This window comes from Periplaneta americana, chromosome 1 (assembly GCF_040183065.1).
Source record: "Periplaneta americana isolate PAMFEO1 chromosome 1, P.americana_PAMFEO1_priV1, whole genome shotgun sequence".
In the NCBI taxonomy this organism is placed as follows: Eukaryota; Metazoa; Arthropoda; class Insecta; order Blattodea; family Blattidae; genus Periplaneta; species Periplaneta americana.
In genome coordinates, this window is record NC_091117.1 from 152,286,442 (window position 1) to 152,358,530 (window position 72,089).

General features: G+C 35.8%; 1 protein-coding gene and 1 non-coding gene across 2 annotated transcripts; both read left to right on the plus strand.

Moving 5' to 3' along the window:
- Positions 1-3,930: 3,930 nt before the first annotated feature.
- TRNAT-CGU (transfer RNA threonine (anticodon CGU)) lies at positions 3,931-4,003 on the plus strand. Its single transcript has one exon. It is a non-coding gene; the product is annotated as a tRNA-Thr (tRNA).
- Positions 4,004-5,026: 1,023 nt separating this feature from the next.
- On the plus strand, positions 5,027-33,694 carry LOC138702098 (BPTI/Kunitz domain-containing protein-like). The gene is made up of 5 exons (XM_069829662.1): positions 5,027-5,208; positions 22,056-22,239; positions 25,534-25,706; positions 30,367-30,531; positions 32,276-33,694. The coding sequence occupies exons 1-5, from the start codon at positions 5,118-5,120 to the stop codon at positions 32,281-32,283; spliced, it is 621 nt and encodes a 206-aa protein (XP_069685763.1). The 5' UTR covers positions 5,027-5,117; the 3' UTR covers positions 32,284-33,694.
- Positions 33,695-72,089: the final 38,395 nt, after the last annotated feature.

A 72,089-nucleotide genomic window follows, 5' to 3' on the forward strand; every position in this document is an offset into this window, starting at 1 on the left:
TTAATGTGTTTCAAAGACAATTCCATCAGCTGGGGCAACAAGATGGAGTTTTAAAATAAGAACAGTAAATGTTATCCATGAGAAGAAGGAGGCATTGCTAGAATTTTTTTCAAACCATAATGGAATCTGAAACATATAACAACAGCACAATAAATGAGGCAAGCGCCCTGGTGCGTGCTCTTGAAGATCCTGAATTCAATATCTGGCTCAGTTTTTTTTTTCATTTATTGATATATCATGTAGCTACATTATAAAACCAACTACAACATCGCCAGTTAGATATTTCTAAGGTTCAAATCTGCATATAAAAAATTAAGTTATGGTTTATTCACGACACTCGCAAATGCAGGGGTTATATCAGCGTCGCCGGTGTGCCAGAATTTTGTCCCGCAGGATTTTTTTAAAATAATGCTAGTAAATCTACTGACATGAGCCTGTCTCATTTAAACACATTTAAATGTCATCGACCTGGGCCGGGATCGAACCCGCAACCGACTATGCTACCGAGGCCGACTCTGCATATCAAGCTTTGTTAATGCCATACAGATAATACGGAACAGTGCACATTAATGTTGAGTAGCGAGATCTGTGAAAATGAAAACCCTAAAAAGCGTCGTAAGATCGAAGTGATTCAGACAAGGGTTGCGGCAGCCAAGGAAGTGTGTGACATTTTCACACAAGCTAACACCCGATTCCAGTTAATAGATCATCTGATATTATCTTCTCTTCTGTGTGAAGAAAAATTTGAATGCTACAAAAGCTCATTTCCTGAAAATGACCTAAATGTATATGTGAAGCTTTTTCCAATGTTCGATAAAGGCAAACTAAAAACTGAACTCACTGTGTTGTATCAGAGACAAGAATTCAGAAATATCAGTGACGCAGTCAAGCTCTTGCAGTTTCTTATATCTGAAAACTTGCAGGCCTCACTATACCAATGACAACTTCCGAACCAGAACGTTGCTTTTCGTGTTTGAAGATAGTAAAATCCTATCTCAGAAATACGATGAGAGAAGAGAGACTGACCGCAATAGCTATGTTTTCCATTGTAAAGACTATGTCAAACGACATATCGGATTTTAATAAGATGATGATTCAAAAGTTTGCAACCTACAAGACAAGGCGCATGGAACTAATCTTTAAATAAGGTAAGTTGCATGGTTTATTTTTGTATGCAGCCCCCCTGAATTCAATACTCACGAGCCGCCACTGTTCTAGTGTGTTTAGTTTCTGGCTTTTTGGTTGGATGTGTAGAATTTCCATGTCTGTGTTGATGTCTCCGTATGTGTGGTTAGCATTTGTGATGTGTTCTGCATATGTGGAAGTGTTTTGTAATTTTGTCATGTCTGTGATGTGTTCTTTGTAACGTGTTTGAAATGATCTGCCTGTCTGTCCTACGTAGAAGTTGTTGCAGATGTTGCATTTGAGTTTGTATACTCCTGTGTGGTTGTATTTGTTTGTTTGTGTTGTTTGTGCGTTGAGATGTTTTTGTAGAGTGTTATTTGTTCTGTATGCGATCAAGATGTGTAATCAGGATGTAAAATTATTATTACTATACCGAAGTGAAACACTAAAATCTAAACAGAAAAGGAATCCTGACATCTGGCTCCTTGTATACAGTTCAGAACATGAATAAACATAAATACAACAGAAAGAAAGGAAAACGAGAGACAGCATTGAAAGTGGATTATGTGAACCAGGTCAGAAGTGTTTATAATCGTCCTAAGTTGTACTTAATTATCATACAGACGTTGAAGACACGACAACCACAGAAAGTAACAAAGCAAGTGACAGTTTTTATAGCGACCAAGAACAATTCAAATCATTATTAGAGATACTTTAGAACACTATTTCATGTACAGACATGTAGGATGGCAACAGTCATTTAACTTAAATATACACAAGGAATGGAATGAGAGTAGAATTGATCGATATTGATGTTTTAAGTGCCACTACTGTACATCAAATAAAATAATTCAATCTAATATAATCTACATAAACAAGAAATGAAATTCAAATAGACAATATCCATAACTTAATTGAAGTCTGTAAAATATCTAGCGACAATACTGTGAGAGTAGAATTGATCGATATTGATGTTTTAAGTGCCTAAAATGTACATCAAATAAAAATGAACAACAAATGAAATTCAAATAGTCAATATCCATAATTTTACTGAAGTTTGTAAAATATCTAGCGACAATATTGTGATAATATTGAAGGTCCCATATTCAATGTACTAATACTAGTACCGGTGGTGGTGGTGGTGGTGGTGGTGGTGGTGGTGGTGGTGGTGGTGGTGGTGGTGGTCCCGCGAGTTGTGAGGTCCGTTCGGCTATTCGATTTCTTCACACAGAAGGAGTTAACGCTGCTGAGATTCACCATCGATTGTGTCGTGTCTATGGCAACATTATGAGTGATAGTGCTGTATAGGACTGATGCAGAAAATTTAAGAATGGGCGTAAAGATGTGCACAATGAGGGAGGTCAAGGACGACATTCAATTGTGACTGATGAACTCGTTCAACAAATTTTTAGTAGGTTATTTTACGACGCTTTATCAACAACTTGGTTTTCAACAAATTGAACAAACTGTGCGTGAAGAAAGCACAGAGAATGACCTCGGCCTTAACGTTCCTTCAGCGTTGCCACAATGATGGTGATCAATTTCTGGACAAATTCGTGACAGGAGATGAGACATGAGTACAGTTCGTGAATGCTGAGACCAAAGAACAGTCAAAGCAGTGGATGCACAACCAATCTTCGAACAAGCCAAAAAACAGAAAACCACAATTTAAGTCACACAGAGTTAGTGTGCACTCGATGTTGGTTGCTTGACGTTTGTCAGCCCACTATGAGGTCTGTGGATATAGAGGGAAAAATTGGATTGGTGTCTGGCAGAGTTCCCGGGTAGCTCAGTTGGTAGAGCGTTGGTACGCTTAACCAAAAGTCCCGGCCCCGGAACAATTTTTCCTTCGAAATTATTCAAATCAACTTTACAGGGAGTTATACCTGAAAGGTTGATTTGCAAGCCAAAAAAATTCAAACATTCTCGAACAGAAAGATGGTGGCTACAGTTTTTTGGGATGTAAAAGGAGTATTGTTGACAGAGTTTATGGTACCTGGGACCACAATAACAGCAGATGTTTATTGTGAAACTCTAAAGAAGCTTCGGAGAGCAATTCAAAACAAACGCCGCGAATTGCTCCCCGAGGGTGTCATTCTTCTCCATGACAATGCGAGGTCCCATAGTCCTGCTCGCACAAAGGCTTTATTGAACAAGTAACATTGAAAACTTTCGAACATCTCCCCTACAGTCCGGACTTAGCGCTGAGCGACTACCACCTCTTTTCCAAGACGAAGAACTGGTTAGCCCCTCAGCGCTTCCATGACAACGAGGAGCTCATGGACGGAGTGAAAACCTGGCTGAGTACACAGGCGGCATCCTTTTTATGAAGAAGGAATACATAAGCTAGTCCCACGCTATAACAAGTGCTTGAATTTATATGTAATTTTTATGGCGTCTATGTTGAAAAATAGTGTCACTATCCAGGAACGTTTTCCAGACAATAAATAGTTTGTAACATTGTGTTTTTGTAGCCAATCGAAAATTGATTTCTGAATAGCCCTCGTAATTTATTTCATATAATATAATGTTCAAGTTCGTATTTTATAAATTTTTTTCTAAAATTTTACTGAATTTTTTATAATTATAATTTATTTGTAATTACGTAACACTGTCAAAACTTTAATTTCTGTGCCCTTTCTTATTTTTCTGATTATAGAGTATATTGTGATGATATATTAAATTGTTAGCATTGTGAACATAATACATTATATTATAGATTTATTAATTTGTCATACAGAATAATAGGCTTATCTGTAATATTGACAATTAATATTTGAGAAGAAAAATTCGCTGTGGATTGAGTTCGGCGTAGCTCAGTGGTCAGAGCACTTGGCACGTAGAACCAAGGACCCGGGTTCGATCCCCGGCGCCGGAGCGAACTTTTCTCCTCAAATATTGTCAATATTACAGATATTATTCTGTATGACAAATTAATAAATCTATAACATTCTCATAGCTAGCAGTTCATATGTCTGTACAGATTACTGTACACTTAACTGCGGAATCCCGGCCAAATAAGTCACTCATCTGAGTGCGCTCCTAGAATAATGGCAGTTGACATTGGACATATACGGCAACATAATATATGCCTAACATGGAGTTAGGCCATAAAGGGAAACATTAAAGGAGGAGAATTCGATCCGGTGCTGTGGATTGAATTCGGCGTAGCTCAGTGGTCAGAGCGCTTGGTACGTAGAACCAAGGACCCGGGTTCGATCCCCGGCGCCGGAGCAAATTTTTCTCAAATATTAATAATACATTATGATGGATTTATTCTCCCCCCTCCCCCATCTGTTTCGGCCCAAGCGACTGAAGTCTCTGATGTGTGTCAAATGCAAATTTCAGAGCTGACACTTCTTATGGGTTGATGGTACTAAGAATTCGTTACGTAACCCAATGGGAAACGGGAGCATCGTAAGAAAATGTCCTCTAATATATTTGTCTACTGCAAATTCCACTTTGATTCACCGAGCTTTGAACCCGGATCTACGGCACTGAAAACCGTTGGATTTAACGGTTCGTCATGAAATCTTGGTTTTACAGTAGGCCTAGTAATGAAAAAGTTAAGAGTGAATATTATTTTTAAACAATCACCATGATTTTCCCAGATTGACGTAATGACCTTGGACGGAAGTTTGGGAACCCCTGGGCTATGTAAACTATTTTAAATGCTCTAACCAAGCTGCGTTTCCTAGAAGTTTATCAGAAGGCTGCGGTTGCACGTCTCATGCAGCAGCCAGGGGCAACGTGTCACTAGCGTCGCTCTTGCATGAAAGTGTCTATAACTGAAGAATGAGTAGCTACTAATAGTGAAGCGGGAATTCTCCGCGAAGACATATATTGGAGAGGGTAAGGAGGGAGGGGGGAAGGTGTGGTCTGTGCTAACAGGTACTACACATATAAGACGGTTTCAACTGACAGTAAGAGAGTCAGTAAGAAACGCAGTGTGGTAGTGCATTGAAAGTGATTGTGAACGATTGTAATTCAAGATGGTGTCTGTGAATGTAGCGTCTACAGTTATTCTTCTGTCAGCTCTCGTCGTGGCAACAAATGCCAGAGCCTATTATGGTGCTATTGTCGGTAAGTTGAGGAACAAAACACGTTAGGTATAGGCCTAACCTTTAAGCGTTGTGTAACGTTATCTTATGTATTTCTTATTCATTTTAACAATTTATTTTTGTACGATCAATGCACTGACAGTAATATAATATTATTCTATTCTCACATCAAATTTTCGTAAAAAAAAACCTAATGAAAGTATAGTACGAACGATAGTCTATAATACTGTGTGTAACAGTATAATTAAGTGCAGTTATTACTATGGTAAATAACTAGGTAATTATTATGTCCAGTATAACTAGTTCTTAAGCTACAAATCCAACGGAACCCGATTCAATTTCTTAAGAAGAATTACCAGTATTTTCCCTGTACCAAAAAATATAGGTTAAAGAAATAGAAGAACCTCCTATTTTAGAAATAGAAGTATCCCTCATTGCATGCCAGATCAATCTGGGAGATGAGATTTATGATGAGCATGAGAATCTCTTCCTCTAATAAATTATATTGGGAAATGTTTGTGTATTCTTGTATTTGGTCAGAACCGTCTGAAGTAGTGGCTTGGCTTCATGCTAACCACTTGGCCCGGGAGTCCTGCTAACTGCAAATGTCTGATATTGGTCCATAATTCGCATACAAAAGAGTCACATTCTTAAATATAGATAATCATAGAATATTATTAATTACTGGGGAATCTACGTGTGAATAGTTATGGCCCTCCTGATTGAGAACTGACTTATAAACAGAGTTTTCATTTTTGAAAGTTTTAGTTTGTAATTTATCAGACACTATTTTAGAATGTAGACTTAATCAATACTTCTGCCTTTATTCGTGTATTTACATCGCTTTGATATCCTGGGTTTGAGTTACATCTAGTCTAACAAGCAAACATTCTGATGGGGGCAGATAAAAAAGTTAGATTTTTTCGTCCACCATGTTAATAATGTCAAAAGACGTGCTTATACAAATTTTGACCACTCGACCGCAAATACGAGGCCGTCCAGAAAGTGATTTTCCCTGGAGCCGTTTACAGAAAAAAACACAAATGCATGGAAATATTTATTGAAACAGATATAACAATTGTTGCGCTATTTGTCAACATATCCCCCACTGGAATTGAGACATTTGTCATATCATGGGACATGTATATGTCCTTGTGTCGTAGAAGTCAGCCGCCTAGGATCGGAACCAGCGTTTGACAGCCGTCTGCACCTCTCTGTCGATCCCATGATATGACAAATGTCTCATTTCCGGTGGGGAATATGTTAAAAAATTGCTAAAAAATTGCTGTGTCTATTTCAATAAATTTATCCAATGAAACTGTGTTTTCTTTCTGTTAATGGCTCCTGGCGAACTTATTTTATGGCCCTCGTAATTGCGGACGAGTGGCCAAAATTTGTATAAGCCCTTCTTTTGATTTTATTAACATGGTGAAAGAAAAAAATAATATTTTTATCTGCCTCCATCAGAATGTTTGCTTGTAAGACATAAGCAAAGAGTGTACGCCTAGAAACAGGTTTCGCTTAGTATGGAGCGTTCGAAAAGCGACATGGGCAAGTAACAGTCAGTTTAGCAGTGTTACAGCGCGCCAGCTTTTGACAAAATCTCTCAATTTATACTCTACATCATAGATGTAATCCATTGGTTTATCCTATAAGTATTGGAACACTGTCCCTAATGCATATTTTACATCTTTTTTTTTTGTAAGATTTCTAGACACACTTTATTTCGTCTCTATCGATAGGAGTAGGATAATTGAACCTCAGGCACTTTCAGTTAATTAAGGAATTACTGTTGCCTTAAAATTGACTTTAATTTTAACAATTTCCGCAAACCCCCATAGATATTGTCATTAATGCCCACATCTGCAGAAATGTGCTACGTACACCCTTTGACACGGAAAATGGTCGCTCTCCTGTAACGTGAATTTATCAAAGTGTCGTTCGGGTTAAGGCGAGATTCACACGGAGAAATATTAAGCATCCAGATTTGAGGATGAAATCAAGTCGCAGCAGTGACGTATCTGTATGTCAACAAACAACATATTCCCTACGAAGCCTTTATGACTTAACGATAGAGCTCTTCATTCTCGTTACAAAGACCGGGCTTCGAATCTCTCTACGCAAAACGCAGCGCGTAAACACTTCGCACAGGATGATTCCCGAGCTATTCCGAGGTGAGACTTAGTCTCTGAACAACGACCAATTTCCGTGTCAAAGGGTGTACAATCCATACGGATTCAGACCTTGCGAAACAGTATCTACAATATTTCTGTTCGCAATGGAAATCGGAACCAATCCGACATTTACCTTTTTAAATAATCAGATTTCTACTTATTTTAAGATTGAGGAAATCACTAAAAGCCGACCCGATTGACATAACACAGAATTTGAACAGGGAACTTCCCAAATGTGTTTAACCACTGTGCCACCTCGCTTTGGTAAGACTGGAGACTCATAACACATGAAAACAGTGAACATATCGATATAATCACTTTTATGAATGGGTTGATTTCACGAAGCACAAAAACTGATAAGGAGCATCTTCAAATACAGTAGTTTTACTATGACCCGTTATCTGAACTTTCAGCGGAAATGAGTCAACCAATCGCTCAGAAGATAGGGGGATGTTGCGATTATCAGGTAACCACTGAACACCAATGCGTCTCGAGACCATTGAGCGATAAGTTCCTATTGAACTGAACGGTGGTGTCACGCCTGTGTTTCCTAACGTAGAGTAGTAGGCCTAAATGATGATTAGCACCATTATACATCAATACAACTTTGGAATAAAATCAGTGCAAATACACTGGCGGACAAAAAAATGTGGGTCACTTGAATTTTACTTTGTATTTAATATGTCACCAATATGTTTTAAATGGAGATTAATTTAATTATACGATTATAAACGTAACATATAGCCTACTGAAAACGAAAATGATTATGACTTCATACTTACTTACTGGCTTTTAAGGAACCCGGAGGTTCATTGCCGCCCTCACATAAGCCCGCCATTGGTCCCTATCCTGAGCAAGATTAATCCAGTCTCTATCATCATATCCCACCTCCCTCAAATCCATTTTAATATTATCTTCCCATCTATCTCGGCCTCTCCAAAGGTCTTTTTCCCTCCGACCTCCCAATTAACACTCTATATGCATTTCTGGATTCGCCCATACGTGCTACATGCCCTGCCCATCTCAAACGTCTGGATTTAATGTTCCTAATTATGTCAGGTGAATAATACAATGCGTGCAGTTCTGTGTTGTGTAACTTTCTCCATTCTCCTATAACTTCATCCCTCTCAACCCCAAATATTTTTCCTAGGTACCTTATTCTCAAACACCCTTAACCTTTGTTCCTCTCTCAAAGTGAGAGTCCAAGTCTCACAATCATATACACAGCAACCGGTAATATAACTGTTTTATAAATTCTAACTTTCAGCTTTTTTGTATGACAAAAGCTTCTCAACCGAATAATAACAGGCATTTCCCATATTTATTCTGCGTTTCGCCATCCTATAATACTATACATAAATATAGATTGAAATAATGCTAAATAAATTGTACGTGAACAGGTGGTTGACAAAATATTTCTTATAACAAATGTAATATACTGTATTACGTAATTTGTTAGAAATATAATGGATGTGATTATTCTAATTCAAATTATTATCAATTACATGTAAGTATTTAACCTCATTAACTTCATTAATAATTGAACAATTGCAATTTATTTTGAAACATTCAAAATTATGCATTTTAATTTTAATATAGATGAAGTTGGCCTATATAAGCTACCTTAATAATTAAAACTAAATTTAATTTAAAAAAAATCCAATTAAATATTTAAACGATAAAAATAAAACTAAAAACAAAAATAGAATTTCATGAAATCATGACGCCTTAGATCACGCAGCTACGGCGCGGGACGATTAATATCTATAGCCATTGTAAAGCCATAGAAGACGATATAGCCTAATAATAATAATAATAATAATAATAATAATAATAATAATAATAATAATAATAATAATAATAATAATAATTTGAAAGCAATTATACAGTATATAATATGCAACGTTTTCCGAATCCCGAGTTTGTGTCATCTGTCTGTCCGTATCTATTTCTACCACTCCAACATTCTATCCTCTCTCACGTCTCAAATGCCCCGTTAAGAATGATAATGCATAATCAGACGCTATAATTGGATGTGCGACGGATTTAATAATCAGCTGTTGGGAGGGAGCTGCAGGACATCTGAAGGTCACTGTCGGTCGTGTCCTTGCGTCTGACCTCAAGCATGCAGCGTGCGCGGAGATCGGCAGCCAGCCCGCAAAGATTCGTGTGCGCTGCACTCCAAGTCAACGTCCGTAACGCTACTGTGTACGTAGTTTATGCACGTTTGCGATCCATAAATGACCTCTACGAAATTTCAGATTTTTAGTTGTTTCCCAAAATAATAATAATTGTTCAAAAAAGTAAATTGATTAAAATATAGGCAATATATTTTTAAACTGCCTGTCAAACTTTATCCAGCGTAATTCATAAGGTTAGCGAAAATAATTAGACAATCTACAAGCTTTAGGAAGAAAAAGACGAAGGAAGAAGGAAAGAGAATAATTTTTAGTTGGTTATTTAGCGACGCTGTATCAACTACTGGATTAAGCGTCGATAGGATTGATGATAGCGTGAAGGTAGGCGAGATCAGGCCGATAATTCGTCATAGATTACCTGAAATTTGCCTTATGGTTGGGAAAAGAACTAGAAAAAAAAACAACGAAGTAATTAGCCCAAGCGGGAATTGAGCCCACGCCCGACCACAACTCTGGATTGGCAGGCAAGCGCCTCAACCGACAGAGCTGTGCCGATGACTAAGAAAAGAAATTAGGAGACAGAAAATTAGGAGGAAAAGGTGATTAGTGAGGAAGAAAACGAAAAGGTAAACAAAACGAACAAGGAGAAAGGTAAGAAGGGTGATGTGCTAGCGTAAGTAAAACTGATTGGAAACAAAAATGGGAGATGAAAATAACGACAAATGATAAATGATGATGAAGAGGCTGAGGAGATGAAGATAGATTGTATTGAAAAAGGGAAATGAAGTAAAGGCTAGTTCACAATAAACCGGTAACGGAAACGACAACGATAACGAGAACGGAAATAATGTTAAAATATATCTAAATGTGAGCATTCACAATAGTTATATATAATTGTGAATGCTGACATTTAAATAAATTTATTTTAACAATATTTCCGTTGTCGTTCTCGTTGTCGTTTCCGTTCCTGGTTTATTGTGAACCAGTCTTTAAGGAGAAAGAGGAGTAAGAAAAGAGGCTAAAAAAGACAATTGAAGAGGATATAAATTATGAATGAAAAAAAAAGTATTACAAAAGAAGACTGATATACTGCAGGAGGTGGACATATGCACTGATACATAAGTACCGTAAAAGGAAGCCTAGAGCTGACAAGGTTAGAGTGGATTATATGAGGGGATGCTAAGTGACAGGAGATTGAGGACCGTGAAAAGTGGATTAGATGAGGGAGTGGCTAAGTGATAGGAGATCAGCAACTGTGAAATGGTCAGAGTGAGTTTTATGAGGGAATAAACCCCTGCGGTGGCTGAGTGGTCAGACCTTCAGCCTGTCACGCAGGCGGTCCGGGTTCGATTTCAGGTCAGGACTGAGACTTTTCGTTGAAAAACCCATAGAAATTCATAGTGACACTTGTGACAAAGTCGCAGTTGGTTTTTTTTTTCGGGGTCCTCCCGTTTCCCCACATAGGCATCTACATCATTCCGTTAACATTTCTCCATTTCGTCGTCATTCCATAGCATTCCCTGAACGCCGGCTGGCGACGCACGGAGGGGACGAGTGGAGTTGCCTGCTCGAAATCTGGATATGAAACGAACCTTAGTGTAGTCAGTGGGTGTGGGTTTGGGAACGCGCCTAGTTTGAGGGTTAGCGCAATACATCTTAAAAGGTCTCAGAGCTGGGTCGTAGTGTCCCCCTCACGAAATTCCATTCCATATGAGGGAATAGTAAGCAATGGGAGGTCGAGGACTGTGACAAGGTTAGAGTGAGTACGAAAGAGAGGAAAGCTAAGTGACAGAAGGCTGAGGATTGTGACAAATTTTGAGAGGATTATACCTGTAATTGACGGGAAGTCCAGGACTGGGATAAAATCAAGAATGACAAGGTAACAGGGGATAGTTACTTGACAGGAGGCTGAGTACTGTGACAAGTTATGTAGTAGTAGTAGTAGTAGTAGTAGTAGTAGTAGTAGTAGTAGTAGTAGTAGTAGTAGTAGTAGTAGTAGTAGTAGTAGTAGTAGTAGTAGTAGTAGTAGGTTTATTTTGCCTGGCAGAGTTAAGGCCATGAGGCTTTCTCTTCCACTCAACCAGGTTTCAATAATACAAATACATGAGATACAAAATTTGATTACAAAACAACACAAAAGAAAATAACTTAGAAATTACATAAAATATAGTAGGAAATTACAATAGACAAGATCAGTTACATAATATAAAATTACAAATGGTCAAGATCAGTTACATAATATATAAAATAAAGTAGAAAATTACACATAATCAAAATCAGTTACATAACATAAGGGGAACACACACACACACACACACACACACACACAAGCACACAATTTATAAGATCTAAAATGCCCGAGACAAATTGGACGATTAATTTACTTGAGATATATTATTCAGTTAATATACTAATTGGAGAATACACATGGGTGACAAGACATAAAATTGACAAGACATATGTGGGTTATGTGAGGGAATAGCTAAGTAACGGGAGATCGAGGACTGAGAGAAGGTTAGACAAGTGGTCTAGGTAAGTGACAGGGGGCTGAGAATTGACAAATTTTGAGGGGTTATATGAGAGAATCGCTAAATGACAGGAGGTCGAGGTCTGTGACAATGTTAGAGTGGTTTAGATGAGAATATAACTAAGTGACAGGAAGCTGATTACTGTGACAAATTTACTAGCTAAGTGATAGGTGACTGAGAACTGTGACAAATTTTGAGTGGATTATATAAGAGAATCGCTAAATGACGGGAAGTCGAGGTCTGTAACAATGTTAAAGTGGGTTAGATGTGGGGATAACTAAGTGACGGGAGGCTGATTACTGTGACAAATTTAAGTGGATTATGTGAGAGGATATACATGTTATTTGATAGTTATTCTTTCCTATTTTTCGACCTACAAAAACGCCTTTATTCTCTATAAATCCTCATATTTTAATCATCATCAAACTAAATAATCATGCTTGTTAGACAATTATTTCATCCGAAAACACCATTTGCTCGTCTCGTATAGAATCTCCAAAAATACTGAGGGAAAGAGGGTAAGAAATATCGGAGAAGATAAGAAGGATGAGAAAGAGAACTGAAAGAGGAGAGGAATAGGCTATGTTGATGATGGTGTGGTAATCAAGAGTGAGAAATAAAGACAAGTAGGGGAAGAGAAACAAAGAGAAGTAGGGGAAGAGAAACGGAAGATTATGTTTCAAGGAAAAGTGAGAAGGAAATAAGAAATAGCGATAAAACAGGGAACAAAGAAATAGAAAGAAGAGGGTGTAGATTTAAAATATATATATATAATGAAATGCAATAAAATAAAAGGGAAAAGAAGAGATTAGAAGGAGAATAAAAAGACGACAATTAAAGGATTAGGAAGAGGGTAAAGAGGAGAATAAAACTAATTACCAAGTATAGATGACGAATGATAACATTTATAGCAATAACTTTCTATTAAGTATAAAGACTGGTCCACAATAAACCTGGAACGGGAACGGGAAGCGAAGAACGTGAACGTCAAGATTTTTCATTCACAATAAACCGAGAACGGAAACGGCTATACATATCAATATGTATGTCAAAAATGATATATAAAGTCTATAAAAATTATGCATTCTAATGTTATAATCGACCAATGGCGTTCTCTCACGAGTACAAACCAGCCAACATAAACAAAGGTTAACAAATTTAGAAATTTAAGACACGGAATATTTAAGAATTAAATAGTCTGGTTACATATAGCCTAGTAGTCTGTATGGAAAGTGATTCTACTTAATTTCTGCGTTAGTTACAAGCAATTAATGGACAAGAAATTATGTCACAGCCTCCTTGCTACAAAATATACGACGAACAAATAGCTTTTTAGTGACAACAGAATGAACCTAGTAGGCTGTGAACGGAAACGGCAAAAGTTAAAACTTGGCCAACTCTCACCTTCTCGTTCCAGAGCCCCGGAAAACTTCTCGTTAATTGTGAAAGCTCACATTTAAATACATAATGTATTTATTTTATGTATTATTTATAAATTTTATTTTAACAATGGTTCTGATCTACTGTAATTCTATTTTATTGTGAACTAGCCTTAATTGACATTATGTTGCCAGTATTACTGGAATTTAAACTTTGAGGGCCGTATTCATAGACATTCTTAGCGCGGTTTTCCGGTGGATGATTAGCGAACTAACGTTTTTCGTATTCATAAACCAGTGTTAGCGATATGATATAATATGAATCCTGTACAAGTAACCGGTACATAACCGGGGATAGTTTAGCACGCTCGTAGCGCGGGCTAGCGAAATGTCTATGAATAGCACCCTTCAGAGTTCATCTTCCAAAGCACACGTCACAACAAAATACACTCAATAGATTTCACATAATAAATTACTTAAATCGGGAACATCATTTCGACTTAATATGCACAGTGAAACCCAAATAACTCAGAGAAAACCGACCCCAGAAACCTTTTTTTAATCAAAAGCTCATAAAATCAGTCCTATGTCGAATACGAATACAATAGCCTTTAGCCAAAGTTTCTACCACTCTACCATCACTTCTGTGCACCATAGACAATATTTTGTGCTTACATGTTCCACTATTGCACGAATATATTCAATCAAAGGGATTAATTCCCGTAACAGACTACATACATAATGTTGGAAAAGGGTTTTCCTTATGGTTTCTTTATACAAACTTCTCAGAAATGTCTCTTTAACGATAAAATCTTCTAAATCTCCTCTGCTTACAATTCTTTTTATTCCCGTCTCGCTCCTTCTCCACTAGAAAACAAAAACATAAATAAGACATCCGGTTTGTATAAGCCATTATTCTTGGTATAGGTTAAAAAAAGGAGAAAAACTAGAGGAGGGGAGGGGTCCATTGTTGTTCCTTCTTATTAGTTTATGTTGGTGCAGTCTAGTATTTCACTTAGCGGGGTAGCACTGCCTAACTCATTGCAACCCTTGAGGTTATCCGCCGTCATGTATACTGCGAACACAGTCAACGAGTTTCTCTTATCCAACAAAGGAAATTTTAATTCCTTCTTTCAAGTTTCTTAACTACGAAGCTGTTTACACACGATAAGTAAGATGTAGATATTATGATAAAGCAGTTGTGGAATGAGAGTGGAAGAAGTAGGCACTACGCTGAGAAAATCATAAACACGTCATTCATCCAACGACAATAATTATTGTAATTCCTCTTAGGTCCATTTTAAACTGCAGAAGCCGTTCGCAGGGAATAAGGTAAAAGTTAAGTATATCAGATCTATTTTAAAAGATAATGGGAAGTAATACTGACTTATAGAAATCAAATTCTTCTTTACAGCTATTTTTAAGATGAGCATGAACCTCGCAAAAATTGTAAATTAGCATATGAGTTACAACTAACATTCCAACAATTTTGTGACAAGTATAATATTTATTTCTTATTCTTTGTAACATGCTCTTTCAAGTTTTTAAACTCGTATACCCACAAATTAAATGCATACAAATCAATACATGAAGCTGTGTTGGAAAGAGCGGGCGAAAAAAAGAATGATGCTGAAACTGATCAGGAAGAGGAAAAGGAATTGGTTGGGTCACTGGCTGAGAAGAAACTGCTTACTGAAGGATGCACTGGAAGGAATGGTGAACGGGACAAGAGTTCGGGGTAGAAGACGATATCAGATGATAGACGACATTAATGATATATGGATCATATGAGGAAACAAAGAGGAAGTCAGAAAATAGGAAAGATTGAAGAAAGCTGGGTTTGCAGTGAAAGACCTGCCCTTGGGCAGAACACTAAATGAATGAATGAACATCAATACTACTCCATGTCAGACCCTTCTCTCCAACGGGGGAAAGAAACTGGCAACTCTACCCCATTATCTCCTGACTTAGTTGTATTATGATTGATGCCTTATTGGTGTCACTTAAGAGGTTCAGACCTGTTTCTAGTTGACTACACAACAATAACTCTCCAACAACAGTAATGTAATCACTTGACATAATATAATTACATGAACGCAATTTATCTTTCCTCTAGGACAAAATTTCATCTTTAATGTAGTGATATGGTGGTAGTAGTAGTAGTAGTAGTAGTAGTAATAGTAGTAGTAGTAGTAGTAGTAGTAGTAGTAGTAGTAGTAGTAGTAGTAGTAAATATTTAGTAATATTTTCTCTCAATGTCTGACTGGCCCTTGTTCCTACCCATTACATTAAAATACGTTATCGGATTGGAAAATTAATCCATCAACAGTTCCATATTTCCATTGTACAGTATTATAAATACAGCCCTCCGGTTCTTAAAAACAGAACTGTATGGCATTAGAATAAGACAGTAATCACAGAGTGGACAATAGTTTAAAAGTACGCACGAATCATCTTCGTGAAATTTTCTTTTCCAATCGCGAGTACTTGATTTGCGTTTCATTCAAGAGTCCCCATTTGTGGGCGACGCGCCAAAGCTGTGGTACTTTTAGCAGCTGTAGATGTTGCCGTCGATGCACCGTAAGATGGGAATGGCATAGCACTGCATGACGATCATAATTAATGGAGCAATGGTAAAATATCGATAGAGTAAACGGAGAGTACCCCGCTAAAACCTACCAGTAAACACAGTCTTTATCCACCAGAAATTCCACTTAGAACCACCGGTAATCTAACTCGGCTTATCAGCGTGGAAATCCACGCGGTAGCCGTTCAGCTAACGGTGTGAAAAAAAAAACTAAACTAAACATTACAGGCCACTCGGTATCTCATGAAACCTACCTGCGCTTGAGGGGAAAGAAGAAGTACCCCCACCATAAGGTTCTTACTACGAACTACGGCGCACACAAGTATTTGGTTTCAAGAGATAACGAATGACCTATATTGTTTTCTCCATTGCTAAATAATAATGTAGAAGATAGGTTTGAAATGAAATTCAAAAGTCTCAGTAAGAAGAAATAAGTTAACAATGATTGGAATAATTTTATCTGCCAAAGGAGTTCGCAGTTAGGCTATTGAACACAATTGACAGAATTTCCCTTAACAATCAGTGTTCAATCGAAAATGTAAAAGCAATAATACTGCCGACATGAATAATACTGCCGACATGCCATATTACAAAACTGGTTCTTCTGGCTTAATTTAACCCTAGATCATATATGTAACAGATAGCTCATCCCTATGTTAAAATCGGCAGCACTTTGAAGAGAACAACCGCCAGGATCGCCACCCGTCCGCCTTAAACGAACACGAGATGGCAGTACAGTCGCTAATGCAATTCAAATGGGAATGATGACGTGAATCCTCATGTATCAACTAGATGGCAGCATAGTAAACCTGACAAAAGTTGTTACCGTCAAAGCCTATAAGGCCGAGCTATCTGGGTATATATGATTTAGGATTTAACTATGCTTTGGCGTAGAAAGCCGCTAAAGAACAAAGAAGCCGAAAAGAAAATTAGACATAATAATAATAATAATAATAATAATAATAATAATAACAATAATAATAATGTTACATTGCCATAAACAATAACCTATATCGGCACTTTGAGTGTCTGCTGTTGGTAACGGTTTCTATAGGTCTTTAATCTCCCTACATCCCACTCCCGGTGTCTGACCTGCCAAAAGAAAGGCCGAGGACAAGACTTGAACTAGAGCCCGTTCTTCGTGATATCGCGTAGATCTGGATACAAAGTAATAAAATAATGGAGTCTAATTAGCAGTGTGGCGAGACACCGCAGGCTTCGAAACCGGACTCGCGGGTTCCGGTGGTACACCCAGGCTTAATTTGTACGAGTGTTTCTCTCTTTGTGGAACCGGAACGACGATGTTCAACTGCCATCCCCTGAAATGCAGTCACTGTTGAATCTGTGGACTTGGCACGCAAAATGATGCCAGATAATAATCCTGGTCACATACTGTGTTGCCAAAATAGACGGACAAACTGCGAAAATGAGATCTTACTACAAAAATAAAATGTGGTCTTATAGTAAAAGTAAGTATATGAATAAGCATGAATAAAATGCAACAGTCTGATTTTTTTAGAGGAGGAAAGATACAGATGCAGTTAGAAAAATCCTTTCCGGTACAGAGGAATGCATAAAATGTGTTCGTGAATCTCGAAATCGAATTTATGTAGCTTTGTAATCATTGTGACACATGAGAAAGAAATTTCTCTTAAATAATAATGAGTCGAAATTACTTTGTCTGAGAAAAACAAACAGAAGAACTGTATTAAATACAGTATTCATTTAAATAATAACTATGCTAACATACCAACGCCGTGTATGTTCGACAACAACGTATACTTCATTCCATAATGCCTGACAGGAAAAGTAAATATTGCCGGCAGAGGAGGAGAGAAGTATAATCCCTCCTGAACGGGCACGCTTGAGTGAATGGATCAAGTACCCGCGCCATTGAAAATATAATTATACGAGGCGCGTCCATAAAGTAACTTTCCCACTCGTCCCACAGCTAGCAAACCATATGTTGCGCGAAGCGACTGCGTTTACGTGATAGAGTAATGTCCTGGCATGACGTATGCGCTAGCGGAACTACCCGAGTGCTCTCAGTAGCTTCGTTGCATTGGTTGAAGATGGACGTTCCTATTCCACTCCCGCCGCGTGAAGTGCGGTCAGTGATAAATTTTTTGAATGCACAGGGCATAACGCCGATTTAAATTGATCGTCAGCTGTGCCAGGTCTATGGGGCTAACGTCATGAGCAAGCAGATGGTGCGTTGCCCACAAGGTCATCTGTGATGATGGTTGGCCTCCCACTGCGCTCCTCGTCATGCACATTTTGGTGCCCTGCTGAAAACTGTCTACAGCAGCAACGCACCATCTGCTTGCCCATAGACCTGGCACAGCTGACGATCAATTTCAATCGGCTCTATGCCCTGTGCATTCAAAAACTTTATCATTGACCGCACTTCACGCGGCGGGAGCTGGAATAGGAACTTCCATCTTTAACCAATGCAACGAAGCTACTGAGAGCACTCGGGAAGTTCCGGCTAGCGCATGCGCCATGCCAGGACATTACTCTATCACGTACACGCAGTCGCTTCTCGCAACATATGGTTTGCTAGCTGTGGGACGAGTGGGAAAGTTACTTTATGGACGCGCCTCGTAATATATTATTCATTGAAGTATGTTCATGACCATCACAGGCATCTATAGCATTATATTCGATCATCTTTATTATCATTGAAATATTTTTCATCCTAATCTTCATTTTTATCTTCATAATACTTATCTTCTTATAATCACCACCTTAAATATTGGCATAATCTCCACCCTAATTATCATATAGTTTTCATTCTTCTTCTTCTTCTTCTCCTTCTTCTGCTTCTTCTCCTCCTCCTCACTGTTCTTCTGGAATGTGAGAGTGAAAATCTTGGAAACGAGTGAATTGCTAAACAAGTAACTCCACCGTTCTCTCGGGAACCACAGAGACATGCAAAATATTTGCACGAAATTCGCAATCCGGCTTGCAATTGTTTCCCGTCGTCGTGGCAATTAGATTGCCGGTGTTCGCACTGCGGCGGGAAGATGTGTCGGTTCCCACGCTGATAAAGCTGCGTGCGTCGTAAACTTGGGATTAGCGAGATGTTTATACCGCCGCCGCCTCCTTCAGCGATTAAAAATGTATACCACTGCTGCAGTTGGCGGCGGGGAGCTTGTCTGTGCGGTGCCGAACCTTCTGCAGTCCTTGCACAAGACTGGATGCACAGAATACTATCATACAAAATAATACTCCACGTATGCTGTTATTTAACGACACTGTTCAGCTGCAGAAGTTGATTAAATTTGATAATATATGTCAAAAATTTTGCGTTATGGTTTACTAGTCTGCTGCTGCTGCTGATTATTATTATTATTATTATTATTATTATTATTATTATTATTATTTCATATTAGCCATTATTATTGAGACAGAGATAGGAATTCGTGTGGATTTACGGTCTGAAGATTTACAAATAATACCTAAAAATGGTTGTCTATAGGCTAAAGTATTGTTTGTAAACTAAGTGACTTACCGGAGAATAAACGTGCGAATAAAAAACCTCCTAGGATTGCCTAACATCTAGGCGCTCTTGACTTTGTCTCGGAGAAGTCAGTGATCGACAGACTTCGATTGCAGGACTTCCAAAGCGAACTGAAATATGTACAGTAGTGGCAAAAAAATCCAGACCGACCCTTGTAGCTGATTTCAGAGCCTTTTCACTCCAGAGCACGATAGACTGGTAACTAAGACTTTGTGGTTTGAATCCTGCCTGGGAAGGAAACTTTTTTTGTTCCTTATTCAAATGTATTCCCAGTACTTTTCGATTGCTGCTAAAATTCATGTTCTGGGGATAATAAGTCAATTAAGTAGTAAAATATCGCTGTAGTCGAAATGTATTGGGAATAAACTTGAATAAGGAACAAAGAAAGTTTCCTTCCCAGGCAGGATTCTAACTACGAAAGTCTTACTTACCACTCTGTCGTGCTCTGGAGTGAACAAGGCTCTGAAATCAGCTACAAGGGTCGGTCCGGTTTTTTTGCCACTACTGTACACATTGCGCGGTATATCTTCAGCGACAGTTAGGCCTACCGTTATATTGGAAGTGGCTAGTATATACTACGCATGCGTTACATTGATTTCTACACTGTAGATACAACACATAGTGGTATCACTGATCAGTGTTTGTTATAGTTTGTCGTATTCGAACGCTAGTCCTTACTTTAATTCTGACGTCCACTGACGTTCAAGATATCGCGAAATGTGTATTACTTGCCCAAGGCGAGTGGAGCCGCAGACGTAATGTGAACTATTACGAACGCAAGAGCAGTAGCGCCACGGCTCCGGGCTGCATGACTCCACTGGCTTGGTCGAGTAATAATGAATCAATGTTGTATATAAACAGAGCTTTCGTGACTTAACTACATTAGAGCTAATACGAGCAATATTAAACGACGCTCATGGTCTCAATTAATAAAAAGGTACAAAATGTAGCATAATTATCATAGAGTTTGTGAAAAAATTATTACCACTGTAAAAAATCCATTTAGAGCGCCAATATAAAACATACAGCATTTGTCCGTATGAAGATCCCTTAGGAGTGGATTGTGAATCCATTCTGAATTATATTCACAGTGATAAGCTTCGTATAAAAGCAATTCTATTAAATCCAACTACATACATATATAGCCTACATTGAATGCGTTATGCATTAATAGAGATTTTTTCTTAAAAATGTTTTCATTTCAATTTATTTTTCAAACAAGCACTCCTCTATGTTATGTTCTTTTTATGTGTGCTTACGTTTTAAGTCCAATTGAGGCATTTAAAATAAAAGAAAGAAAAAAACTGGCAGTATAAATAATTTGTGCGAGATCGTGCGTATTTGCTTGGTTTCCGCACAAAACCAATCCGCGGTAAGTCTAAAATTCCACATTCAGTATTTCCAACCTAACACACATAACAATTTCCCTCTTCTTACCGATTAAGTGACATATTGATTTTACTGCTTTAGGCTTCTAACATATTATTTTTAGAGACGTTCAATATAGTAATAATTATAAATTGGAAACTTACCACTGCAATTTCACCTAAATTGCACTGTTAATTGTTGTTTTTAAATATTTGCAAAAATTAAGTAAACTCTACAACTCCACTAAAGTTACTGCATTCGTGATGCAAGTAACATTAAGGAAGTCGTGAAAAAATCAACAAATCAACTTGCCGATGTTATTACTACAATATGTTATATAAATAATACTGTTAAAATATTAAAATGAGAAATAAATCATTACATAACCTTACCGTTTGTTTTAAGTTCGCATTTATAGACTGGGGGGGGGGATGGCAGACTTATATCACGGCCTGCTGGAGTATAGTAAACACAGAAAACATTTTAAAGCAACAATGTTGAAGATAGATATTTTTGTTTTGCAAATTTGCCGTCATTGAACAGAAACCAAGATGGAGATTTCATTGCAACTAATCAGAAATTCCTCTTTAAGGTATGTAATAAACGATCTTCGCACAAAATAATGTACGATACACGAGCGGTATGTTTTCTTTCAATTCTCGGAAATTAAAAAAGCTCAACTACGTTTCGCTTTTTCAAACTTTTCCTCGAACATGAAAACTTCAACATACCGCTCTTGTAATGCATAGGCCTATTACTATTCTATATTTCAACTATTAAACACATTTACGTGTTTATTCTCACTCGCACTTCGAACCAATCTGCTAATCCATAACCATCTCACGACTTCGATTGAGAACCGGTTTCTTGAGCACGAAATATGCACGCGCCGTTTCAGTATTGAACGCAATGCAGGCATGTACTTATCACTGCTTTAGACGACACTTAAAATGTCTGGAAATTCGTGACAATATAGGCATATTCACTGATCATATAGAAATCTCGTCTATTAAGTATAGAGAGTATGTACAAATATCGTTCCGGTATTTTTCAGCAAAGTAACAAATATGATTAATTGAAGTTCACTTTGAACTGTTGAAACCAGTGAAGTCAGACTTCGTGAAGTCATGAAAGCCAACAAATAATGTGTCTGATTTATTGGACTGTTACAGTGGATGCAGAAAGCAGGTCTGACGATGTGGAAGATTTAGGCAGGAGAACGATAAATCCCGAAGACTGCTTGCTGCCTAAGTCCACGGGACCCTGCCGCGGATTCTTCCAGTCCTACTACTTCAACAGAGAGACCAGACGCTGCGATACCTTCGTGTGGAGTGGCTGCGGCGGTAACAACAACAGGTGAGAGATAACTAAATGTTTTCATTTCAATTCTTACAGTTGTGAGAAATGGAATTCTTATCGTTAGACTAAGAAAGACCGGGTAAAGTTACGTCTACAAAAGAAGAACGTTTTCATCATCTTTCACACAAATGTAAACTGAAAAAATAACAACAGAAAATGAACTGCATTCTTGAGGTTACAATTAGGAAGATGATGCTGTCCAAGCATCTTGCATAAGATGTGAGCAGTGTCTAGAACTGTTGTATTCTACACTGTATCCAAATGTATCCTGCTATGATAGATTTCATTTAAAATTTCTGTAAGATTTTAAAGAGAACCAACCATATTGATGTGATGATAGCTTACACATTCTACATACATTGTTTACCCATTTTTGGCATTATACTGGATAGAAGGGGACTAAATAGGATCCTTTTGAAAGATTAATAAGATAGGAAGTTAAATGTAAAAGTCTTTCAAGAACGGGTTTTGAGATATTAATATATTAAATAATAACAGATGGCAACACGTGTTAACATAACAGTAGCGGTTGAGTCGCAATATTATGTACAGTAGTGGCAAAAAAAATCGGACCGACCCTTGTAGCTGATTTCAGAGCCTTGTTCACTCAAAGCACGATAGACTGGTAACTAAGACTTTCGAATCCTGCCTGGGAAGGAAACTTATTTTGTTCCTTATTCAAATTTATTTCCAATACTTTTCGATTGCAGCGATATTTTACTATTTAATTAACTTATTATTCCCAGAACATGAATTTTACCAGCAATCGAAAGTATTGGGAATCAATCTGAATAAGGAACAAAAAGAGTTTCCTTCCCAGGCAGGATTCGAACCACGAAAGTCTTAGTTATCAGTCTATCGTGCTCTGGAGTGAACAAGGCTCTGAAATCAGCTACAAGGGTCGGTCCGGTTTTTTTTTTTTTTTTTTTTTTTTTTTTTGCCACACTGTACATAACTGCACGAAAACCCTTCAGTACAGTAAAGCGTCATAGGGGGACATTGGTGGCTGTGCATTTTCACTTTCCCGCTCTAGTCTTGCTTGCGACTTGCTTCTACCGCCAGTCATTGTAAGGTTGTCATGTCTTCCTGTCACATACTTGGTTGCCGATCTTCAATGAAGTTGCGATCAAATCGTCGATGTTGCGGAACAAATCAATAAAGGACATATTTGTTTGTATTTATGCCTATTCTACAAATCCCCCAACATCATCTCTCCAACTTCTCCAGTTTTACTGGAATACATGTTGTAAATTCAACTAAAAATTCTACATTTTTCAAAACACATTCACAAACGACCACAAGATATACTTTTTACGTTTAGTTGACTGACCTGATTCATTTCAAAGGTCCCTACTTAGTTCCGTTCTACCTAGTATATTTATCAGCTTTTTATCGTCTGTCATATTTATCCACGAGTATACCTTCTTCAATAATCTGATAATTTCTGGCATTATCTTTCAGAATCGGAGAAATTATTATTGTTATTATTATTATTATTATTATTATTATTATTATTATTATTATTATTATTATTATTAACAAGTACAGCGTTGAAATTGGTAGCGTCTTCAAACACAATTCTATATAATAGGCCAATGGATACGATTCCCATAGCTCTAATGTACAGAGCTGGTTTATACTTTGCGGTGGCTGAGAGTTCAGACCATCGGCATGTCACGTAGGTGACCCGGGTTCGAGTCCCGGTCACGTCTGGGATTTTTCATTACAAAATCCATAGTGACACTTGTGGCGCATAAGGTCGCAGTTGGGGTTTTTCTCGGGGTTCGGCATCCAGATATGGAGGGTAGCTGGGAATATATTGAATAAGCACTCGTGGACAGCCGATAAGGGTGGTCCTCCAGCTTACAGGTTGGGCGAAGGGCTAACAACCCATCACCGTAAAAAACAGCTTGTTACGAATCCATACAATAAGTCTCGGAATGGGTGTTAGTTGGGAAGCCGGAGGGAAAAAGACCTTTGGGGAGACCGAGATGGGAGGATAATATTAAAATGGATTTGAGGGAGGTGGGATATGATGATAGAGACTGAATTAATCTTGCACAGGATACTCTACATCATTCTCAACCATTTCTTAATTTCGTCATCATTCCATAGCATTCCCCGACCACCAGCTGGCGACGCACGGAGGGGGCTGGTCTAGGGACAAGGGTGATTACCTGTTCGAAACCTGGGTACGCAGCGAACCTTGGTGTAGTCAGCCGGTGTGGGTTTGGGAATACGCCTAGCTTCAGGGTTAGCGCAATAGATAGTAACAGGTCGCAGTGCTGGGCCATAGTGCCCTCTACCATAAATTCTATTCCATTCAGCTGGTTTATAGTCCGCACAGGAATACAGACGGAACGTGTTCAAAATGCAAATTTTTAAGGATTATTATTAGTATTATTTACTGTCGTCACTATTCCTATTATTATTTCACCAACTTTGCTCGTTAATGTGAATTGGAAAATTTATTGTTTATTGTTAGTAAAGTAACATATACAAAAATACATCTTGATCTTTCCTGAAGGAGTAAAAACTCGTGCTAGGGTGTTATCTAAACACATACTTAACACAAGCAAAGGTAATTATTTGACACAAAGTGGGACAAGGAAAAAAAAATTATAGGAAAAAATTAACTTTAAAAATTCATATATATTATTTTAATGTACCGAAGTACATATGATACTTCCATGCAGATATTCTGCCTACGTTCATAGACATCTATGACGTAGTGCAGAGGGCGGCCACTAGAGGGAACCCAAGAGTTGGAACTTAATCTGAGACAATTCTGTCCGACGCCGGGGTGAGTATCCGGTGTGGCTTAGTGGATAAAGCATCAGCACGTAGAGCTGAAAACCCGGGTTCAAATCCCGGCGCCGGAGAGAATTGTTCTCCGTTCCATTACTCTTTCATCGTTTAAAAATTCAATTTCAATTTTAACAATTTATCTCATTCAAATGCATATACATACTAAATCAATATATATTCTTTAAAAATTAAATTCCTAACACTATTTTTTAAATTTCTGACACTAAAATTTTTCAGATTTGGATATTTTTCAATAATTTTAATATAGCATAGAATATAAAAGTAGAGCACCACTATTCTGTAGTTAATTCAAGCGTTCCAATATGTTTCAGATATCAAGTATGACATTTCTGAAAAGTAGTAACACTAGAAAACTATGCTAATTTTTGCATTACAGTTTGTGCTAATCCATTTCAGTTACCTTTTCATTATCAATGTGAAGTTTATTTGTGTATATATTAATGTTACACATTGTACGTACAGATTCGAGACTCGAGAAGCCTGTGAGAGACAGTGTCCCGTGAGAAAAGGAGATAAACACAGCGAACAGCTGACCAAGAGATGCAACCGGGATGTTGTGCCACCTGTGTGCAATAGAGGCTGCCGTCTCACTAAAGACAGCAACAACTGTCCCAGATGCGATTGTTCCAGCCATAGTAAGTATTAACTTATATCGTATATACAGGCTGTTTTTGGTTTAATGTGTAGAAAATGATGGGCGTACGTTATGTTTTCACTCTACAGTGATTTAACTCAACATATCCGTCTCCGAGGGGAAGTTCCATGTTAGAGAGTTGTGTAACTTGTATAAGATGATGACGATGACGGAAGAAGTGTCAAGAGAAAGAGGAAGACGTCTCGCCCATCAATAATGAATAAGTGAGCTCATTTTCAAAACGTCTCTTGTCCACCTGATAACGAAAATGAGAATCCTGTGTCCATGCATTCTTAAATTATAACTCTACATACAACTGTCATGATTAGGCTTCAGAACGCCCTCTAAACCACTAAAATTTTGCATTAAAAGTGACTTACTTATGGCTTTTAAGGAACCCGGAGGTTCATTGCCGCCCTCACATAAGCCCGCCATCGGTCCCTATCCTGAGCAAGATTAATCCATTCTCTATCATCATATCGCACCTAACTGAAATCCATTTTAATATTATCGTCCCATCTACGTCTCGGTTTCCCAAAGGTCTTTTTCCCTCCGGCCTCCCAACTAACTAGATGCATTTCTGGATTCGCCCATACGTGCTACATGCCCTGCCCATCTCGAACGTCTGAATTTAATGTTCCTAATTATGTCAGGTGAAGAATACAATGCGTGCAGTTCTGCGTTGTGTAACTTTCTCCATTCCCCGGCAACTTCATCCCCCTTACCCCCAAATATTTTTCCTAAGAATCTTATTCTCAAACATCCTTAATCCTTGTTTCACAACTATACAGAACAACCGGTATTATAACTGTTTTATAAATTCTAACTTTCAGATTTTTTGACAGCAGACTAGATGACAAAAGCTTCTCAACCGAATAATAACACGCATTTCCCATATTTATTCTGCGTTTAATTTCATCCCGGGTGTCATTTATATTTGTTACTGTTCCTCCAAGAGATATTTCAATTTTTCCACATCTTCGAAGGATAAATTTCCAATTTTTTATTTCCATTTCGTACATTCTGGTCACGAGACATAATCATATATTTTGTCTTTTCGGGATTTACTCCCAAACGTATCACTTTACTTGCTTCAAGAAATTTCCGTGTTTTCCCTAATCGTTTGTGGATTTTCCCCTAACATCACGTCATCCGCATAGACAAGAAGCTGATGTAACCAGTTCAATTCTGTGTAATCCTGAACTGTTCTAATGGCATATTCTAAAGTGAAGTTAAGAAGTAAAGGTGATGGTGGATCTTCTTGCTTTAGGCCGCAATGAATTGGAAACGCATCTGACAGAAACTGGCCTATACGGACTCTGCTGTACGTTTCACTGAGACACATTTTAATTAATAGAACTAATTTCTTCGGAATACCAACTTCTATAAGAATATTATATAAAACTTTTTTATTAACTGAAGCATATGCCTTTTTTAAATCTATGAATAACTGATGTACTATACCCTTATACTCCCATTTTTTCTCCAATATCTGTCGAATACAAAACATCTGATTAATAGTCGATAGGCCTATATTACGCGTAAAACCACACTGATAATCCCCAATAATTTAATCTACATAGGAGTTAATCCTGACTATTGGAATCAAACGGACTCTTGTTAACAACAGAATTTGCGATAAAATATTAGTTCCTGCTTTGGAATCGAAGATTCTCATGCTCCCATTTGATTATAAATTCACTCAACCTCTTTGGTTTCATAATGTCTCTTGCCTAGACCTAAAAATGTTTTTCATGATTTTCCACAAGTTATGGGAATGGACAAAGTTCGTTTTGAAAATAAGCTCCTCAAGTAATCAATTAATCCGTTCAGAAGTCCATACATCCGTCACACAATCCAATCATTCAGTTAACCATTCACCCACTCTTTTCTGTGTGTGTGATTTGACACAGAATAAAATCTTATTTCATGTCACCAGCACGAAAGTAGACTTGGAACACAGAACAGCATAAATTGACAAGTGACAAAATTCATACCCGGGAAAGGATTCGATACCACTATTATTTTTTATTTTACGTCAGAATAGTTTCTTAATATATCGATGGTTAATTATTAAGAATTAATATCCTAACATTATGATAACTGAACAAAATTTTGCGGAAGGTAATTTTTATCTTAAAACCAAATAAAGAAGTTTTTAATTTTTTACAGTGTCTAATTTTTCCTTCTTCACGGTCTCATGAGCCGAGTAAATAACTCGTAGTAGTGAGCGGTTCAGGAGTAAACGGAGCGCATGAAAGAAACGCACCCGACAGCTGCAGTGGCGCAGCCTAGCGGGTTATTTGTAACGTGAAGTGATTTGTGACTCTTTGCCATAGTAACTTGAGAGCTCTGGAGTTGACGGCTAGTTCCCAGCCCGGTTACAGCTCAAACACGTCTCTCACAACAGGGGTGCCAACGCAACAAAACACAATCACCTTCAACACGAGAACGTCCCTGGAATGTGCACCGAAACTCATGATAAAAATCAGAAGATCATGAATAACAAATGTTGATCATTATTAGTGTGATATCGACAATGATGACAACGATGACTATTAATAGGCTAAATTAAGGTGATGAAGAAATGCAAAGAGGAGATGAATGAACAACGGAGATTATAGTTCTATACATTTGTGTATAAATTTAACACCTGTTGTGTACGAGATAAGACTGTATTACACTACAAAAATCAAATGCAGTCATACACTTATTTTATTTTTTTTGTTTCCCTTTTTTATGTATGCTTTAATACCAGTTTTGTTTTGTTTTGTTGTTTTTTCTCTACATTGCTAAGTATATTGTAGGCCTAATATACGCATGGATAACAGAGAATCATAGTGAAGTGAAAAATTAAGAATTAATAATTCTTGAATTAACTATAAAAGTATACAAGTTTACGGATAAAAAATTCAGTACTTGAAATCTATAACATCGACATTTCTAAGTCTGTCTGCCCCCTTGGTGCTATTCGACAGGAGTAGGCTGCGTGCCGGCGCCGCGTTTTTTCCCTTCTCCCTTCCTTACCTTCATCAGCATTCTCATACATTCCCTACACTACAGTTACATGAACACTTAACATACACTCACCCTAGTACACGACATAACTCTTCACAGATACACATCATACATAACATGGCCCGCCGAAATGATGTACAATTTGAAAATGGGTCACAGTCCTGCCATCTATCCACTCTATGCGGAACGCGCGCGCGCACACACACGCACGCACGCGCGCACACGCACGCACACGCACACACACACACACACACACACACACACACACACACACACACTTAAATTACAGGGCTTGAATATACTGATCTCAAGAAAATACACTTTACTTTCTAGTCTATTTATGCGGTACAACTTTCATACGACAAGGGTTCAGATCGCTGAGTTACTCTATTGAAATTGTTCATTGTTGTTGCTAACTATTGAAATCTGGTGGGCTATATAGAAAATGAGTTAGGACTTGCTCCTCTGCTGTGTTGAAATATGCAACGCTTCAGGTATGAATTTGACTACCGATCTTAAAAAAATATTAAACGTGGACTTCCTCTCTGAATTATCTGTTTGTACTATTCAACACAATATTCAGAAGTCTCAGGAATATAAGAGAGTAGAACTTGTATTAAAATATTAATGGATTCAAAATTGATAGAAACACAAATGGATATTTGAAATACTATGAACATGCTAAGAAAATATCGGCAGAGAGATTGCCACGGAGAATGGACGTAACATGGAAGAATTAAGAGTGGAAGACTTGGATACCAAGGATGTCAAATTCGGTGAATGGGAGGTAGTTATAGAAGAGTTCAGTGATCCATATGGAGCAATGAAAAAAAAAAATGGAACACATGAGCATGTTGGTAGTGTAAAGGAAGGTATTGGATGCCAAAAATGTAAATAAATCGCAAGATCAGAAAAAATACCTGTGCGTATAGGGCTACCGCGTTTAATCTAAATTCCATTCCCGTACAAGATATCATAGGAAATTCTCAGACACGCATAATCATCTTGGGCCGTATTCATAGACATTCTTAGCGCGGGCTTCCGGTGGATGATCAGCGAACTAACTTTTTCGTATTCATAAACCAGTGTTAGCGATATGATATATGTTATGATATATGATATGATATGATATATTATATGTTATGATATATGATATGATATGATATATGATATATGATATGATATGATATGATATGATATGATATGATATGATATGTGATATGATATGTGATATGATATGATATGATATGATATGATATGATATGATATGATATGATATGATATGATATGATATGATATGATATGAATCTCGTACAAGTAACCAGTCGATAGCCGGGGCTAGTTTAGCACGCTCCTAGCGCGGGCTACCGAAATGTCTATGAATAGCACCCCTTATGTTTCTTTCTTTTTTCGTAAATTATCCTAATAAAATAGGCTGTTAAATACACAAATTTTAACAACTGTAGAAAAGTTTCAAATATCACGCAGCTATAACTTGATATGAAATGTATGTATATTATTCTCCCACATTTCTGAAACAGCTTGTAAAAATCACTATTTTCTTCAGCTAACAAGAGTTATTCTAGAGGTTGAAAAAAATTGTCTCTGTCCTTTAAACACAAAACTATCTCCTCTTGTTGCAGAGAACGTATGCAGCCTTCCGGCCGTGAGGGGGCACTGCAGAGCCCTGCTGCCCAGATGGCGCTATGACCCTGCCACTGGCAAGTGCACAGAATTCAAATTCGGTGGTTGCGATGGCAACGGAAATAACTTCAGAACAGAGCAACAGTGCATGAAGACTTGCGGAGGTGAGCAGAATCAGTGAATCAATCAGTTAGTCTATGAATAAACGATTTGGGGAATCAAATAGAGACTGAGTTAATGTGTTTCACTGAATTACGAAAAAGTAACTGAGTTATCGAGGTATGATTTAATTACAAGGGGTATAATTGGATTAAATTCTTGAATGAGTGAATAAATTGCTACTTCAGTGAATTCGTTGTAAATTGTTTTTATTTCGCTAATACTTGTAACGTAAAATATAGTATACATAGATAAAATTTTAGCTCACCCCTGAAAGAGTATAACTCGTGCTTAGGGGTGGATTCCTGATTTTAAATTAAGAAGTAGCCTATATAATACAATTCGTTTTATGTCTACTACACAATAAGTATATATAAATTTAAATTTAAATTTTTCATTATTTATAAAATACATAACTTTTTAAATTTAATACTAGAACTATTAGAATTGACAAGATTTGGATATTTAAATATAAATTTGTTATACAGTCTGATCTGTTGGGTACGGATAATATTAATTTATTATTATAAAGCTACTATGATAGTAGGAAAAATTTCTTGCTGGTTATATTATGATTAAAAGGTGGGAGTTTCCATGTATGACAATCAACAATGCATAATCTGAAAGGACAAATGAAAATCGCAGATGATTAAAATGGCTACTAAGATCAACAGCGGGCACAATGTGTTCTTTGGTATGCTAAACTTGAGAGTGTTAAAAGAGTTCAAAGGGAATTTCGACGTGAGTAGTCTGTGCGTAATGTACCTAAATACGATTCCGTAATGTTGTGGTATAGAACATTTGTAGAAACAGGTTCTGTATTAAAAAACATGCAGGAGGTCGCAGGCGAAACCCAATAAGAGAAGCAGCTATCTCTTGGCTTGGTCCCTAAACTCCCCAGATGTAACCCTCTTGATATCTTTGTGTAGGGTTTTGTTAAAGACATTGTCTGTTCACAGAAACACAGGAACATTGATGATCTGAGAGAAAAATTACTCAATATTTTCAACAAATCACCCCTCTTATGTTACAACGGACATGGGCTGAATTGTATCACCGTTATGAGTTGTGTAGGGTGCACAATTGGGGTTATGTTGAGCTCTGAGGAATCTCCCATCTTTCAGTGTTGTATGCACAAAGTTTCAACAAAATATAAAGTTCAGTAATAAATGTTTTGTGGTGTTTTTATTTTATCCATACCCAAACGGATCACCCTGTATATTCTTGGGCCTAAATTACTGCTACGATTTAATATTGTAGCAGTGTTGCATTTTGGTTCAAACAATTCAAGGAATTCATGCCTTTTGTTTCAAAACTATGAGCTTACAATTCAAAGTTAGATTTGTTGAGTTATTTCGACAAATTTATACAGTGAATGACTTATAAAAGTTACTGAATGTCAAAGTAATAGGTGATTGTATTACTAAGTGGGTTGAGTAATTCAGAAAATAAATCACTGGAGTATATGGCGTATACTGAATTAGTCGAATTAAGTGATTAGAGTGAATTTGTGAATGACGAGTTCCAGTGAACATGTCAGCGAATTAAGTGATTTGAGTGATAAAGCGTGAAACAAATAAATTGAATTGGTTAACCGAATGACTGAGTTACTGAATTGAATTAAATTGCATCAGTTGAGTGTTTAGGTGTTGGTATCAAGTTTGGTAAAACTCAATATATCAGACTCGCAAATCAACTCTATTATGTTATTATTAACAACATTTTTTTTTTTTTTTTTTTTGCTTCCAGGAGTTTAAATTGCCGGTGAATCTGTTCATCACAGTCATCATTTAGTTCGCTTCATCCACATATTTATCGTCCATCGCAGCAAAATGCAGCTCAAGTCATAACCTGCTTTAAGTATTATTTCTCTTCAGTCACGTACAGAGAGACGTAACCACGGAAAGAAATTTTTAGATACATTCCCAGATTTTCGTTCTTTTTCAGTGAAAACAAATAAACAAGTACTGAAATACTCCTATAGTTTAGCTAACGTATGCAACAAATGTACAAGAATATCAAAGAAACTTAAGAAGAAAAATGAATGTTAGAGGGTCTAAACCCTCCTTTCATAAATTGCTGATTTAAATTTATAAAAATATTTTTGTACTTTTGTATATATGGTATAAATTGCATATTAAGTACTATTTTGATAAAAGAATTTTAATTTTCTTTCACAGAATCTAAGATTTAAAGATGAAAGAGAGTGATCCCAAAATGCATTCAGTCCATTTTTATGAAAGGACTGAGCTAGTTTTTGTATCCACCGTTCTACCAACTGACATGCGTAACATGGATTGGCGTTATTTTGGAAGGAATCAAGCTTAAAATATAATGATAGAGGTCTAAAAAAATCTTATATAGTTTAAAATATAAATAATAAAAATGTGGAAATGGATTGAGCCAGTTTTGGGATCACATTCTTCAAACAGCTGCTCCAAAATATTTCGAAGTTCCATATTCGATTATCGCTGTGGAAATATTATGGTGCATTTCTATCATTTTATATGAAACAGCAAAAAATTCAGAATTAAGCATTATTTCAGTATGAAATTGTTCAATATTTGTCTTCTAACCGATGCAAAAATGTATATATTAATTTTAACTGCACTATACTGTATATTCAACGTAAGATTCTATTCTACTGTATTTTATAAAACTTCGTAAAATGGTTTACATTAGAGTGAATTATAAAATACTGGAAATATAATATGAATTCCATAATTACCATTCAAAACAATTTGTTATTAGTTTCCCAAAAGGGACGATCAAAATAATTTTGCAGCTTTTTATTTGTGTGGAGTGCCTTAAAGTAAAATGTTATTCTTATAATGGCAACTGTTTACGCTACTTTCTTTTAACTTCTATGAAATTGTAACGACTTTTTACATTTTTTAAATGCATACAGCTCATTTTATACATGAGTAGCAATTAAATTCCTGATAATAGAATTACAGGAATGTAATTTATTTGCCCAATATTCATTTTACAATTTCTGTTATACTGTACTAATTCACTGCAGTCATTGTCATTCTTCACAACTACTTACAAATCGTGATCTCATGCTCATAAAATCATGTTACTTTATAAAATCCCACCATACATGTTATTTATGTAAAATATATTTGTAAGCTATATACAATAAACATGTGTTTTATTCAAAATTAACATCACTGTATTAACGAATGTTCCTTCATCCCAATCCTTCCAGCATTCCAATTGGTTGAAGAAACTACATATTGTCTAAGAAACTTACTTAAACATTTTCATTGAAAGTCAACGAATATAATTATATCTGCAAATTTTGTTTTGAAATCTTGTTAGTTCTCTTCGATTTCTTTTTTCAATTTATCTTGCATGGTATGAGTCTATACATACACGTATTATTTATTATTTTCCTTATTTTGTAATTTAATTTACTTCAATCGTTGGCCTAATAATATAATGGGCGGTTGGATTTTAAATTTTGGTAACACTTTCATGCACTATTTTATTGTAAGCACGTTTGTTTATTTATTTAATTAATTAATCAATTAATTTATTTATTTTATTTATTTATTTATTTATTCATTTATTACACTCGCTTTTAAAATTTGGCAGGATATATCGTCATCCTAGACAGCATAGTGGTCAGCGTACTTGTCATTGCATAAAAAAATGCGCAGATTGAAACTCGCAAAAAAAAAAAAAAAAAAAAAAAAAACTAAAACGAGAAGGATCATATCATAGATTTGTGGTATATAAGTTAATCCTGTCCTTGAAAGAGGACTCCTGATAACATTTACTATTCATTTATCGTCCACGTGGAAATTTTGAACATAATGGACCCGTGTCAGTGACGTAAGTGAGAGTGTTTGACTTGATCTCCACGTTAAATACTGCCATCTATAAAATAGAAACAGAACGAGGATTAAATATTTAGAATTGATGGTTTAATTTATTTACTTATTTATTTATTTATTTATGTACCTATTTACTTATTTATTTACTAGTTATTTACTTATTTATTAACTTATTTACTTATTTATTTGCTAATTTATTTATTTATTTATTTACTCATATTTATTTACTCATTTATTTATTTATTTATTTATTTATTTATTTATTTATTTATTTATTTATTTATTTATTTATTTATTAGCTTAATATGCTAGTATTTTATTTATAATATTTTGTATTATTTTTTGAGTAGTGATTTTAATTCTATATATATTTTTTTCATTTTAAATTTTCTTTTATTTCTAATGTATTTGAGTTCGGAGCACAATACCACGTTTCCGACATGATAAACTGGTAAGATACGCACAAGGAACCTAAAATCCTATATGGTAGATTTCGACGTTAGGGTAAACCCGTTTCTGTAACGACGAGGTGTAAAAAATAAATCAGATTTCACTTTACTTAACGCAAGGGATCGTACTTAATTCGCGAAATAGTAAGCCTCATGTTAACACAGACAGACTAAAGTGGTGAGAAGAAGTATCAGGAAAAAAAAAAGCATACTATATTCTCGGTAAAAGGTGAAGTTAAAGAAATATTCATATTTAGATTATGGAGGTCCAAAGGATAGCTGAATATAAAGGCTTCCACCTTTTCTAGACAATCGGAATTAGTAGCAGGAGATATGTCATCCCAAAGTTAAATACCCGTGGTACTCTTTTCTATTGGAGGCTAATACAAGAGATGAACAAAACTAACTGCCGCTCTCGCTCGCTGTGTTCGTTACATTTGTCTTTAGAGTCTCGTCTCGTCATTCTCGTGCGCTTCGAGTCTTGCTCATCATTCTCGAAATAGCATTTGGTCGGCGTGGAAAGATTTCGTAACTTTGAATAACATACATCACTGAAATAAATAACATTATAAATGTTTAAATGAGACAAAAAGACAAAACAGAACAGTATCTCAGTTATCAAAATGTTCTGGTTCTATTATACTACTACCTATAGTTATATAAATAGAAAAAAAAAAAAACAAAATTCTCATAAATTTTCATTTTTAAGAAACATAAAACATAACGTTATCTTTTTACTTGAGATTGCACACTTGATCTCAAACATATGAAAGGAAAATTCCTAGCCTTTTAATAAGGACCTAGTAACTAAATAAAGACTGGAGAACGGATTATTAAACACTGAAAGGTAGAGATTATGTTTCAAATAGGCTACTTGATTGTTTATACATATATAACAGTTGCCAAAGTAGTTAAAGTTCAGTCAGGTATAAACAATTGTGGCGATTCAAGGCTGCTTGACATTCGGGACTTCGGGAGTGATCAATCTCGACGTCTCGAAACACTCACAAGCAGTCTTTACGTACACTACGTATAGAACACTGTCGTGCGGGTTTTCGGCTTTGCGGGCGCTGTTAGTCTTGCTTTCTCGATCGTTGTTCATCTCTACCAATTACATAGTGTAGCAGGAAGAAAATCCATGAGACCATCGAGAATCGAATCCATGGCTGATAGCGCAATACCTTAACCGCAAAAGTACAGCCTCCCCACCCCCCCAACCCTCGTTGCAAAAGTAAGTTTCGAATTATTAAAAGTGAAATATTGGATCCTTATAATATTTCTGTGAACATATGTCACAGTTGAACCGGAGATGTAAAATATGAAGGCGACCTATTTCTTGTTAAAAACTGGAGAAGACACACGTTAAGTAGAACAGCGTAGCTATCAGATTACCAGCGCTCTTTGTCGCACGGATGTGAAACTACACCGCATTTTTCTTGAGCTGAAACCTACTCGCGTCCAAACATCGTGCCCGCGCAGGACGGGCTCAAGTCTTGGGGGACTTACTTCCAGGTGGTAGGCCTACACAAGCAACGAAAACATTAAATAGTAACTGATCCTACAAAACAATATTTACAAGCTCATTGTTATACACCGTGTCCACACTAAGAGTATACAGAAATAATAGCTTATAATTTCACAACCGTATATTATAATCCCTTAAAATAAAGCTCAATTAATAGAAAAACTCTCCAAGATTTCGTTTCATACCTTTTCCATGGCCATTGTTGTGTGCAATGTTTTGTTTCAAGCTTATTGTTGCATGGGTATTGTGTGAAATGTTTCGTTTCAAGCTTATTGTTGCATGGATGAAAATTTGCATTTATCAGTCTAGTTCCTTGTCAATAGAGATGTGGACGGTACAGCAAAAAGTTCAATACGTGCTCTGGTTTGTAGAATTGAATTCAGTTACGTGTGTTCAGCGGCGCATACGGAAGGAATGGAATGTGGATCCTCCTACACACAAATCCATTTACGAGTAGGAGAGAATTCTACGAGAAAATGGAAGCTTGATTTCAAAGACAGGGAAAGATCCTACAAAGCATGTGGCCGAAATGACAGTGGATCAGGTGAGTGAATCACTTGCTAGAAGCCCACGTAAATCAATTAGGCAGGCTAGTAGGGAGCTGCAGATTCCTCGTTCAACAGCTCACAAGATACTACGCAAACGTCTCCATGTGCTTCAGCTCCTTCATCAACTCAAACCAGATGATTGTCAATAATTGCAACTTTGTTTTTCTCTATTACAGTCTACAATATATGAAACTATTACAGTATACAATATATATATGAAAAAAAAAGGTTTAATATTTTGAATAAAAATAAAAGTTTTAATATTTTGAATTACTTGAACGTTTTTCTGTAAGTTTGTTTTCTTCTTATAAAATGCAGCTTTTCTCAGCTTCTATTACACATAGGACTTTCAAATTTTCAGAGCACATTGCCACAAGCCTTGTCCCTAATTTAGCATGAGATTTTCAATAAATCTAAATTATGAAAATAATATTATGTACTGATATATATTGAAAATTCTAGTTAAAATTTGGACCGGAAAAAAAAGTATATTTAATGTACTATGCACTTTTCCTTCAATTGGCTGTGTTAAATTCAGATCAGTATATGTAACAATAAGGTGTAGAAAAACCAAGTGCCTACTACTAGCAGTTTCTGAGAAAGGCTTCATGAAAAATAATGATTTTAACATAGCCGAGATAGGACGTACCGCATCCCCTTAAGTAAAGTTGAAGGTAAAGCGAGGAAAAATGTGGTGAAAAAAGTAATCAAATATTGTGGGAAAAGTTTTGGGTACATCATTGTTTGCTCAATTGCTGACATTCTCTCAGAAAGTAGTTTTTCGCTAAATCTCAATCACGATACTCATCCAATGCTAAAAATTCAAGACATTCTTATTTTAAGCTTTTTCCTATGTAGGCCCTAGAGATGAGTTTCTCAATGAATAATGCATTGTTGGTTGAAAATCGTCATTCCTTTACTTCTGAAGGTTCATGCATGTCGCTTTTTTGTGTAGGCCATATTGCAATTCTCCGTTTGTAAATAATACTAATCAGATGCAAAAAAAATAACCAGTATGCACGTAAAATAGACATTTAAATGTAACATGACCCTGCAAATGAAAAAAGATATGGCACATTACAACTTACAATGCAAAAGCGTATGTTAAAATTAACATAAGATAATTTTGTACGCAAAAAATTAAAAACAGAGACCGTAATGTTTGCTGTTTATAAGTAGTTTATACTTTTTTCAAATTCTTGTTGCGTATTTAAAACATTTATAGGATATTAGTGCATTTTTTCAATTACACTTTTTACCCTCTCTAACTGCGTTAAAATTATTGATATAACAGCATTAGAAACTGTTGACAGAACATCCTGATCTCCAAATTTTGCACTTTTTTAACCAGATCAAAATAGTGTTGTTCAAACTTAAGGGATGTTTAATGCCCTGAATATGACATTATGAACTCCTTAGCTTGTATCACAGCACGATTGTAACAAATGAAACGATGATGAAAGTGTAGCCACACGATTCCTTGTTGCATTTTTAAAACATTTACAGGATATTATTGTATATTTTAAATTACACTTTTTACCCTCTCTAACTGCATTAAAGTTATTGATAAAACAGCATTAAAAACTGTTGATAGAACATCCTGATCTCCAAATTTTGTACTTTTTAAAAATCAGATTAAAATAGCTTTGTTCATATGAATAAATGAATCATCAATCAAGAATTTGGTCTGTCTGACCCTTTCCGGCTTTATTCACAAAGAGGTCTATTAAGAGGACGCTGTTTTTTCTACCCTGTGTTCTGTATTTGAGAATTAACTGTAGAATTCTGCCTTGTCCATTCTCTGTACATGTTTCAGCCATTTTGTTTCATAATAGTCAATTCTTTTAATATGAGTTCAGTTTTATTTTTTTTCTGTCGATATCTTCCCTGCTATATTGCACTTTTTCATTTTTTGGTTGCACTCTAGTAGCTTCTACGCTAGTTACCTTGCTTCTACGTTCCTGTTTTTAAAGAGAAGTCCTACACAATTGTAATCTCAGGCGATTCGTAGTATCACAGAGACATCTGTCCGGTGAATGGGGAAGCTGGTGAAGAGAAAATTAGGCGGCCGATGGCTTCGTCGCACCGTTAGCAGAACAACAGCTATTGCTTCGGAGTCAGGTTTCCAAGCTCGGACTGTCTATGAAAATTGTTGGAGGGAAAGCAAAACGATCTACAGTTTCGACTCGTTACTCCTCGATAATGACTTGCGAAATCAAGTAGTTCAGAATCACAGTTATCTGAATTGATAATTTATTGAATATTTGATTCGTTACACCGTGCAGTCATCGTTTCGAAGTTAATATCAGCTTCATCTCAAGGAAATTAAGAAAAGGGGAAATTTCGGTTATATACGTTATTAAGAACTATGTATTCGTTTCCTTGAAAATGGATTCTAGATTCCTCTTTTCTTGATTTCTCTTATAATGGAAACATTATGAGCTCCGAAATGTTGCATGATTCTACTCTGCGTAAAATAAAACTATTCGCACTATTGAACTACAAAAAAAGTTTTTTTTCTTCTCACACTTAAATATATAATTATGTGCCATAAATGCAGAACGCAAAATCTCAGATTTCACTTCTCTTTTGAGAGAAGCCATTTCAAGGTGTTTTATTGTCTTAAAAAATGTGCCGTCTCTAATTCACAAGAGTAGGCTATTGATTTATTGATTTCAACTTATTTGATTGTGTGCATAAATATCACCTAGTTTTCTTAGTCCCTTATGTAACAGTGTTGTATCAAATTATAGATTAATTAGCGTCGATGGAATTGGTTATTGTATTTGGCGAAATAATAATAATAATAATAATAATAATAATAATAATAATAATAATAATAATAATAATAATAATAATAATAATAATAATAATAGTTTTATTTTCCCTGGCAGAGTTAAGGCCATCAGGCCTTCTCTTCCACTCAACCAGGATCAAATCACATACAGAAAAATACATACCGATGATTCGCCGAGAGGTTACATAACATTTGCCTTACAGTTGGGCAAAAGTCTAAAAAAAAAAAAGACAATTAAGTAATCACCCCAAGCAAGAATCGAACTCAGGCCCGAACTTCTCGGATCATCAGGAAAATGCGACTATCACGTAAGTTACGGCGAAATTTCGAAAATTTGATTTAAGGAAAATGAAAGACTCTAAGAAAGATGTTCCATAAATAGGGCTGTTGCAGATGGTTAAATAATTTTGTCACCTAGTTTTTCTACCTGAAGACAAAGCAAAACTCAATTTTCTGAGTGCCATATTAATTTATTTATGCTCGACCATGCCGAAATGTAGTAATTATACACCTGGTAGTAGCCCTTTAATGCACCTCATTAAATTACACCTATTCATTATACTTCAGTTGTTCAGTCAATGAGAAATCACCATTGTACCATTATAAAAGAGCAAGTATCGATTATTCTCGGATATGCAATCCAAAGACAACTAGCGAAAAGTCACGGAGGCTAGAAATCTAATACTGTTGCAGAAGGTTATGTTCTGTTACTATAATAATTAGCGTTAATTGTAAATAATATTCAAATAAATTTAATTTGTCATCTCGTTTTTCAATTCTAAATCAATTCCCAGGTTATATCAAGACTAATGTTCATGGTATTTTCTAGATTATATCAAGGACAATGACATTCGTTCCTCGGAAAAAGTCAATACTTTCGCGTCTGCGCACATCTCACAATTTAGAAGGTCAGTTCCGCTTCTCACTTACATAACCATAACATGAATACTTATGAATAATTTCAAGTTAGAAATATGGTCGAGCATAAAAAGTCGTATGAAACTTGCCTACAATTTTCATACTCGCGTCTTAATTACTACCATTATAGGCTCGTTGCATCATGTACTATTAACCAACAAAGAAAAATTTCTAAACCACATCTGAATAATCCACTATTGTTTTCGTCCTTCGTAAAAGGATTCATATTAATAGGAAGGCCTGCAACCACCAACCACAAGCCGACTCTTTCTTGTCTGCTACGAGAACAAAAATAATATAAAACGTTCTAAAGGCACCTGCATTAATTTCTTAGAGTTTCTTTTCTAACGTTTTATACTTCCGGCAACCCTAAATATTTTACTAAAACAATTATACAAGAGGCGTGTGTGCCTTATACCACTACTGCATGCAGATGTTAAGTATAGACTCCGAAGTGGGTACGTGACTCAGGTTTAAACGTGGTCCTAAGTGCTCCAGAATTGTGGCTATGGCGGAGAGGGGGGCAGGAGGAGGGTAGTTGCTAGTGGGCATAAGAGCAGATAAAGTATACAGTAGTACCGGGGCTGGGAAAAAAATACTAGGTGGTTTAATTTTTAAACAGGTAATGATGGAATACATGATGTCCACACCAAGCGTGACTCGATTCCACATGTTTGCATTACCGGTTGCCGTTGTGATGGAACAGCACACAGACTAGGTTAAAAAATGTTTCGCTGAATTTCTTTTAGCATTACGTCATTTTTCTCGAACTCTTCAGAAACTCCGTATTTAACGATTAGTGTTTTGAGAACATACTAACTTCAGAGTAAAATGTGATCTTAGCTTTCAGCGCCAGAAACCTCGCGTCTAATCTCGAGGAAGGGGGAATGTTTGCTGCACAGATACTCCGTCTAGACAAGTTTCTCCTTGAATGTAACTTTTCCTACCACAGATTAAAGAGTCCCCTTCTATTCTCTTATCAACCTTCATATAAACTTTATGTTGCGGCACTCCCGATTTCCCTGTCATACTTGCATTACAAAATTGCCTATATTCATTCAAGAACTTTTTCTTTATGAGATTTATGCGTCGTACAGCGGGATACATGAGAATGGATCACATTAAAAATTTTGACATGAAAGAACTGCAGATTGAACCGATTACGGAAAACCTACAGAAATACAGACAAAACTGGAAATCACATGTCATCAGAATGCCTCGTTCTAGAATTCCATGCCAAATTTTTAATTACCATCCTGTGGGCAAGAGATCCTTGGGCAGACCGTTCAAGCGTTGGCTAGAGACCGTAATGGGCCACTAGGCCCAATACATGCAAGGATGATGATGATGATGATGATGATGATGCTGCTGCTTTTTCATTATTGGTGCAGAAAGCAATGATAAACTAGCAAAAGAATCCTGTGTTGTATATTGTGTCAAACTGCGGTAATTTCAATATGGATAGTGAAGCCAGAGATATGTACTGCTATTTAATGTAAAAATACGCAGTTATGTTTGCCGAATAGAGGTAGAAATGTAATATTGATGCCAGATGCAAATAAAAATCTCGAAGTTTTTTCGCCTGTAAGTTTGAGGCACTGAAGGAAACAAAAGATGGTAAGAATCGAACAAATGCAATAAATTTCATTGTTACAATTAAATATATAAGATGGATGTGTTTTGTGACTAGCAAAATTTGAATCTGTGACTCTGAAATCAGCTACAAGGGTCGGTCCGGTTTTTCTTTTACCACTACTGTACATACTGGTACTTCACAATCAATACATTTAAAGGAAATAGATGTAAAATTAATAACAAAAATAACGACAAAAACAAACAAAAAAAATGAAGTCCACAAAACACAATTTTTAACCATGAATGCTACTAACATTATAGGACATCTATTATGAAGATTCCACGTATAGTATCAGCTACTCACGGATCGAGTTCAGGAGCTCTTTGCAGCGAACGCTTCAGTGCAATGTAGGGGTTCTATGAGTTGGCACCAACATCTGAGTTTTCAGTTGAGACAAAAAGATATGAAGTGGCGATAATTATAGCAAAGATTAAGATGACTAGGGTGAAGAAGACGATAACAATGACGAAGTGTGATGACGATGATGATTATGATGAATAGGGATGATGAGTGTGTTGAAGTGGATCAGGATGAGGACAAAGTCGATGATTAGGATGACAAAGACGACAATGAGGATGTTGAAAGCACAATAGGAATGATCTGAAGACTGTGAACGACGAGAGCGATTATTATTATTATTATTATTATTATTATTATTATTATTATTATTATTATTATTATTAGCAGAAGAGAAAATGATACTAAAGGATATGCTACTAGAGCTGAATGACAGCTGTGAACAGTATGGGATGAAGATAAATGCAAATAAGACGAAGAGCATGATCACAGGAAGAAAAATACAGAAGATAAACTTGAGAATTCTAAATGAGGCAGTAGAGAAGGTGGACAGCTTCAAATACTTGGGGTGTACTATAAGCAGTAACATGAGCTGCCGCTAGGAAGTCAAAAAAGAGGACAGCAATGGCAAAGGAAGCTTTTAGTAGAAAAGTTGCATCTTCTGCGGAACTCTGAAAAAAGAACAAGGGAAGAGACTAGTGAAGTACTTTGTGTGGAGTGTGGAATTGTATGGAGCAGAAACATGGACATTACGACGAAGTGAAGAGAAGCGAATAGAAGCACTTGAAATGTGGATATGGAGAAGAATGAAACGTGTGAAGTGGACAGACAGAATAGAAATGAAGCTGTGTTGGAAGGAGTGGGTGAAGAAAGAATGATGCTGAAACTGATCAGGAAGAGGAAAAGGAATTGATTGGGTCACTGCTGAGAAGAAACTACCTACTGAAGGATGCACTGGAAGGAATGATGAAAGGGAGAAGAGTTCGGAGTAGAAGAAAATATCAGATGATAGACGACATTAAGATATATGGATCATATGAGGAAACAGAGAGGAATTCAGAGAATAGGAAAGACTGGAGAAAACTGGGTTTGCAGTGAAAGACCTGCCTTTGGACAGAACACTAAATGAATGAATAAATTATTATTATCATCATCATCATCATAGAGACAATGAGAATTATTATTATTATTATTATTATTATTATTATTATTATTATTATTATTATTATTATTATTATTATCGGAACGACGAAAGCGGTGATCAAGATGACGATAGCAATGACCACGATAGCGAAAGCGGTGATCACGACGATAACGGTGATCAGGATCACGAAATTGATAATCAGGGTGGAGGTGATCAGGGTGACGAACGCAGTGATCACGATGATTCGAATGGGACAGTGGAAAATTAGGTTCGCGAGGATGACTGTAAAAGAAACCCCCGTAACCAGAAGAGGCTTCCCACGATCACATAATATATTGTGAATTGAAAATATTACGCCGGAAATTAAAATATTTCACAAATCACTAAAATCAGGCAATATAAGTAAAAATGAACTGGTTAAAATTTCAACTCTATAGTAAGTCGGAGATGAGAACGACAAGAGAAATATGTAGAGCAAGGAGATTGAAAAGAATGGGGAGGAAGAAAAGAAGGATAAGAAGAAGAAAATTAAGAACGATGGGGAAAGGAACTCGCCAACCTACCACGTTATCTCCTGGTTTAGTTGCCTCATGAGTGATGCTTTATTGATGTTACTTAAAGAGATTCAAATCTGTCTTCCGACAGTTGACTAAACAACTGTGATGGAGTTTGTTGGAATAACTTCTATTGGAGTGCGTTGTAGGTGGGTTAGTAAAAGACCTAAGTCCTTTAAACAACCAAGGACTGCCAGTACTAAAGTTTATTAATCAATCTTGAAATACAAGGCGTAGTACAAGTGATGAAATGAAGATTATGATGATTAGTCGTTGCCACGTGGGCCACTCGTCTCCCTCCCCAGCACTTCTGCTGAATGCAGATCTATATTAATAAATAATAATAATAATAATAATAATAATAATAATAATAATAATAATAATAATAATTCTCCAACGATCACCGCGGCGCCGTTTTATCGGCTCAAGACAGTGACCTTTGAAATCCGCGTGATTCGCGTCTACTCGATGGCGTACCCATGCCGTGGCCAGTGCGATGTCCTACCTTTGGACTTTGACAGATAATTCTTTAGTCATTAACCCCACTACATACATGATTCAAACTATAAATTTTAAGTCAAGTCTACACTAGTTATGAGGATGGAATACATTTCAGATTTACAGTATTAATAACGTCACTCTAAACATTAATTACAATCATACCAATTATAATCATACGAATAACAATCATACCAATTATGTCCCTACAGTAAGTGGGCGCTGATCACACAACAAATAAGGAGAAAATAGAGGAGAAAGGAAGGAGGAGAGAAATGGAAGACAAGAACAAGGAGAAAATAGAGGAGAAAGCGAAAAGGGCTGAAATTGAGGACAGGAATAAAGTGAAGAGGAAGGAGGAAAACAAGTGGAAGAAAACTGGAGGACAAGAATAAGAGAAAGAAGTAGAATGACAAGCGCAAAGGAAGGAAGACATAGGTAGAGAAACAGATAAAGGAGAGAAAAGTTAGCAGAAGAACAAAGATTGAAAGAAGGGCGAAGGGAAATAAGGAGAAAGAAAAACAAAAAGCAGATGAAGAGGACGAGGGATGAAGAGCAAGGGAAGAAGAAGAAGAAGAAGAAGAAGAAGAAGAAGAAAGGCATTAGTTTTCAACACTTCAGCATCCGTTAAATAGTACGAAGAGAATAAATTGAATAATGGTTGAACGAAAACTATAGGTTATATTCACGGTAAATCTTCAGTAAATACACCGTGTCCCACTTAGAGGGATCAATAAATAAATGCTCACCATTTAAAATCAGATGAAGATATTGTTTTGATTTACATCTGACAAGATGCAGAAACTGTCCAAGTTTATGCACCAATGGTTTAAAAACAGTTGCATGTCCATGCGCACTAACGTTTGTCGTGGAAACAAACCTGGCGCCATTCAGTAGAACATTCCGCCATTGGACCATTCCCCTTCATCGAGGCGACAATCAAAGGGAATGTGTATCTGGAAATGTGCAGAGCTTTTGTTGTTGATCACCTTCCCCAGGATCGGTTTTTCAGCAATAAGGAGAACCTTTGCCTGGCCACCTAGGTCACCCGATTTGACGCCCATTTACCTCTTTCTGGGGCTTTATGACGAATGTTATGTACCAACGTGGTACAGTTGACACTTTTGAAAAACTGAGACAACGCATTATAAATGCAGTTGCGCTAATCATCCCACAAATGTTATGGAACACTTGGCAGAAGGTTGAGTACCTTTTGGATGTCTTCAGAGTAGCTCGAGGCGCACACATCGAGTTCACTGACAATTCTTCGAAACTCGGAGAGTTTTTACATCAAGTTGTACAAAACGTTATGTTATAAAACCATTATTTATACTTTAAATTAGCACTTATTTCTCGACCCCTCTAAGCGGGAACTTCGGATCCCTTTGTGACTTTATTCAACGTCCCTGAGATAACAAATAAGAGCAGTGGTGCAACGAGATCGAGGTATGTCTAGGTAAAATATCCTATTACTACTCCTACCCCATCAATTTAACTGAATTTACCAGGATTCGAAATGCATACCCTTAGTGAGAGGCTGTCTAGTTGACAGAGCCTTTTATGGTTCAGCGTGTTGGTCATCTTGGCAATGACCAGTGGACACCCCTTAGCGCCCACGCATTCAGGTGCATATGTAAAATACATTTATGCAATTGGCATTACTTCACTTGTCGGCGGCTCCCTCGGGGGGTGGAGTGCGATATGTGATACCTACCGTGTTGAGGTCCTACACACCGCGGCCGCCCGTCCGCCCGGGGAGATATTTCTTGTCGCTCCACGCCGCCTGGGCTTTTAGCGACTACCGCCTCCAGGTTTATATACACACAACAACAAGTGCTTTATGAAACAGCGGGCTACGTGAATGGTTGAGCAGCGAGTCTTAGCCTGAGTCAAAACGTCCTTCTGTTTTTGTCTATACAAGTTTTCTTCTGTTTTATAGCTAAGCAACGATGCGATGTATGCATTATCAACTAAACAAAGCGCTACGTGGCAGACAGGCATACACTTTCTTATTTTGTGATAAGTCGTTTTCTATTTTTACAACTTTTTTGTTCCTTTTTTACATCTCCAACCAACCATCTTTCCTTTGCTTCTCCCCCCCCCCCCACACAAAAGAAAAGAAAAGAAAAAAAAATGAAATTTACATAAACAGTTGAACAGCGAGTCTGTTTTTCCATGTCATATTATGTCCTTCTGTTTTCTTTTATATCAGCTCTCGTTTGTTTTATGCGCAAGCAACAATGCATACACTACTAACAAACAGTGGGCTACATAAATAATTGAACGCTTCATATTCTACGACTTTCTCATTTCGTTTTTGCCAAACGTCTATACTCGACATACAAGGAGAGAACAATTGTAACGTTTTTAGCGTGAAACGTTTTTCTGTAAACTCTGACTTCACTCGTTGATACCATGGGAACTGAAGTATAAGATAAACTTCTTGCCTCCAGGTATTCCACGATAAACTCAGTGAAAGGATAACACTGTAAATGGTGGTGACACAGCATGTGTTTATTTGGAAATTTTTGTATTACATAAGGAATGATAAAAAAATAAAACAGTAATATTATGTTACAGCAGTTACTGGCAGACCATGTACAGGAAAAATACCGGATGAACTAAAGCCAGGTGGAAGAGATGGTAGCTAACTACTAAAAATATGAAGAGAGAGGAGACATCCTCGTCTACTCCAGGTCTTAAGGTACCGTCATTTCTCATAGCTACGGTCCAGGAACACAACACGATACTACCATTCAAAGAACACTGTAGAAGTAACATAGACCGTTACTATTTCGCAGATAGCTGCAGTGACTTGCCTTCAAACTACAGTACAGCAAAAAATATAGAAAAACGAGGTACTAAGTTATGGAGTGCGAAATTTGAATGGTTTATCGTGGACCATAGTTGTATTCCAGGACCATAGTTATGGGAAATGACGGTACCGATTAAAGCTCCAAAAATCCGAACTGGATGACTTTGAAAAGCAATAGCTGTGGAAACTTTTTTTGGAGTTACTCACGATCGAAAAGTTGTCATAACTCAAATATAATGCATTCATTGCACAGAATATATCTTTGTCTTTCGTCTTAGAAAAAATTAAATTATGGTTTATATAACGACGCTCGCAACTGCAGAGGTTATATCATCGTTGCCGGAATTTTGTCCCGCAGGAGTTCTTTTATATGCCAGTAAATCTACTGACATGAGCCTGTCGCATTTAAACACACTTAAATGCCATCGATCTGGGCCGGGATCGAACCCGCAACCTGGAGCACAGAACGCCAGCGCTATACCGACTACGCTACCGAGGTCGACCTTTCGTCTTAGACTTGCATAGGAATTATACATCACAAAATTGTACGTAGATTCCTATCAGACCTAAGTATCAACTAGACTAAAACGTTATAGACCTCTCTTTTATTAGACCTATTGTCATTGAGCTCATTTTATTTGACCTTCTGCCATTAGATATAATTTCTTTAGACCTACTGACTCTGGTTCTCCCCCCCCCCCCCATCTTAACTCCTGTTTATCCATATTTAACGTTTGTTTATCTATTTATTATTCGAATTTTCTTCATTTTTATTTCCCTACCTTTCTTTTCCCTTCAATTCCCTTCTGTTTACTTTTTCATTCCATTTTTTTTTTCCATCTTGCTCACTGCCTTCATTATTTCTTACTTTATCTCCGTCTTCCTTTCTTTATTCATATATTCCTTCATGTTACGTCTTACTGCAATTTATTTTGTTTATTTCTTCTGTAAGAGGGAAGACTGAAGAATGCTAGGTTTGCAGTGAAGGACCTGCCTTTGGGCGGAAAAATTTAGAACTAATTTCTTCAGTCCAATTCTTATTCTATTTCTTCCGTTTCTTATTTCCTTGCTTCGTCTTTCTTCCTTCTTACATTTCTCTCTATCCTTTCTTTCTGAACACTGATCTTTCTTCTCTATGCCCTCGTTTTTCTTGCCCACTTCACAATCCTCCTTCGCGACTTGTCCCTTACGCCACTCTCGGCCTGTATGGCTTCCACGCAACAGGCCCGATCAGTCGTGGTTACCATGCGACACACATGAATAAAATTTGTGAGAGCTGCACATAACACACTTGAAATATTAACTCCTGCGAGAATACAGTTTTAAATAAACGCGGCGGCGGGAAAGAACGGGAACGACAACGGAATTCCAGGCAGCACTCTTCTGGTGGCTGTGATGCGGTCAAAATACCAACGACTTCCAACTTAGACTGATGATGGACTTCCCGTCTGGTTTCTCTGAAATGTTTTCTGACACTAAAGCACTTCTACGCTCGATGTAGATATCTAATGCGTTTTTTGCTACAGCTGTTGCTTCCTGTATTCTCGAATTACTCTATTTTTATTTGAAATAGGTATAAATATTTTTATTTACACTGATAGGCCTATATAAAGACTGTATTATCGACATCACTTTTGAAAACGGCAATTCATCGAAAGTTTACATTACTATCACTAAAATACTGCAATGCGTTTCATTTTCTTCGCAACCGCGCTTTGTAACGAGTCCAGCAGAGCAAGAAATGAATGACTCATGCACCCAACTGATGTAGACGGTCAATATTCGTTTGAAGGTCCAGCACTCGAGGGAGTTTCCTTCAAACGAAGAGCCCTCTAAACCATGTTGACGAGCGGACTATGCTCGAGTGGAAGGAGATTCGAAGGAAGCATCGGGCAATCGTTGAAATTCTTACTCGGAAGCGCACATTGTCCACAGTACTCTTTACTGTGGTCTAGTGAGTTAGATATATTCTGTGAGTTAATAAAGGGTAAAATAAAAATAATATTTGTGGTCGTTGTGACTTGTCATTCTATTCTACTTGTATTTCAAATGCTGTGTCAATGGAAATTAGTTGCTCATTTTTCATCTCATACTGTCTATATTAAATTATGTATTTGGATCAAAAATAGAAATAATACCAGAATGAATACCACATTAAAATTCTGTCTTTGATTCAAAAATAAAAAATATTACAAGAATAAAAATTGAAAGCAACAAAATTAAATAATGATTTATATTATGTTCTGTAACAAATTTTTCCCACACATCACTTCCGAGATCTAATGGCTTGCTTAATTTTTATTCTTGGTTTAAATATTTAGCCCCTACAAACCTGTCTAGCTTCATTGTCTCGAGTGTGTTTCGCTCGTCTCGGCCATCACGAGTGATAAAGTGCCGTACATTCCTCAGATATGATAGTGAAACCTGGATCTTGAGATCCAAAGATAGGAGGCGTTTGGAAACAGCCCAAAATGAGATTTTTTCGATCTGTCTGTGTAGTTACTTCAGAGGAAAGAATGCGAAATGAAGAAACCAGAACTTAGGGAAAGATGGTTTAGTGGTGAAAATTGAAAGCTATGGAAGAAGTGGCAGGATCATATTTTAGGAATGACCGAAGACAGGCATCTACGACAAGCTTTGGATACAGACCATGCGGACGAAGAGACATTGGACGCCAGATGGTCTGATAAAGTTCAGCCTCAGCACGAATTTTCATCACCTTTTATAACATGTGTGACGCTTTCATTCTTGGTGCTTGCATTAGCTTCAGTTGTCAATTGTTGCACATGTTACACTAATCAGACTTTTGATGTATACAAATGATTGTCATCCTCTGACATATATCGTAAAGTGAGATTATACTGCCTAATAATAGATTTGCATATCAGCCAGAACCTCTAAGACATGAAGATGTAAAAAATTTGTGGTTTGAAGAAGACTTGACAGATAAAGTACGATGTTATTTTGTCACTTCAAAAGTGAAGAGCTTGCATAGCTTGAAATGATGATGATGATGATGATGATAATGATGATGATGATGATGATGATGATGATAACATTACAGTAAAACTTGTGTAAGTGAAGTGATCACCTTTCATTACGGTCTGACATAGTCAATATGTAGAGGTAGTCTTGCTACAGAGTTTTTCCAACGACCTATGAAATTAGTTATGCTGGTCTATTTAATGAATAAAACTTAGGGCTGAAAATATATACACATTTTTATTTCAAATTAATACTCATTTCTATAGGTAATATTATTATATTGAAAATGCAATAGGCCTACACGAATCTTCACAAGTTACAATACAAGATTTGTGAAATATTTACAGCACAGTGCAGTACTTGCTTAGAAAGAAAGTCTTTCATATGCGTCTATTTCATGGGCATATTAAAAATTTAAGTACCCTTATTTCAATATCTGTTTATAAATTTGGATTATTGACATCGCAATTTTTAATTAATTGGTCGATACATTTTAGAGTTCAACCACAGTCTAGTATATACAGTCACGAAGCTTGGGTTGTGAGGGTGCTAGGAACAATAGATTGTGCCGGTACTATTTCGCATTGTCTGTAATGAGGCGATAGTAGCGATCCTAGTGGTTAGCAACTATCTATGGATGCATATTTACTACGTATTAACCTTTGTGACTGTATATACTAGACTGTGGTGCAACCGTGTGTGAAACCTCATCCTCATTTCTCATTCTATTGCACCCATTTCACTGTCGTCATAACTGCATTATTCTTTCTACCCACTTTGCACTCAAATTATTTTTCACCACTTCTTCACGACCTGTAAGTTCGTCATCTAAAGATCTCCAAAATTTATCTATCATATTATTTTATTTACAGGGTATTTTTTGCTTGGTTACTTAACCTCGCTATAGCAACTGCTAGGTTATTCAGCGGCGATGAGATTGGTGACAGCGAAGTGTTATTTGGCGAGATGAGGCCGAGGATTCGCCATAGATTACCTGTAATTTGTCTTACACTTGGGAAAACCTCGGGGAAAACTCCAAACAGGTAATCAGCCCAAGCGGGAATCGAACTTTCGCCCGGCAAGCTCCTTAGCCGACTGAGCTACGCAGATAGCTTACAGGGTAAATTCTGTAGTAAGTTATATAAACAAATGGAAATTTGCCGGTTCCATAAAAATATGGTCAATTAAGACAAGTAGTCATGTTATATAGGTGGTCAACTTCACATATTTTACTGTAACTTTATGCATAAAGAGTGGATAAGAGTGAGCAATGTTGGTCTGAAAAAGAAGCTTATGTATGAAAGGATACCTAGCCTATTAGTTTCTAAGGAAAGGAATATCTCTGGCTGGGATGAACAGTGTATGAGCAGACGGAGAAGTGAATTTTGTAATAGGAGAAATCCCTCCCACTTCTCCCTACTAATCCACTAACCATAATCGCTGTCTATACTATAGCAGATGCTAGTGCACTGCTGGTGCGTCCATTTAACCTTCTTTCTAATTTACGATTTCTTTCAAGAGCCCTTGTAAGGACACAACAAAAATCTTGTAATGTATTTTTTAACTGACACTTTCTTCTTTCTTCCTCCTTTTATTAATTCCTTTTCGTCTTTTCCCTTTAAAATTCTAAAATTCTTTGATAGAAACGGTGAGAAACCGAAGTGAGACAAGTGACCAACAGACTTGGAGCTCACACGAATTAGAGTCCGAAAATCCCTAATATTCGACAAACATGAACCGAAAATAGATGCACGACACTAGTAAGTGAGTGAGTGAGTGAGTGAGTGAGTGAGTATCACAGACGAAAGAAAAGAGAACGACAAACAGAAATGCAAACTCTTTACTAATAAACTAGTAGGAATTGTCTATTCATAAATATTTCATGTTACAACAGGCAATTTAAATTCACTACGAATTTACTCAGAAGTAAACATGTGCGAGTTTTATGTAAAATAATTACAAAATATAATTATTGGAAACATCCTTAAGTAAAAGTAGGAATAGAATATTTACGCAATAATATATTACTAAACAAGTGAATGGAATCAAGTACAAAAGTAGCAATTCATTATATTAGCAAACAGGTCCGTAAATCCAGCTGTAATTGTCTAGATCTATTATGTTCAGAAATTACATCGAAATTTCCATACGCTTTCAATCGTTTTAACACATATTTTTCTGAGTTTTATTTTGCGTGAATTTTATTGCTTTGATTCTGCATGTCTCGTATTTAGGTAATATATACCAAGTAAACAAAGAGGGCAATTTTAATTATAAAAACAGTGTTTTAAGTCGGCGTGTACAAATAAATATTAAGGAATATACAACTCAAAATCTGTATAAATAAGAAATTTAATGTATCAGAACATAATGTGCAATAAATTAAAAATACAAGCTCAGAATTAAAGTAAATACAATTATTTAGAAAATGTGATGCAAAGAAATATACATGATGAATGATATTCGATAAATATTATTCATATTAACAAAGTACATAGCAGATGAAAATTCAATCTGCTTAACATTCGAATCGATACTCGTAAGTAAAAGAAAAGTTCGATTGAATAGCTATAATTCCACTCACTGACAAGAGAGGACGAATCTGAAAACAATTTTTGTACATCAACATGACTCAGATAGAAAAGTATTGTTTTTAGTTTCATTGCATTAGGCCCATTTCGCTTTGGAGTCCCTCTACTTCATTTCACGAACTCTGTTTCATTTCAAGGTCCGTCGATAAGTTAAGTCGACTAAGAGTTGTTCGACAGCGACATCTAGACACCTTGCTTCATTTGACAGTGCTGCGCATTCTAGCGTCATTTTGGGGAAATGTTTATATTCCTACATACTCCTGACATCTATCAGCATGAGTGTTACACTTCGTGCTGTACATGCAACAGTGTTAATGGTACCACTTGCGGTATCTACCAGCAGTTTACTTAACTCTTGTTGCAACGTAACTATAGAGAGCGCCTCCATCCTTAGTCATATTCAGTTTTTTTTACTACATCGCGGTTGTCTCCTTAAATGTAAAATTACAGTGCAATATCATTACATATCTCCATTTTTATAATACTATGTCACATCAATTCCACAAATCGAATGGTCATAATGAAATGGGCGAAATGTGTTCAATATAATAATTATATATTTTATGGTTAAAAACTGCCCTTTCAAAAACTGCAATGAAGAGTAAGGGGTGATACAATTCATTTCAAACTGTGTTCTGTACAAGTCGTATTAACTACAATGGAGCTAAACAATAGTACTGACAACGATAAGTTAGGTTAAATGTCGTATATGTAAAACGGTGAATCAGTGGTACAATGCTACGTGTAACTTGAAATATTTTCAATAAGAAAGTAATATACTGTAGATAATAAAAGTTACTGTCATGACAAATCCGTGTACATAAAAGAAAGGTCAAACAAGTGTGCAATGAATATTTTACTGGATACAGTACAGAGTGTCCGACAAGTCCTGCTTCATAGCCTAAATCATAAAATAATATGACCCTCCGATTTCCAAACATGCCTGGAGGCGAAACTTCACGATAATTACAACGCTGTACATTATGGCGAGGATGATTTCACGACACTTATCCTCGATCCTCGTTCGTGGATGGTGCAGGTCACGAATCTTCACTTTGCGTACGGTTTCCTCACTTATACAGGGTGTAAGGAGTATAAGTGCCATTATTTTAACTGATGATTGTCCATGTCATAAGAAAGAAAAAATGTCCTCACAATTATTTTAACTGATGATTGTTCATGTCATAAGAAAGAAAAAATGTCCTCACAATTATTTTAGCTGATGATTGTTCATGTCATAAGAAAGAAAAAATGTCCTCACAATTATTTTAGCTGATGATTGTTCATGTCATAAGAAAGAAAAAATATCCTCACAATTATTTTAACTGATAATTGTTCATGTCATAAGAAAGAAAAAATGTCCTCACAATTATTTTAACTGATGATTGTTCATGTCATAAGAAAGAAAAAATGTCCTCACAATTTTTTTCTAATTGCAATATTGAACTAATTAGTATTAAAGTTTACAATATTACGCGTTTGGCAACGTTGCTGGATGGGGAGGAGGGAGTTTACAAGTGCACAGTAAAGCTCAAGCGGATACAGACATACCGGTACAAAACAGATGATCTGTCCTCATGCAGGGGCGGACAGTTGTCTACATAAAACGAACAGCAAGTACAAACTTTCAATCTCATTAATAGAATTTTATGGTAAATTTTTATTTTATTTAACAATATTGGCAATATTGGTCCATTTTTTATTGTACGTCTAAAAAAATAAACAATAATGTGTTAGTGCACAAAATCACACGAACTTTTTTTTAATGCAACATTTTAATCTCTCTCGCTTCCGTAAAGCAGTATCATTTTAAAAGAAATTTCTGTTTGTGTGATTTTCGAAACGAGTTAAGAGACTTCTAGTTTCTAATAATCTTTGAGAAACCGCTATAAAATTTCGCCGATTAGGTACTTTTCATTGCGGAAAACATTGACGGTACATCATCTTACCTCACTTGAATTACGACGACTTTCTCCATAAATTAATAACATATGATATTTCTAAACTGTGAATGATATTGTAAGTTGTTTATTGAATACCCTGTACAGAACTGTCATCCGCTCGGCAGTAGAGCTATGGACAGGGAGCTTGAACTCAGCTGATATGTATGTATAGTACGTCTGTGCAGAGTACTGTCTGCTGAACACGTTGCCACGTCTCTCACGCCAGAATATTAACAAATTTAAGCATACAATTTTATTTAATTTCACGAAAACGTAATAGAACACACAAATATGTATTTAAATTAATATTGACTCTTTGCTAGATATACGTACTGTTGTAATTGTTTTCGTAATTTTACTAACGATATAAGCAGTACAACGCGAATAAAATAAGAGAATTTTTTTTTTCTGGGAAAACTATGAAGTATTGACTATGTTATATGAACATTTTTTTATTCTGTAGACCGTCCCCGACGACTGTGAAAAGGACGGCACTTATATCCCTTACACCCTGTATACATACAATGTTGTTGGAATGGAACCAGAATGGTTCATGCAGAATCATGCTCCACGTATGTGTGGAATTGGCTCGATAACAATTTCCCTGATCGGTGAATATGACGCAGAAGACCCAAGGAGTGGGCTCTCAGGTCGCCTGACATAAATCCACCTGACTTTGCTTTCTGAATTTGTCGTAAGAAAACGGTATAGGCTAAGGAAGTGAATTTTTGTGACTTGCAATACCTACGAACGCAGATCGAGGAAAAGTGTCGTGAAATCACTGCCAACATGCTCTACCGCGTTGAAATATTCGCCTCCAGACATATTTGGAAATCGTAGGGAGTCATATAAAATATTTTATGATTTAGTCTATGATGCGGGACTTGTTGGACACACTATATATCATATACAGTTAGTTAAAAGTCCCGCACGACCTAAATAACTTTTGAAGCATACGGTTCATTGACATGAAACTTGGTATGTGAGGATAACTATATACTAAGAACTCAATAATGATATTACCGAGTTTTTTCTACTTCCTGTTTAACCAGAAATAACTCCAACTCTCTTATTTTAAATGGAACACCCAATATATTTTTTTTTATTTTTGAATAGTGCTCATTAAGAGCTTTTCAAAAAGTACCCACACTCGATCCTTTTGTACAAATTCAGTGTTGCTAAGTCAAGAAAACAGAAAAGTGTATCTAATATTAAAATAATAAAATACTCCTTCCTTAACAAAAACAAAACAAAGCAAGCTCACCTTCTAAATTATGTGTTCCAATTCGTAGCCCTCAGCTGCTTACAATGTGTCACTCGATCATAGAAACCATTCAAGGAATGATTTAACCAGACTTTAGGAATATCTTGCACCACTTCCATTTTTATTTAGCAACACTGAATTTGTACAGAAGTATCAAGTGCGGGTACTTTTTGAAAAGCTCTTAATGAGCTTTATTCAAAAATAAAAATATATATATATTGGGTGTTCCATTTAAAATAAGAGAGTTGGAGCTACTTCCGGTTAAACCGGAAGTAGAAAAAATTTGGTAATACCACTATTGAATTCTTAGTATATGGTTATCCTCACATATCAAGTTTCATGTCAATGAACCGTATGCTTCAAAAGTTATTTAGGTGGTGCGGGACTTTTAACTAACCCTGTTATAATATTTAATGTTAAGTACCGTAACTAACTTAATGTTCACGACTAGAAATGTTATTTGCTAGCAGGTCGGCTTCCCTTGTATCTAAAGGCAGTGTATGAGTAAATGTAATGTGTAGAGTTAGTGACAATTTCAGTGATATGGAAGTACGATAACTTTTGTGCTCATTAACTAAATTACTGCTCCTCACCAGTCTAGTATATAGTCACGAAGCTCAATACGTAGGGAATATGCATCCACAGATAGTTGCTAACCACTAGGGTCGCTACTATCGGCTCATCACAGACAATGCGAAATAGTAACGGCACAGTCTATTGTTCCTAGTACCCTCAACAACTCAAGCTTCGTGATTGTTTGGATGTGTAATTTTGCTTCGGTTTATATTTTCCTACCAATTTCTTTTGTTATTTTATTAAAATTAGGGCATAAATTAAAATGTTGTGTTCTGTAGGATACTTAATCAATTTGAGGGTTACGAGCCTTCATGTTTCGCAGTTTCTAATTCATTTTCAAGCACTATTCCTCCTTTGTTTCATTCAATTATGTAATTGCGACAATATTTAAACGAATGTATTCTTTTAATCAAGCTTTACAAAGAATAAACATGCGATAGCATTGGTTTTCTAACTGTTATTACAAATGATTCCACCAAGTTTTTCGCTAAGTAATGCGTACTAACGCTGGTCATAACTGTAGGAATTAAAACAACACCTATTGACGCAATGCTTATAACTGGAATCAAACCCTTCAAAAGTACACTAAAAGAAAAATCTTTACTCTTCTACGAAAAAGTTCTCGGATCATCTGATCCTTATTGAAAAACACATCCAAACAACGAATGGCAATTAAAAACTCAGAAAGGATTTATTGAAAGAACCATAGAATTCAAAACACACAATTTGAAATAATAATTAAGCCTCAATTCTTACTTCTCACTCAAAATCCAACACTAATATCTCCAACTTCCACAGAAGTTTGTCAAATAGCATACAATAAGAACTCGACAGACAATGAAACTATTTCTAGAAACTATAAATACCAAATATCCTGAGGAAAACTGCTTAAGAATATTCACCGAAAGATCTCAGATTGAAAATCACATAAATGAAGACTCAGGAATATACAGTAAACTTTACGCCTCATATGCATTAGCAGTTGGGCAACATAGAATAGCTTACTATGGAGAAATTAAGGCCGTCAAAATAGCATTATAACAACTCAATTGAAACCCTGATCAAGTTATTGAGCTGTTATCCTTTCTGACTCAAAATAATCTCTGCAACTCATAATCTCTATTGGTTCATTTAGTTCAACGGTATACCTCTAATATTGGAACGTTTAATATTACAACAGCAACTTGAGGTAAAGCCACGTTTCCACTATTGCAACTGCGCAGGAATAATGAGAGGCAAACTACAGTTGCCAGTTAAACTGCAGATTCTCTTGCGCACATCTCGTTTCTATTTGCGCACATATTCATTTTGGATAATTAAATATCACAAGGATGGGATGAATCTAGAATCATGATTGAGGAAGTGAGCTGCCGAAATATCACTTTTTTTTTTTTAAATTACGCGGATGTCAGGATCAGATTTTGAAATTAAATTACGATTGATTGGACCAGTAGGAATTTTTTTTCGTGAATCAGTTTCAGCAATTACCACACTGGCCATCTGTGTAAGGTTTTCAGCTACTGGTGACAGCGTTCCAAATTTAAGATTCACTTTCAAATTATCAGGTCCTACTATTTCACGCTATAAAAGAAATTTTCCCGATGATTGTGAAGACTCTCTAAACTCAAGTAAAAATAGGATTTTTTAATTGTTATTATGTTACTAAATTAATTTATTGTAAAACATACCAATAAACAAAAATAAATAAGACAATAGAATAAAAGTCTTTTTTCTGCAATCAAGCTCCTTTTTTTCAGAAAGAGCCCAATAATTATGTGGTTAAAATTATTTATGATTAATTGGATTATCAGGACAGAGTATTATACGTAACGGTAGGGACAGGAGGGCAAATAAACCATTACTCACTTACAAAATGGCTTTTAAGGAACCTGGAGGTTCATTGCCGTCCTCACATAAGCCCGCCATCGATCTCTATCCTGTGGAAGATTAATCCAGTCTCTATCATATCCCACCACCCTCAAATCGATTTTAATATTATCCTCCCATCTACGTCTCGGTCTCCCCAAAAGTCTTTTTCCCTCTATATGCATTTCTAGATTCGCCCATACGTGCTACATGCCCTGCCCTTCTCAAACGTCTGGATTTAATGTTCCTAATTATGTCAGATGAAGAATACAATGAGTGCAGTTCTGTGTTGTGTAACTTTCTCCATTCTCCTGTAACTTCATCCCTCTTAGCCCCAAATATTTTCCTAAGAACCTTATTCTCAAACACCCTTAATCTCTGTTCCTCTCTCGAAGTGAGAGTCACAACCATACAGAACAACCGGTAACATAACTATTTTTTTAAATTCTAACGTTCAGCTTTTTTGAAAGCAAGTTGGATGACAAAATCTTCTCAACCAAATAATTTCTGACATTTCCCATACTTATTCTGCGTTTAATTTCTTCTCGAGTGTCATTTATATTTGTTACTCTTGCTACATCTCTTTTTCACTTTTTCGAAGGATATATTTGCAATTTTTATATTTCTATTTCGCAGAATGTTCTGGTCACGAGACATAGTCTTATAAATTGTCTTTTCGAGATTTACTTCCAAACCTATCTCTGTACTTGCTTCAAGTGAAATTATGAATGAATGAATGAATGAATGAATGAATGAATGAATGAATGAATGAATGAATGAATGAATGAATGAATATGTAAGTGAATGAATAAGTGAGTGAATAATTGAGTGAATAACTAAGTGAAAAAGTGGATAAATAAATAAATAAATAAATGACTAAGTAAACAAGCGAATTAACAAGAGAATAAATGCATGAATAAATAAATAAGTGAATAACTAAGTGATTAAATAAATGAATAAATAAGTGATCAAATAAATACATAAGGGGATGTATATATATATATATATATATATATATATATATATATATATATATATGAAAAGATAAATACGTGAATAAATAAATAAATAAGTGAATAACTGAATGAATAAATAAAGACGTAAATAAGTAAACAAATTAACAATCAGACAGGTGTATATAGACAGACAGGCAAATCATTTCAAACACGTTACAAAGAACACATCACAGCCATAATAATAGTAATATGCATTACAAGAGCGGTATGTTGATGTTTTCATGTTCGAGGAAAAGATTGAAAAAGCGAAACGTAGTTGAGCTTTTTTAATTTCCGAGAACATGAAAACAAACATACCGCTCGTGTATCGTACATTATTTTGTGCGAAGATCGTTTATTACATACCTGAAAGAGGAATTTCTAACTTGTTGCAATGAAATCTCCATCTTGGTTTCTGTTCAATGACGGCAACTTTTAAAAACTAAAATATCTATCTTCAACATTGTTGCTATAAAATGTTTTCTGTGTTTACTATAGGCCTACTCCAGCAGGCCGTGATATACGTCTGTCTTTTTTTTCCCCCAGTCTATAAATGCGAACTTAAAACAAACGGTAAGGTTATGTAATGATTTATTTTTCATTTTAATATTTTAACAATATTATTTATATAACATATTGCAGTAATAACATCGGCATCTGGAATCTTGTTGATTTTTTCACGGCTTCCTTAATGTTACTTGCATCAGGAATGCAATAACTTTTGTGGAGTAGTAGACTTTACTTAATTTTTGCAAATATTTAAAAACAATAATTAACAGTGCAATTTAGGTGAAATTGCAGTGGTAAGTTTCCAATTTATATTTATTACTATGTTAAACGTCTCTAAAAATAATATGTTAAAAGCCTAAAGCAGTAAAATGAATGTCGCGCTTAAGCGGTAAGAAGAGGGAAAATGTTGTGTGTGTTTCGTTGGGAATACTGAATGTGGTATTTCACACTTACCGCGTATTGGTTTTATGCGGAAAGCAAGCAAATACGCACGATCTCGCACAAAATAACAAAACACTTCCACATACACAGAATACATCACAACGCCAACCACACCTACAGCAACAAACACAGGCATGGAAATTCTACATCTCCAACCGAAAAACCAGACAGAAACTAAACACACTAGAACAATACGAAATATACAGACACACAAAAACACACCTGCATCCAATCCTCAACACATAACTCAATTTCAGAACACACTCACTTTTGACTCCACATTACACTACACAAACACACCCCCACAGGAAACGCAATCAGAAAGCGCAAAGACCACCCAGTTCTGAGGATAACTCACAGGCTGAAATTAGTGAACAAGGTAACTTAGTTATTTAACACGTGGAGGTATATATATACTTTATATTCCAAGTGATATAGTGTTAAAAGTTTTGTGATCAAGATGTATAAATTAATTAATTCTGTTTTCTTCGCTCCTGCGTGAAGCCTATGAAAGTGGCATTTGAAACTTTTAATTTTATAGTTGACTGCCTTTGTAAATCCCATCTCATACATTTCTGCTAAAAATTGATGGGCATCCCCCCCTTTTCTGACGGTCCTTATAATTCGGTTCTGAGGCTCGCCAAAGACCAGGATAATTCCTGTATTCTTCAGTAAACTACGCTTTTCCCATTAGACCAGTTCATCACAGTCTCACATACAGATAACCTCTGAAAAAAATACTCGACAAACTAGTCGAATGCACCGAACCTATACAAATGTTTGGAATGAAAACAGCAGGTTCTACAGAAGACCTGAAATCAGCTGGTGAAGAAGCAGATAGTTGCCAACGTTTCCCGGTCCCAGAGCGGGAGACTCGCGCATACTTGTCCAGGGATTGGGCGCACACAGTTTATTCCTGCATCTTGCCTTGCGCATATCTGCCTAACTGGCAACTGTTGTTTGCCTCTCGTTATTCCTGCGCAGTTGCAAAAGTGGAAACGACGTTTTAAGTGGAAACTGTTGTTTGCCTCTCGTTATTCCTGCGTAGTTGCAAAAGTGGAAACGATGTTTTAAGTGGAAACTGTTGTTTGCCTCTCGTTATTCCTGCGTAGTTGCAAAAGTGGAAACGACGTTTTAAGTGGAAACAAACTGTTGTTTGCCTCTCGTTATTCCTGCGTAGTTGCAAAAGTGGAAACGACGTTTTAAGTGGAAACTGTTGTTTGCCTCTCGTTATTCCTGCGTAGTTGCAAAAGTGGAAACGACGTTTTAAGTGGAAACTGTTGTTTGCCTCTCGTTATTCCTGCGTAGTTGCAAAAGTGGAAACGACGTTTTAAGTGGAAACTGTTGTTCGCCTCTCGTTATTCCTGCGCAGTTGCAAAAGTGGAAACGACGTTTTAAGTGGAAACTGTTGTTCGCCTCTCGTTATTCCTGCGCAGTTGCAAAAGTGGAAACGACGTTCTAAGTGGAAACAAACTGTTGTTTGCCTCTCGTTATTCCTGCGTAGTTGCAAAAGTGGAAACGACGTTTTAAGTGGAAACTGTTGTTCGCCTCTCGTTATTCCTGCGCAGTTGCAAAAGTGGAAACGACGTTTTAAGTGGAAACTGTTGTTTGCCTCTCGTTATTCCTGCGTAGTTGCAAAAGTGGAAACGACGTTTTAAGTGGAAACTGTTGTTCGCCTCTCGTTATTCCTGCGTAGTTGCAAAAGTGGAAACGACGTTTTAAGTGGAAACTGTTGTTTGCCTCTCGTTATTCCTGCGCAGTTGCAATAGTGGAAACGCGGCTTAGTGAATTTTCAGTGAATTTTGGGACACTGCCAAATTTATAGCAACGAACAAGCTGATGCCCTGGCAAAAAGAGCGGTGATAACCTCAATTTCAACACAAGGAACATAGCACAATATCAAATCAAATTATACAATCATCAAGAAATAGCTGAAATGAAACAGGATCAAGAAACAGCACTAAGAACTACTTCCAAACCACGGAGTGCATCCGTCTTCAACACACGAGACTGGCCTACGAAAGATGCTGTAGCAATCACGCTTAATACCGAACATGATTACTTGGCACATTACCGCCATCGCAAAGGAATACTACTTAACTGTCAACACCGCGCTGCATTAACTGTAAATCATGAATAGAGAACACTTTCAGCATTGTCGAGCTCCATTAAAAAACCTCAAAGTACGATCAATATGCCTACTGGGAATGTAGTTCATCTTGGAGAAAATCTGTTAACAGACGTAGGTCCTGCCAAAAAGGGATACAATCACAGTCTAGTATATACAGTCACGAAGCTTGAGTTTATGAGGGTACTAGAAACAATAGACTGTTCAGGTACTATTTCGCATTGTCTGTAATGAGGCGATAGTAGCGATCCTAGTAGTTAGCAACTATCTATGAATGCATATTTTTTTACGTATTGAACTTCGTCACTGTATACACTAGACTGTGATACAATACAGAACGCATGCTTTCGAAAACCTGCAATTTCTTCTCTTAACATTAGGGATGGAAATTCGTACACCGAACCTATCAATTTGCATTTATACACATCGCGGACTTGTACAAAGCATTGCAATGTTTGAATCAAAACAATTCTCGATATAGTTAGGGGACTAAAACAAAAAGACTGTAACATATATTTACGAAAGTGACTTACTTTATTCTCTTGTTTGTAGAAGATGGTGATTTTTAAATAAAAACGAATGATGTACTTTAAATCTTACTAATTTTGCTGCAATGTACAACTGTTACATTCGTAAATTGTCACAAATATAAATCTATGTCGATTGTCACTCAAACAAAGTTTGTACTGATCATAGGCGAAGAGAGAACCGTTTCCTTGGAAGGAGGAGGGGCAAAACAAAACCATAGAATCCGCATATAACGGGGTTGTGGGGGACATCATTTACCTCCTCCCCCGTTATAGCTTGATAGTGGTACAGTATATCGGAATATGATCATTTAATAAAGATATTTTCGGGGACATGTTTCTTACAGTGTTACATACAGTACATATCCGCGATGTTTCGGACAGAGTTGTATAGGGCTTGAATTGTAGGTCTACTACAAATTATAATAGGGCATACTTAAAACAATCTCCCTCTTTTTCTCTCTCGTACAGAAACACATGTAATACATCAATACATCAGTAGAAATGATTACTAATTATAGCTAAGGATGATTTTAACACATGAGATCCTATGGCATCAATCGTTGCATCAGAAATTTTAAATTGTTTAATTTGATTTAAAGTTATTCGGGTAATTCTGGAGAACGATCACTCCACGACTTTCAGGCTTTTTTCTTCCGTAAACGACGATTTTATACTCGATTTACGAAAGGTAACAGAAAATAATTTTCAGAAAGATATCATTTCGATTGTAACCTAATATAACTTATCACAACCTAAACCAACCTAAGCTAATCCTAACTAACCCTGGTAATTTTAAAGGTACGATGGAAATGTATGATATCATATCACTTAAATAATCCCCTCAACTAACACACTAATTGTGTCGCATACGTTCTTTATGGGTTAGAAGGGTTAAACAAGGGGATAGTCAAGTGACATTAAGCCGAAGTATGTGACAAGGTTAGTGGGTTACTTGAGGGGATTATTTAAGAGATATGATATCATATCTTTCCAGCGTATCTTTAAAATTATCCTAACTCTAATTAAACCAAGCAAAACTACGCTAACCTAAGTAACGTAACATTACCAGATTGGGTTAGGTTGGTTTAGGTTAGCTTAGCTTAGCTTAGCTTAGGTTAGGTTAGGTTAGGTTAGGTTAGGTTAGGTTAGGTTAGGTTAGGTTAGGTTAGGTTAGGTTGTGAAAGCTGTGTAGTACCTGTGTCGCGAGGCAATGACTGGAAAATATGCAATCTAACATCGAACATAACAGTGTACTGTAGCTATAGAGTTATAGGTTTAATATGACAGAAATTGAATAATCTGCCATATTAGTGTAATTGTTCACATGATGGAATCTCTCACCATATTCTCATATAAACGAGCAATAGTAACTTTAATTAAATTATGTTAATCAATTAAAGAAAATTTCAAGTTACTATTGGAAATACTGCTTACTTATTAGTTACTGTTTCAAAGAGAGATACATATTTTCTAAAATAAAGGCAAGTTATCTATTTGCCTAGTTAGCAATTGAACAGAAAATTCAAGAGATGATATCATATCTTTCCAGCGTATCTTTAAAATTATCCTAACTCTAATTAAACCAAGCAAAATTATGCTAACCTAAGTAACATAACATTACCAGATTAGGTTAGGCTAGTTTGATTAGGTTAGGTTAGGTTAGCTTAGCTTAGCTTAGCTTAGTTTTGCTTTGGTTAGAGTTAGTTAAGGTTAGGTTAGTTTAGATTGTAAAAGCTATGTAGTACCTGTGTCGCGAAGCAATGATTGGCAAATACGCAATCTGACATCGAACATAACAGTGTAATGTAGCCTTAGAGTTATAGGTTTAATATTTGACAGAAATTGAATAGTCTACCATACTAGTCTAATTGTTCACGTGATGGAATCTCTCACGATATTCTCATATACACGAGCAATATTAGTATTATTAAGAATTAAATTACGTTAATCAATTAAAGGAAATCTCAAGTTACTATTGGAAATACTGCTCACTTATGGTTTCAACGAGAGAGGGTTACATTGATATATAATTTCTAAAATAAAGGCAAGTTATCAAATTGCCTTGTTAGTAACTGAATTGAAAATTCAAGCTGTATAGTACTTCAAATTATTTTGAGGTCTGAATGTAACTTCATACTGTAGCTAAATTTTATTTTTATTTTAGTTGGTTATTTGATGATGCTTTATCAACATCTTAGGTTGTTTAGCGTCTGAATGAGATGGTGATAATGCTGGTGAAATGAGTCCGGGGTCCAACACCGAAAGTTACCCAGGATTTGCTCATATTGGGTTGAGGGTAAACCCCAGAAAAAACCTCAACCAGGTAACTTGCCCCGACCGGGAATCGAACCCTGGCCACCTGGTTTCGCTGCTAGACGCACTAACCGTTACTCTACAGGTGTGGACTACAGTATCTAAATGTATTGAAAATTACATTACATTTTTTTTTGTAAAGAAAGTGTGGTATTTTATTTACATGATTATTAAATTTATTTTAAGTTGGGCACAAGACACATAATATGAAAAACATAACACATACTGTAGTAATTATTGTTGAGTCATAACATAATTGATTGCTACAAGTTTACCATCTAACATACGAGTAATTTCTCCTGAACTTCGTACCATTCTAGAGTATGTTTTTACGGACAATAGTTTAAATCACTGGTTTGCAACATAAAAAATGAGTCCATTAAACATATTACAGATTTCATAAAATAATGTTATCAGTTTCAATCAAAGACACAACTATCTGCAAATATTTATTTGCTACATAAATATAAAGTATATGAACGTTTTCGCCTTGTGGGGCATCATCAGATATATTAAAATTATGTGATCTGAACTTAGATTAAATTAGATTTATAAAAGCAAATACGAACAGTGTGTAATACATGGTGATAAAATATTTCATGAGTTATATGTATACTAATTGTAACAAGAAATGAGATAAAATGATGAATTTCAATGTAGTGTAGATTCAAATATGATTAAATTGGAATTGTGTGTACATATAACTCATGTTACATTATAATACATATTTATTAAATAATGTTATGCAAATTATGATCATGTTAAAATCAAATGAATAAATGGATAAAATCTTGGGTTAAATTTATTCAATGTTTAGAAAGACAACGTCTTGGAGAACTGTGTATCATACCGAAGTTTGTAGTAATCGATGTTGTAGGTTGATTGTGATGTGCGTATAAATTATCTTTCATATACTGTAAACAAGGAAGTATGATTTACTTTATGCGAGCATTATTTAGAGATCAAATGGGATAGGAGTCTATTTTGGAGATGTGAAAAGGTGTTAAGATTACTTACGAGTACTTTGCTTGATTGTGATCTAAATGTTGTCTAGCTTTCGATGTAAATAGTGGTTATCCTTGATCCTTTGGATCCAAATAATTTATCTTTTTAATGCATATCGTTGATGAAGTACTGTATTTAATTAAGAAAAACTGTGTGTATATGGAGGAATTCTGTAAAAACAAGAAATGTTGCCATTAATATTTCGATCAATTTGAACTATTTTAAGAGAAAGTGATGCGAAAATGAATAATTAATTCTATGAAAGCGAATATGGGGATATTAATTTGTATAATATTATATTATAACGGTTTTCCAATTTACGTACGTGTATATCTCGGTGTATGTGGGAGTGTTGATGGTTTGAAGTAGACTGAAGTTGAGTGATTGCATGTGTTCTGCTGTGTATTAGCGGAGTAATATTGAAGGGAACTATTTGAAAGACGGCGTGTCATGATGTAAATGGGTCTACTTTAAATTGTGTAAAGCGGGTTTCTAAAGTTTAGTAAATTTTCATTAATTATATTTTTATCTTTATTGTGGTAATATGAAATGAAAAATTCTTCTGCTGCATTTATGAAATTATTATTATTTTATGTTTTTAAAATGCTTAATGTATCCTGACGTTGACCTAGTTCGTGTCCAGTATTGATTAAGTGTGCCGCGTATTTTGATTTATCTATATTGTTCTTAAAGTCATAAACATGTTCCTTATATCTCGTTTTTATGTTACGTTTTGTCTGGCCTATGTACTTCTTTTCACATGTGTAACATTTAAGCATATATATACCTTTACTATTTAATTTATCACTGGTGTTTATTGTATTAGGGATATTGTTATTTAATTTATTATTTGTTTTAAATGCTAGATTTATATTTTCTTTATTGAAGAAGTCTTTTAATTTATTAGATATATATTTATTGTAAGTATTGACCAATGTTTTGGTTTTTTATTCTTGGATCTTACTAAAGTTGTGGCTATTTGTCGTTGTGTGATATTTTCTTTTTTCCGAATTAGTTTTCGTATAAGAGTTTTAATGTATCCATTTTCATTTGCAATGTCTAAAATTTTTTGCATTTCTTTTTTGTATTTGTTTTTGGATAAAGGTACTTGTGTTAATCTATTTGTTAGATAGTTAAACATGCTTTGTTTTTGATTTTGGGGATGTATTGAATCTGCAGGTATACTATGTGTTGTATGTGTTGGTTTACTGTAGATGTCATAACTTAATTTATATTTTTGCTTTATTATTCTTAGATCTAAAAACGGTATAGAATTATTCATTTCATATTCCACAGTGAACTTTAGATTTTATGTAATTTGTTGAATGAGTCGAGAATGGAATTGTCTGTTGACGTATTTTCATATATTATGATAGTATCATCTACGTACCTATAGTATGATTTTATGTTATGTTTATTTAAAATATCGTTAATTTTATTATCTTCTATGTTTTGCAAAAAAAATTCGGTGAGAGTTCCAGAAAGGGGATTGCCCATAGCAAGGCCGATGTTTTGTTTATATATTTTCTGATTAAATGTAAAATAATTTTGTGAAGTGACGGTATTTAACAATCGTATTATTTGTTGAATTTTAGTTTCTGGTATTTGCAAATTATGTAATTTTTCTTTAATGATGAGTATGGTTTCTTGAATTGGAATATTTGCATACAAATTTTCAATATCTAAAGACATTAATTTTGAATTCTTATTGATCTTTAATCTTTTCAAGTTATCTATTAAGTGCTTTGTGTTTTTTATGGTGTATTGATCTTTTTAGCTGTAATGTTTGTTTTAGCCATATATCTGAGAATTTACTCAATTTATAATTTGGGGCGTTCATATTGTTGACTATTGGCCTCATTGTTAAATCTTTTTTATGAGTTTTCGGTAGTGTTCTGAGGGTGGGATTTTGATTCACATATTTTTGTCTTTCTGATTTTTATTTTGTTATTAATTATTTGGTCTAAAATGGGCCATGCAGATGTTGAGGAATTAGAATTTAGTAGGTGAAGTTCGTATAACTTTGTACTCATAACATCTTTTTTCTTGTGTAAGAATTTAATTTCGTTTTTGATCCATGTTGTTTCAGCTGAAATTTTTGTTTTCCTGGCTGATTGGGTTTTGCTCTTAATTTTAATCTGTGCATAATTAGGTATTAATTTTTCTTTTAAACATTGTTGGTTGAACCAAATGTTTGCATTAGTGTTGTGTAATTTAATCTTTAAACCATCAACACTCCCACATACACCGAGACATACACGTACGTAAATTGGAAAACCGTTATAATATAATATTATACAAATTAATATCCCCATATTCGCTTTCATAGAATTAATTATTCATTTTCGCATCACTTTCTCTTAAAATAGTTCAAATTGATCGAAATATTAATGGCAACATTTCTTGTTTTTACAGAATTCCTCCATATACACACAGTTTTTCTTAATTAAATACAGTACTTCATCAACGATATGCATTAAAAAGATAAATTATTTGGATCCAAAGGATCAAGGATAACCACTATTTACATCGAAAGCTAGACAACATTTAGATCACAATCAAGCAAAGTACTCGTAAGTAATCTTAACACCTTTTCACATCTCCAAAATAGACTCCTATCCCATTTGATCTCTAAATAATGCTCGCATAAAGTAAATCATACTTCCTTGTTTACAGTATATGAAAGATAATTTATACGCACATCACAATCAACCTACAACATCGATTACTACAAACTTCGGTATGATACACAGTTCTCCAAGACGTTGTCTTTCTAAACATTGAATAAATTTAACCCAAGATTTTATCCATTTATTCATTTGATTTTAACATGATCATAATTTGCATAACATTATTTAATAAATATGTATTATAATGTAACATGAGTTATATGTACACACAATTCCAATTTAATCATATTTGAATCTACACTACATTGAAATTCATCATTTTATCTCATTTCTTGTTACAATTAGTATACATATAACTCATGAAATATTTTATCACCATGTATTACACACTGTTCGTATTTGCTTTTATAAATCTAATTTAATCTAAGTTCAGATCACATAATTTTAATATATCTGATGATGCCCCACAAGGCGAAAACGTTCATATACTTTATATTTATGTAGCAAATAAATATTTGCAGATAGTTGTGTCTTTGATTGAAATTGATAACATTATTTTATGATATTACCAGACACATCTGAAATACAAAATGAATTGCAAAATATTACAGATTAAAAATATACTGTGTAGTAGGCAGCAACAACAGTTTTATTTGCTGTGCGTGGTGTAATAAAAATTTGTGATTTCATCTTTTCATTAACAATTCACAATTTTCTTCTGTTTATGTTCAGTAAGACTGCAGTGTGTATAGACAACCAGAAGAGATGGAAGGATAGAATAAGAGAAATAAAGAAGGGATATGGACAGGTTCTAAGAAGAACGAACCTGTGTCGGTGCCTTTGCATTGTATTTGAAGACTACACGGCAAGAAGGATGAATAAGCATTCGAGCGCAATATGTTCCTTATGCTTTTCTTGCGCGGAGGAAGGAGCTGCAACCAAGAAGTTGTCCCCTACTCTACAACCCTCCTACTCCTGTAGTAACTCGCAGAAAAGAGCAAAGAGTTTGCAATGCATTAGTACTTTGTTATGATGTAATCATAGGGTCTATGTTATTTAATGCATACAATTTACGATAGGCTATTAATTAACGATAATTATTAGAGTGATATAATATATAAGAGAAGAGAATGAATGATCGCGTTAAAGAAGAAAACCAAATAAATTGTATATTATTTTAATGTACCGAAGTACATATGATATTTCCATGCAGATATTCTGCGTCATCATACGATGAAAGAGTAATGGAACTCTTTCATCAAATAAATTGTTGTAATATAGCATAATAGCTATTTAAATCAAGCCTTTAATGAGCACATATTCTTAAGTAAAAGATATTAATATGCTCTAAAGTCTAGGTGCTTTTATACAGGGACATCATTTTATTTTTACTAACATTTTTAATATTAACCTGGCTATACCTTTAGAGAACCGGAAACACAGATTGCTCCCCCTTCCACGACTGTAGTTCGATGATACTTGCGTAACACACAAACAAATCACTTTACTAGGTATAGGAGGGAAGAAAAGTAGTTCATCCATTTATGTAAACTAGGAAATATCGCGATTTTGAGTTCGATAATTTTCATTAGGTTTCTGTTTAATCTTAATACAGTACTGTATTAAGAATAAGTGTTTTTACTCACGAACTGAGTTAGCCATTCGAACGTATTCATTATGCAGTGTATATTACTGTATACTGTCTACAGCACATTAGCGTACAATATAGAGAATGAAGTTAAATTGAAAAATAATCATAATATGGATATTTAAAAACATTTTTGAAAATGGTGGCCGTTCATTTCGATACAGGCTTCAGTTCTTTTGTGCATATTATCGTACTATAGACTATTGCATCTAATTCCAATTGCCAGTTTCGTCCTTCGTACTAGTAACTCATGTTGAAATAATTGTGTACCTACTCTATAAAAGAGTACCTTATGTACTGTAAATTCAATCTTCACTTCTGCCCGACTGCACAGATAAAATTACTCAGACATGCTATCTACTGTCCAAGTGGTTATGTCGCACGATCGTAGAAAGGGGGAAAATCACGTGACAGTGAATTACTTAACGAGGCCCTTTTATTTAAGTTATTTTAAACAGTTGTATAATATTACGTAAACGTCCAATTCCTAACAGAAATTAATGTTTTCAGAAAAGAGCTAAGACAGTCCTGCTTTTGCAGAGGGGCGAACAGAAGCAGGTGGAGGAAATAGGGATGCGACGTAGGCAAACGGACAGCACCTGTGCGAAAATATGATTCAATATTGAAAGCTCTTTCGTCACTGGAAAACGCGAACATATTTTTGGAACGTACTATACTCACTCAGTGCTGTTTACTATATGCGGTTTTGGATCTGTGTGTAGAGGGGAACTTCATTAGTAGAAGGGGTGGCAGTGAAGTACATTCAAAAACTCAGGTACAATAAAAATTGAAGTAAAAATAAAATGATGTCCCTGTACAATTAATGCATAATGTAATAAAGAGGCACTAGGTAGTCATAAAGAATGAATTCACATATAGAAACAAAAGTTCATTGACTGTTGAAATTATAGGCTTACTTCCTCTTATGAGGGACAATTCTAAAAATATTCCTTTTCAACAGCTAAATTACACTATAGGAAGTATTCTTATAAGGTAAGAGTGTTAAAATCTAACGACATGCACGAAATATCAATGTGTTTGAAAGCATTCATTTCCTTGTATGGGATCTCTTACAAGCGCGTTCAGGTACTACAAACTCTCAGGTATGCCACCTA

What these genes read in the sequence shown, in the direction of transcription:
- LOC138702098 (XM_069829662.1), top strand. Translation starts at nt 5,118, where the DNA reads ATGGTGTCTGTGAATGTAGCGTCTACAGTTATTCTTCTGTCAGCTCTC. An exon ending in CTATTATGGTGCTATTGTCG is followed by an intron (nt 5,209 to 22,055) that starts GTAAGTTGAGGA and finishes GGACTGTTACAG; the next exon opens with TGGATGCAGAAAGCAGGTCT. An exon ending in TGCGGCGGTAACAACAACAG is followed by an intron (nt 22,240 to 25,533) that starts GTGAGAGATAAC and finishes TTGTACGTACAG; the next exon opens with ATTCGAGACTCGAGAAGCCT.